This window comes from Zea mays, chromosome 2, assembly GCF_902167145.1.
Source record: "Zea mays cultivar B73 chromosome 2, Zm-B73-REFERENCE-NAM-5.0, whole genome shotgun sequence".
NCBI classification, from domain to species: domain Eukaryota; kingdom Viridiplantae; phylum Streptophyta; class Magnoliopsida; order Poales; family Poaceae; genus Zea; species Zea mays.
The window spans coordinates 202,958,368-203,026,386 of NC_050097.1; the positions used below are offsets into that span (position 1 = coordinate 202,958,368).

Below are 68,019 nucleotides of genomic sequence, written 5' to 3' on the forward strand. Positions count from 1 at the left end.
GGATGATGCATGTGAACATATGCCATGGTGGACTATCAATGCCTGGAGATGGACCAGGCAGGAGGTGATGGTTCAAGCAGAGGCAGGGACAGTAGAACCAGACCAACAACCAGGAAGAGCAAATATGCTCCATGATATTCTTGCGGCAAAGATATAATTGACTACCAAACCTAAATTTGAAGAAAAAACTTCTTTTTCTAAATTTAACCCAATACACACTTGTTCAATGACATAATAATAAAACATAGATATAAGATGATTTTCCTGACGGTTATTCTTCTACCCTCTCTGGTACGCGTAAGATTCAGATGTTTTGTTTGTCTCTACATTTGGATAGTAGCTGAATATTTTCCATGCTTAAAAATTATTACTCCGGAGAGAGTAACTGATTAATTGGACAAGAATTTAGTACTAACCCTTCAATGGCATTCATGTCTGATTTCGGCCCTGTCGCTTCCTCATCGTGGACTCCCTTTGGTCGCGCCCTCAGGGATAGGCGGGTGGCAGGAGCGCCTGCTGCCCCGACCGGACCAACTGGCACCGCACGGCCACCGAGATGCTGAGCAGGATCGAGATACAAAGGCTATCACCCTGGTGGCGATGAGCACGGATCTGAGGAGGCTTCGTCGATCATGGCCGCCTGCACAGCCGACGCCATCTGGGGGCCCGTATCCTCATGGTGTTCACGGTCGCGCTCATCGCTCGTGAAGTCCAGAAATATTCCTCATCAAGTGCATCTTTTGCTGATATCCTCTGAATAATTTTAAAAAAGTGAAAACTTGTTGAGACATGAAAAACAGATCTAAATAGTATTTGTAGACAGCAAATAGCACCAAAAAAACATCAAATGGCCAAACAAATAAAACTTTCTGTAAAATTCACACAATGTAGTATACCTGTGATGGATCTAAAGTCAACATCTTCTCTAACAGATCCAGTGCATGCCGATCAAAACTATAATTATACAGAACAATGAGCAATAATCAGGTGACTTAAAAGCCATATAGGTGCAAATATACGTCATGTATCACTCACTGTTTAAAGAAGTCTTTAACTCGTCTCTTTAATGGCCGGTGAGGCTTGAAGTTGTTGTACCATGGCATTTTTGTGACACCAGGCCAGATTGTGTCGTCAGGGGTACCACAAAGCTCGAAGATCTTAGTCAGCTACTCTGGCTGCATGAATAGCATAGCATCACAAGGAGATGCAATTGTAAGTAAATGAAGGCAATGATGGAAATCTATGCAACAATATAGCTAAAGACATGAAGCATAAGATATGCTGAACAGCATATGTATGTGACTGATCATTCTATGAATGCAACAGCAAACATAATAGCTGGCAGTTTATTTAACCAAGGCGTAAGGAAACACAAAGGGACTAAAGTAAACATATGTGCTCACAGATTTGGTAATGGGCAATACTAACGAACCAGGGAAATAACACGCAAAGACCTAAAAAAATCTACCTCATTCTTTCCAGGCAATATTGGCTTCCCATTGAGCAGTTCTGCAAAAATACAGCCCACTGACCACATGTCAACGGCTGGATTATACTTTGTGCTTCCAAGTAGCAACTCTGGAGGTCAGCAACTACAATCCAGGAAGACAATAAGAACCTTGCGATAACAACTGTAAACATGATAACAGAACCAGTGAAAATAGACAATACCTATACCACAAAGTGATCACACGGTTGGTAAGGTTTCCATTGTGATCGCTGGAGAATGATCTTGCAAGGCCAAAATCAGCAAGCTTTAAGTTACCCTCGTTATCTATCAAGAGGTTAGATCCTACAACAAAGTATCAAATACAATATGTTAGCTCAACAAGAACAAATAAAATGAATAAGGAAAACAAGGAAAACCCAGCAGAGATGTGCACAGCTAATACCCTTGATGTCTCGATGCAGGACTTGGTTGACGTGACAATAGTGTAGGCCTGTAAGCAGCTGCTTCATGTAACACTGGAACAAGGCCACACATCACAAGATCATTTCATCAAGGATAAAACCATGACACATCCAAAGCAAAGCACTGCAGTTACTTGGATAGGTGGTTATACCTTAATCTGTGGCACAGTGAACCGCATTCCTGGTCTATCAGCAAGCCCAGTGAGGTCATGATCCATATACTCGAAAACAATGTAAATGCTCCCCTTGTACTTGTTGTCGTCAACTAATTAAAAAACACAAATAATTTGTGCCAAACATTACCATTGCTCTATCTTAACCCTAAAAAATAAAGCAGTGGAACTCAATCACAAGATAGAGCTCGCCATACTTGACCTCCCTTGCTCGTCCCGCTCTGGGCCTGCAACAACAACCCCGAATCCAATCATCAGCACGCCAGTGGACAAAAACAAGTAGACATACGCACATCTAATTCATTTTTATTTGTGGTTGTAACCACCTGGGGAAGTGACGATCTCCTTGAGCTTGATAACGTTCTGGTGGTGAAGCTTCTTCAGGATCTTGATCTCGCGTATGGCGGTGATCGGGAACTGTGGCGACACAGCCAGGTCAGAGCCAAAAACGAAGCCGCAAGAGGAAGTAGCAGGGAGGGCACACTCACCCCTTCCCGCTCGTTGTCCATGCGGATCTTCTTGAGCGCGACAATCTCGTTGGTGCCCGTCTCCTTCGCCATGTACACTTGTCTGGCGGCGGCGACCGAGTAATGAAGCGAATCGGCGGATTAGGCGAGTAGACAGGTAGAGAAATCATCAGATCGATTAGGGCTGATGGGATGGGAGGGGGGGTTACCCGTAAGTGCCCTCGCCGATCTGCTCGAGCTTCTCGAAGCAGTCGACGCTACGGGAGCCCCATGACGGGGCCTCGTCTAGGTTGAGCTAGCCAGGTACCGCCACCGCCATGGACGCCGGAACCAGAGGGGGTGAGGCTACAACCCTCCTTCCGAATCGGGTCGGGTACGATTGGGCTCTCGAGTCTCGACTGTCGCGGCCGTGAACACCATGAGGAAACGACGACCCATGTGAGGGAGCCTGCCCTGGAGGCGTGAGATCTAGCACGCCGGGACCACCACCTAGCAGTGACCGCGGCCGTGAACACCATGAGGTGGCGCCGGCGGCCATCCATGGGACGGAGGCGGAGCCGCCCTCTCGCTTGCGCGTGCAGTGGGTGGGCCGTGAGTCGAAGAGGGGAAGGAGGCGGATGTCAACGCGAATGGTTCTGCTGAATCAAATGAAAAGCTCGGGTCCGGCCATCGCACACGCGTCGGCACGCGCGCGGTGAGGAGCCCGCGAAGTGCGGAGAGGCGTCGAAACCGGGTCACGTTTTAATACTTTAGATGCCCTCCTGATGATTACAGTAGTACAGTTTTAATAATTTACCCTGGGGCTATACATGCTGACTGAATTTCTGTGTTATTTCCAACTGCACATATATATTTTTATTCTCTATTGTTTCAACGTGTATTTACACTGTATATATACGTATGTAGCACAGTATACAACAGTCGTTAACTAAATTGTGATGGCGACTGATATGAGAGATCGATTCTCTAGATCGTCGGACTATGGATGTTGAGCAACGAAACCCTATTCCGAACAATGCTCCTGAACACCACCTCGCTGCCGCTCTCGCACTCGTCGATGCATCGCTCAAGCTCCTCGTGCTTCTCCTGCGCGACATCGGCTGTCGTCGGCGTCTCCGGCTTCTTGGCGAAGGCAGCAACCACGAAGGCCGTCAGGGCCTTCTTGTTCGAGCACGACGACGCGGCGGCAGACACGGACGCGACGGCCGAGAACACGGCGGCGGAGGCGGAGGCGCTGGCGGCCGCGACGTCCATGAGCGCGGCGGCCATCTCGGCCTCCTCGGCGGTTCCGCTCCCGCCGAGCCCAGCCCCAGCAGGCAGGCGCGCGACGGACCTGGCGGCGAGGCGGGCGAGCTCCCTGTGGAGCGCCACCGTCGCTCGTTCCTGGTGGAGCGCCACCGTCGGTCGCCTGCCTCGAGGCGACACCGCTGCTGGCCCCCAGGATCACCGCCGCTCGCACGCCCGAGGGAACCACCGCCGCCGCTAAAACCTAATCCCTGACGGCGTGGGGGTGTTTTTATAGTGTCAACGTGGGACTGAATAATTGTGAACGCGTGAGCCGGATCGTGGGCCTGATGCACGTAATATGCGCAGACTATATTTGCATAAACTGATACACACATCAGCATAACTCGTATTATAATTTAGCGTAAGCACAGTTAGGTACAATAAACCAAAAAGGATATGTTGCGGTCTGCGCACCTGGTCAGGGCTTCCTGTAGTTAAATAGAGCTCAGGACTCTAAATACTATATATATATATAGGGGGTTTCACTTTGCTGACGGGAGGGCTAGTTATGTTCTCACCGAGCCACCTTACCCGGTAGTATTCAAACGGAGAACAGGAGAATAGAGCCACAAGATGAGCATTTTCGTTGATCTGGATGATATAACTAGTAAATATGTTCCTCCCCATGTCAACATATTTTATTGTTTAGGGGGAATTACACTTACTTGTTTTCTAGTACAAGTCGCTACCGGTTTTGCTATGACTTTTATATATATATATATATATATATATATATATATATATATATATATATATATATATATATATATATATATATATATATATCATGTGCACCACCAATGCAAGTATGATATGACCGCTAGCTATATATTGTGTTTTTCATTTCTCTTCCCGGTCCAAAAAAAAAAGACAAGCTGCTCACTATTGTCACTGTCGAATAGATCGATGGTTATCCGTGAGGAAATGATAATGACCGCGCTAATCACACGTTTCCTACTGTGCACATGAGCAGCGCGCGTGTGGCACAGCCACATGATAACGAATGGCCTATAATTCATTGCACAATTTTTTTTTCTAAGCAGTTTCGTCGTTTTTTCAAAGCTTATGTACGTGGGAACGTTGCCGCGTGCCCACTGAAACGCATGTTAATTTGGTATTCTGTAAAGTATAACGGAACGGGTGTCTGTTACTAGTAGCTAGCCTGCTTGTTACGCGATGTCATAGTTGCCGACCGTTTTTAGGTATAAACGACGTGTGCAAATGGCAGCTCGCACCGAAAGCCGTTCACGCGGAGATATGGAACCGAGCAGTCCTTGGTGACGTGTATGTGCTCAAACAAGTCCAACATATGATAAGAACATAACGCTACTAAATAGTAGCACCTCGCTAAGTGAAGTAGGACGAACGAGCGAACTATAAAAAGGAAGACTCATATCTTTCTTAACCTTTTAGCTAAGATAATATGGGAACGAGCGAGCTATAAAAAAAGTTATTTTTTTTGTGCGTAGGTCGTAGGGTCCACTTGTCACTGGATCCTCTAATGTCGTATAACTATTGTATTATACTTATCGTTCAATATGATTAATATTGTACCGTCCCGATGTCCGTTCTAAAGAAATGACAGTAACACAGGAGGAGCTAGCGGCGAACGAACTCGGAACTGAAAAGTCAGAAGGAAGTTTATCATGCATGGTACGGTTGTTCATAGTCATCGTGTGATTGTGAATGTTAGATTACCTGTCTAGGGTTTGGGGTCTTCCCCATGTAATTACTATCTCAACCCTTTGTAATGGGCCAGGCCTAAATACCTAAGTCTATTAATACTACACCCAACCCTGATTAGGGTTAGGGTTTTTCCATTCCAACTTGGTACCAGAGTTAGGTTCTCTTCCCTCCCACCCACAGCCGCCGGGCTGCTTCCCCACAGCCGCTGGGCTGCTCCCCCTCCCAGTCGGCGGCCTCCCAGCAGCCGCCTCCGCCCGGCTCTCCCACCGGCGGCACGCGGCTCCACCCTCCCCGGCTGCGCCCGCCAGGAGCTCCTGCAGCCGCCGCGCTCTGCACCTCTGCTAGCCGGCCGCCGCGCTGAGAGCACCTAGAGGGGGGTGAATAGGTGATCCTGTAAAAACTTAAACTTATAGCCACAAAACTTGATTAGGCGTTAGCACAGTTTATGCCAAGTGGCTAGAGAGGAGTCAAAACACAATAACCACAAGAATCCAATCACAGAGATGACACAGTGGTTATCCCGTGGTTCGGCCAAGTACAAAACTTGCCTACTCCACGTTGTGGCGTCCCAACGGACGAGAGTTGCACTCAACTCCTCTCAAGTGATCCAATGATCAACTTGAATACCACGGTGTTCTTGCTTTTCTTTTCTCAATCCCGTTTGCGAGGAATCTCCACAACTTGGAGCCTCTCGCCCGTACAAAAGATGTTCACAGAGAATCACAGAGCAAAGGAGGGATTAGCAACTCACACACGACACAAAGATCACAGCGAATACGCACACACAAGACCCAGACTTGAGCTCAAAAGACTAGCACACTAGAACGGAGCTCAAATCACTAGAATGTCGAACAAGTGCGCGAGATTGATGTGTGAGTGATCAAGAGTGCTCAAGGAATGCTTGGTGTGCTCCTCCATGCGCCTAGGGGTCCCTTTTATAGCCCCAAGGCAGCTAGGAGCCGTTGAGAACACAACTGGAAGGCTATCCTTGCCTTCTGTCGTCGGGCGCACCGGACAGTCCGGTGCACACCGGACACTGTCCGGTGCCCGATTTGTTTCCATAATAGGCGCAGCCGACCGTTGCAGACCGTTGCAGATCTGGAGCACCGGACAGTCCGGTGCACACCGGACAGTCCGGTGCTTCCTTCCGACCGTTGGCTCGGCCACGTGTCGCGCGCCGATCGCACGACCGACCGTTGGCTCACCGGACAGTCCGGTGCACACCGGACAGTCCGGTGAATTTTAGCCGAAGTCGCCGGAGAAAAACCCGAGAGCGGCCTCTTCGGCCGAGGCGGCCTGGCGCACCGGACACTGTCCGGTGCCCCACCGGACACTGTCCGGTGCACCACCGGACAGTCCGGTGCCCCAGACCGAAGCAGCTCCTTGGCTGCACACAGCCAAGTCTTCTCTTCTCTTCTTCTTTCTGTTTCTAACACTTAGACAAATATATTAGTACACAAAACCAATGTACTAAGACTTAGAAACATACCTTTGCTCTAGATTTGCACTTTGTTCATCCATGGGCATAGATTCATATTTAAGCACTTGTGTTGGCACTTAATCACCAAAATACTTAGAAATGGCCCAAGGGCACATTTCCCTTTCAATCTCCCCCTTTTTGGTGATTTATGCCAACACAACATAAAGCAACTAGAACAAGTGCAAAATCACTTCAAATAAAAACTAACTTTGAGTTTTATTCAACTTTGGCATATATGGATCATCTTTTGCCACCACTTGGTTTGTTTTTGCAAATCAAACTCAAATCTCTATCTCTAAGTCAAACACACATGTTGAAGCATAAAGAGAGTCATTCCAAAAGAGATTTATCAAGGATTTCAAAAACCCCCCCTATTTCCCATAGTCATTACTTCTCCCCACAAGAAACCAACTTTTGGCGAAAGAGACAATGCAAGAGTTTTGAACAAACCAAATACTCTATTCTACTATTTTCAAAATCTCTCAAGTGGTAGCTGATCCATTTATTGCTTTGGCCTTTATTTTCTCCCCCTTTGGCATCAAGCACCAAAACGGGATCAATCTTGGCCCTTGAACCCCATTGCCTCACCAAAATCTTCAATTAAGAGCCAATGACAATAAGAGTTCATGAGATGAACTTGGAATAAGTTACCCTCTCATCGGAATGCAGTGGAAGTCTTTCATGGTCCAAGTCCACCTTTTCCCTTTCAATTCTCCTTCGAGACTAAATCAAGCAAACTCAAGCATGTGGTTAGTCTCAAAGGGTCAAGTTGTAACACATCTCCCCCTAAACATGTGCATCACTTTGCAACGGACTTGTGAGGTCCAGGGAGTGTTTGTACAACTTGAGCACCACAATAAGCAACAGAATGAAGAATGAACTTGATCAAATGCATAAACACATGTATGCTACAATTCAATCCAAGTTCCGCGAATCTAAGACATTTAGCTCACTAAGCAACCTGCAAAAGGTCTTCTCATCTAGAGGCTTAGTGAAGATATCAGCTAGCTGGTTCTCGGTGCTAACATGAAACACTTCGATATCTCCCTTTTGCTGGTGGTCTCTCAAAAAGTGATGCCGGATGTCTATGTGCTTTGTGCGGCTGTGCTCAACAGGATTTTCCGCCATGCGGATAGCACTCTCATTATCACATAGGAGTGGGACTTTGCTCAGATTGTAGCCAAAGTCCCGGAGGGTTTGCCTCATCCAAAGTAGTTGCGCGCAACACTGTCCTGCGGCAACATACTCGGCCTCAGCGGTGGATAGGGCAACGGATGTTTGTTTCTTAGAGTTCCATGACACCAGGGACCTTCCTAAGAATTGGCACGTCCCCGATGTACTCTTCCTATCGACCTTACATCCAGCATAGTCGGAGTCTGAGTATCCAACCAAGTCAAAGGTAGACCCCTTTGGATACCAGAGCCCGAAGCAAGGCGTAGCAACTAAATATCTAAGGATTCGCTTCACCGCCACTAAGTGACACTCCTTAGGATCGGATTGAAATCTAGCACACATGCATACGCTAAGCATAATATCCGGTCTACTAGCACATAAATAAAGCAAGGAACCTATCATTGACCGGTATGCTTTTTGATCAACGGACTTACCTCCTTTGTTGAGGTCGGTGTGTCCGTCGGTCCCCATCGGAGTCTTTGCGGGCTTGGCGTCCTTCATCCCAAACCGCTTTAGCAGATCTTGCGTGTACTTCGTTTGGGAGATGAAGGTGCCGTCCTTGAGTTGCTTCACTTGGAACCCAAGGAAGTAGTTCAACTCGCCCATCATCGACATCTCGAATTTCTGCGTCATCACCCTGCTAAACTCTTCACAAGACTTTTGATTAGTAGAACCAAATATTATGTCATCGACATAAATTTGGCATACAAACAAATCACCATCACAAGTCTTAGTAAAAAGAGTTGGATCGGCTTTCCCAACCTTGAAAGCATTAGCAATTAAGAAATCTCTAAGGCATTCATACCATGCTCTTGGGGCTTGCTTAAGTCCATAGAGCGCCTTAGAGAGCTTACACACATGGTCGGGGTACCGTTCATCCTCGAAGCCAGGGGGTTGCTCCACGTACACCTCCTCCTTGATTGGCCCGTTGAGGAAAGCGCTCTTCACATCCATTTGGTACAACCTGAAAGAATGGTGAGCGGCATATGCTAGCAAGATTCGAATTGACTCTAGCCTAGCCACAGGAGCAAAGGTCTCCTCGAAATCCAAACCTGCGACTTGGGCATAACCTTTTGCCACAAGTCGAGCCTTGTTCCTCGTCACCACCCCGTGCTCGTCCTGTTTGTTGCGGAACACCCACTTGGTTCCCACAACATTTTGCTTCGGACGAGGCACCAGTGTCCAAACTTCATTGCGCTTGAAGTTGTTGAGCTCCTCCTGCATGGCTAACACCCAGTCCGGATCTAGCAAGGCCTCTTCTACCCTGAAAGGCTCAATAGAAGAGACAAAGGAGTAATGCTCACAAAAATTAACTAATCGAGATCGAGTAGTTACTCCCTTGCTAATGTCACCCAGAATTTGATCGACGGGATGATCCCTTTGAATCATCACTCGAACTTGGGTTGGAGGTGCCGGTTGCGCTCCTTCCTCCATCACTTGATCATCTTGTGTTCCCCCTTGATCAAGCGCCTCCACTTGAGGTACCTGTTCGTCATCTTTGGTTGGGGGATGCACCATAGTTGAGGAAGAAGGTTGATCTTGTTCATCTTGTTCCTGTGGCCGTACTTCTCCAATCGCCATGGTCCGTATAGCGGCCGTCGGAACATCTTCTTCATCTACATCATCACAATCAACAACTTGCTCTCTTGGAGAGCCATTAGTCTCATCAAATACAACGTCGATAGAGACTTCAACCAAACCCGATGATTTGTTGAAGACTCTATACGCCTTTGTATTTGAGTCATAACCTAACAAAAACCCTTCTACAGCTTTGGGAGCAAACTTAGAATTTCTACCCTTCTTCACTAGAATGTAGCATTTACTCCCAAATACACGAAAGTACGATACATTGGGTTTGTTACCGGTTAGTAGCTCATACGACGTCTTCTTGAGGAGACGATGAAGGTAGACCCTGTTGATGGCGTGGCAAGCAGTGTTAACGGCTTCCGTCCAAAAGCACTCGGGGGTCTTGAACTCTCCTAGCATCGTCCTTGCCATGTCGATGAGCGCCCTGTTCTTTCTCTCTACCACACCATTTTGCTGTGGTGTGTAGGGAGCGGAGAACTCGTGCTTGATCCCTTCTTCTTCAAGGAACTCCTCCACTTGAAGGTTCTTGAACTCGGACCCGTTGTCGCTCCTTATCTTTTTCACTTTGAGCTCAAACTCATTTTGAGCTCTCCTGAGGAAGCGTTTGAGAGTCCCTTGGGTTTCGGACTTTTCCTGCAAAAAGAACACCCAAGTGAAGCGGGAAAAGTCATCAACAATAACTAAACCATACTTACTTCCTCCTATGCTCAGATAGGCGACGGGTCCGAAGAGGTCCATATGCAGCAGCTCCAGGGGTCTTGAAGTGGTCATCACATTCTTGCTGTGATGCGCTCCTCCCACCTGTTTCCCTGCTTGACAAGCTGCACAAGGTCTATCTTTTTCGAAATGAACATTGGTTAGACCTATCACATGTTCTCCCTTTAGAAGCTTGTGGAGGTTCTTCATCCCCACATGTGCTAAGCGGCGATGCCACAGCCAGCCCATGCAAGTCTTAGCCATTAAGCATGCATCTAGACCGGCCTCTTCTTTTGCAAAATCAACTAAATAAAGTTTGCCGTCTAATACACCCTTAAAAGCTAGTGAACCATCACTTCTTCTAAAGACAGACACATCTACATTTGTAAACAGACAGTTGTATCCCATATGACATAATTGACTAACAGATAGCAAATTATATCCAAGACTCTCTACTAAAAATACATTAGAGATAGAATGCTCATTAGAAATCGCAATTTTACCTAACCCTTTTACCTTGCCTTGATTCCCATCACCGAATATGATTGAATCTTGGGAATCCTTATTCTTGACGTAGGAGGTGAACATTTTCTTCTCCCCCGTCATATGGTTTGTGCATCCGCTATCAATAATCCAGCTTGAACCCCCGGATGCATAAACCTGCAAGGCAAATTTAGGCTTGGGTCTTAGGTACCCAACTCATGTTGGGTCCTACAAGGTTAGTGCAAATATCCTTAGGGACCCAAATGCAAGTTTTGTCTCCCTTGCATTTTGCCCCTAGCTTCCTAGCAACAATTTTCTTATCCTTTCTACAAATTTCAAAGGAAGCATTCAAAGCACAATAAATTGTAGAAGGTTCATTCACTACTTTCCTAACAACATTTCTCCTAGGCATTTGATGAACAACATTTCTTCTAAGCCCATTTCTACCATGCATAACATGAGAACTAGAAGCAGTCATAGCATAAGAGTCATAAGCATGTGAATCAAAAACATCATGACCTCTAAAAGCATTTCTAGAATATCTCCTATCATAGTACATGAAAGCATGATTCTTCTTAACACTATTAGCCATAGGAGCCTTCCCTTTCTCCTTGGTGGAGATGGGAGTCTTATGGCTTGTCAAGTTCTTGGCTTCTCTCTTGAAGCCAAGTCCATCCTTAATTGAGGGATGTCTTCCTATTGTGTAGGCATCCCTTGCAAATTTTAACTTATCAAATTCACTTTTGCTAGTCTTAAGTTGGACATTAAGACTAGTCACTTCATTATTTAACTTTGCAATAGAGGCTATGTGTTTACTACAAGCATCAATATCAAATTCTTTACATCTATTGCAAATAGCAACATTTTCTACACAAGTTGTTGATTTACTAGCTATTTCTATCTTAACATTCAACTCATCGTTAATGCTCTTTAATTTAGAAATTGTTTCATGGCATGAGGATAATTCACAAGTAAGCATCTCATTTCTTTTAACTTCTAGAGCATGAGATTTTTGAGCTTCTAAAAATTTATCATGCTCTTCATACAATAAATCCTCTTGTTTCTCTAAGAGTTTATCCTTCTCATTCAATGCATCAATTAATTCATTAATTTTGCCAATTGTAGTTCTATCTAGACCTTTAAATACACTAGAATAGTCTATTTCATCATCGTCACTAGAATCATTATCACTAGAAGAAGCATAAGTAGAGTTTCGAGTACTTACCTTCTTCTCCTTAGCCATGAGACACGTGTGACGCTCGTTGGGGAAGAGGGCCGATTTGTTGAAGGCGGTGGCGGCGAGTCCCTCATTGCCGGAGTCGGAGGAGGAGCAATCCGAATCCCACTCCTTGCCTAGATGCGCCTCGCCCTTGGCTTTCTTGTAGTGCTTCTTCTTCTCCCTTTTGTTCTCCTTTTCCTGGTCACTTTCATTATCAGGACAGTTAGCAATAAAATGACCAAGCTTACCGCATTTGAAGCATGATCGCTTCCCCTTGGTCTTAGTCTTGCTCGGCTGTCCATTGCGACCCTTAAGCACCGTCTTGAATCTCTTGATGATGAGGGCCATTTCTTCATCATTAAGACCGGCTGCCTCAATTTGCGCCACCTTGCTGGGTAGTGCCTCCTTGCTCCTTGTGGCTTTGAGAGCAAAAGGTTGCGGCTCGTTGATCGGTCCATTCAAGGCGTCGTCCACATACCTTGCCTCCTTGATCATCATTCGCCCGCTGACGAATTTTCCTAGGACTTCTTCGGGCGACATTTTGGTGTACCTGGGATTCTCACGAATATTATTCACCAAATGAGGATCAAGAACGGTAAAGGACCTGAGCATTAGTCGGACGACGTCGTGGTCCGTCCATCGCGTGCTTCCGTAGCTCCTTATTTTGTTGATAAGGGTCTTGAGCCGGTTGTATGTCTGAGTTGGCTCCTCGCCCCTTATCATCGCGAATCGTCCAAGCTCGCCTTCCACCAACTCCATTTTGGTGAGCAAGGTAATGTCATTCCCCTCATGAGAAATCTTGAGGGTGTCCCAGATCTGCTTGGCGTTATCCAAGCCGCTCACTTTGTTATATTCATCCCTGCACAATGAAGCTAGAAGAACAGTGGTAGCTTGTGCATTCTTATGGATTTGCTCATTAATGAATGAAGGGCTATCCGAGCTATCAAATTTCATTCCACTTTCCACAATCTCCCAAATGCTTGGATGGAGAGAAAATAGGTGAGTACGCATTATGTGACTCCAAAATCCGTAGTCCTCTCCATCAAAGTGAGGAGGCTTGCCAAGTGGAATGGGGAGCAAATGAGTATTTGAGCTATATGGAATGCGCGAATAATCAAAAGAAAAGTTTGAGTTAACCGTCTTTTGTTTGTCGTGGTCGTCGTCCTTTTGGGAAGAAGAGGACTCATCGCTGTCGTAGTAGACGATCTCCTTGATGCGTCTTGTCTTCTTCTTCTTCCCATCTTTTCGCTTGTGGCCCGAGCCCGAGTCATTGGACTTGTCATCCCTTGGCTCGTTGACGAAGGACTCCTTCTCCTTGTCGTTGATCACAATTCCCTTCCCCTTAGGATCCATCTCCTCGGGCGGTTAGTCCCTTTCTTGAAGAGAATGGCTCCGATACCAATTGAGAGCACCTAGAGGGGGGGGGGGTGAATAGGTGATCCTGTAAAAACTTAAACTTATAGCCACAAAACTTGATTAGGCGTTAGCACAGTTTATGCCAAGTGGCTAGAGAGGAGTCAAAACACAATAACCACAAGAATCCAATCACAGAGATGACACAGTGGTTATCCCGTGGTTCGGCCAAGTACAAAACTTGCCTACTCCACGTTGTGGCGTCCCAACGGACGAGAGTTGCACTCAACTCCTCTCAAGTGATCCAATGATCAACTTGAATACCACGGTGTTCTTGCTTTTCTTTTCTCAATCCCGTTTGCGAGGAATCTCCACAACTTGGAGCCTCTCGCCCGTACAAAAGATGTTCACAGAGAATCACAGAGCAAAGGAGGGATTAGCAACTCACACACGACACAAAGATCACAGCGAATACGCACACACAAGACCCAGACTTGAGCTCAAAAGACTAGCACACTAGAACGGAGCTCAAATCACTAGAATGTCGAACAAGTGCGCGAGATTGATGTGTGAGTGATCAAGAGTGCTCAAGGAATGCTTGGTGTGCTCCTCCATGCGCCTAGGGGTCCCTTTTATAGCCCCAAGGCAGCTAGGAGCCGTTGAGAACACAACTGGAAGGCTATCCTTGCCTTCTGTCGTCGGGCGCACCGGACAGTCCGGTGCACACCGGACACTGTCCGGTGCCCGATTTGTTTCCATAATAGGCGCAGCCGACCGTTGCAGACCGTTGCAGATCTGGAGCACCGGACAGTCCGGTGCACACCGGACAGTCCGGTGCTTCCTTCCGACCGTTGGCTCGGCCACGTGTCGCGCGCCGATCGCGCGGCCGACCGTTGGCCCGGCCGACCGTTGGCTCACCGGACAGTCCGGTGCACACCGGACAGTCCGGTGAATTTTAGCCGAAGTCGCCGGAGAAAAACCCGAGAGCGGCCTCTTCGGCCGAGGCGGCCTGGCGCATCGGACACTGTCCGGTGCCCCACCGGACAGTCCGGTGCCCCAGACCGAAGCAGCTCCTTGGCTGCACACAGCCAAGTCTTCTCTTCTCTTCTTCTTTCTGTTTCTAACACTTAGACAAATATATTAGTACACAAAACCAATGTACTAAGACTTAGAAACATACCTTTGCTCTAGATTTGCACTTTGTTCATCCATGGGCATAGATTCATATTTAAGCACTTGTGTTGGCACTTAATCACCAAAATACTTAGAAATGGCCCAAGGGCACATTTCCCTTTCACGCGCCCGTGCGCTCGGCCGCCAGCCGTCCCCGCCCGCCGAGCGCGCCCCTTCCCCACCGCGACCCCGGCGCCCTGCGGCCTGCCGACCGCGCCCTCTCTGCCTCGTCTTGTCGCGTCGCCCAGGACGCCCGGAACCGCGCGTCCAGCCATGTCCTGAGTCGCGCCCTGGCGCCCTGCACCGGACCACGTGGCTCGCACGTCTCCTCCTCTGCTTGGCCACGCTGCTGCTGGCCTCGCCTTCTTCCTCCAACCCCGGCGCCGCGCGCCCTCTCTGCCGGTCTCCTCCGTCGGCCGTTGGTCCCCAGCCGCCCTTCTCCCTGCCGCGTGCGCTCCCCGTCGCGGCTCCCTGCCTCGCCGCCCGACCCGATCCTAGCGGCTGCGCGCGCCCTTCTTGATGACTCCCATCACTACTCGCGCAGCTGCGCTTCTCCTACTAGTGTCATCTCCTCCCACACCGGTTCCATGGCGTCACCCCCGCCATACATGAGCTTTACCTCGCCCGCCGCTCTCGTGACTGTGCGTGTCCTCCTCCACGACGGTCAGCTCATCCGGGGCACGTTCGTGTCCTTCGATTCAGTCTGGAACCCTATTCTTCGGGATTGCGTCGAGGTCCACCCTCAGGCCGGCCGTCACGTCCCTGGTCCGCTTGTCTTCCCACGTGCTGCGATCGCCTCCCTAGCGGTTGAGCCCGTGTCATCTCCCTCCCTTCCTAGTGCCTCTCTTGGGGCACCTTCTTTGGCCCTCTCCGCTCACACCATACCTTCGCCAACACCACCTCCCCGAACCACCACCGATTGGGTGGTTGACTTCGGGGCCTCCTTCCACACTACCCCCACCACTAGTTCGTTACTCCACTCCCATCCACCCCACCCCTCACATCCTACCTCCATCGTCGTCGGCAACGGTTCCACCCTCCCGGTCACCTCAGTAGGTACATCGGCTCTTCCAGGACCATTCTGCCTTAACGACGTCCTTGTTGCTCCCGGACTAACTCATCCCCTCCTCTCGGTTCGTCGCTTCACTAGTGACAACCAGTGCTCTATGGAGTTCGACCCCTGGGGCCTCACCATACGCCACCTTCCCACACATGCTATGCTCGCTCGCTGTGACAGCTCCGGCCCCCTCTATTCTCTTCACTTGCCCTCCACTCCCCACACCAGAGTAACCTCATCTCCTGTACTTACTACTACCACCACATCACATGCTCTTGCTACTACCACCACCTCCTCCGCCATTTGGCACCGTCGCCTCGGGCACCCTGGACCTGACGTCATGTCCCAGCTTTCCGGCCACTCCGACATATCATATACTCGGGGCTCTTCTGAGCGCCTCTGCCATGCTTGTCAGCTCGGCCGTCACTCCCGTCTTCCTTTTTCTACTTCCACGTCCAGGGCTGTTCAGGCCTTTGATCTTGTCCACTGTGATCTCTGGACATCTCCTATCCTTAGCCTCTCCGGCTACAAATACTACCTGGTCATTCTGGATGACTACTCCCATTTCCTTTGGACTTTCCCCCTTCGGCTGAAGTCCGACACGTTTACCACCCTCACTCACTTTTTCGCTTGGGTATCCACCCAGTTCCGGCGCCCGGTCCGTGCCCTGCAGTGCGACAATGGCCGCGAGTTCGACAACAACGCCTCCCGATCTTTCTTCCTCACTCACGGCGTCCAGTTGCGTCTCTCGTGTCCCTACACCTCTGCTCAGAACGGTCGGGCCGAGCGCATGATTCGCACCACCACCAACATGATCCGCTGCCTTCTCTTTCAGGCGTCTCTCCCTGCCACCTACTGGGCAGAGGCCCTTCATACCGCCACGCATCTCCTCAACCGTCTTCCCTCGAAGGCGGTGAGCCACCCTACACCTCACTTCGCCCTGTACGGCACAGCCCCTTCCTACGACCACCTGCGCGTGTTCGGCTGTGCCTGCTACCCTAACATTTCCGCTACCGCCCCTAACAAGCTTTCTCCTCGCTCCACTCGCTGCCTCTTCCTCGGCTACTCCCCTGACCACAAGGGGTATCGGTGCCTGGACCTCACCTCCCACCGCATCATCATCTCTCGTCACGTCGTCTTTGACGAAGATGTGTTTCCCCTTGCAGGCTCCACCCCACCCACCGATCTTGACTCCCTCCTCGAGTCCGACCCGGTCCCCCCCCACCCCTGGCGCCCCGTCTTGCGCCGTTACCTGCTCCTCGCACAGCCACGACGCCACAGCTCGCGCCCATTTCCGCGCCACGCGCGGCGCCGTCGACCCCGCCTGTGCCACGCGCGGCCACGTCGCTCATGCCTGTGCCACGCGCGGCCCCGTCGATCCTGCCTGCGCCACACGCGGCCCTGTCGACCCCGCCTGCGCCACGCGCGGCCCCGTCAACCCCGCCTGTGCCACGCGCGGCCACGTCGCTCATGCCTGTGCCACGCGCGGCCCCGTCGATCCTGCCTGCGCCACGCGCGGCCCTGTCGACCCCGCCTGCGCCACGCGCGGCCCCGTCGACCCCGCCTGCGCCACGCGCGACCCCGTCGACCACGCCTGCGCCACGCGCGACCCCGTCGACCACGCCTGCGCCACGCGCGGCCCCGTCGATCCTGCCTGCGCCACGCGCGGCCCCGTCGACCCCGGCTCGCTTCGCCAACCCCACGCTCGTCTACCACCGCCGCGGCCACGCCACTACCTCCGCGCCCCCCGACTCGGGCCCGTCGACGAGCGCGACCCGCTTCGCCGACCCCGCCGTCGTCTATCACCGCCGCGAGCCGACCACACCCGCCGCTCTCGACGTTCCAGCGGTCCACTCCGAGCCGTCCGTATACCACACGGTCGCCATCCACCGCGACCCCGGACACGTCCACCCGATGGTGACTCGACGCGCCGCCGACGTTCTTCGCCCCGTTGACCGGCTGATCCTGGCAGTTGATACGTCCAGCACTCCACCCGACGCTTCCCCGGTGCCCTCCTCCGTTCGCACTGCCCTCGCCGACCCACATTGGCGTCGTGCTATGGAGGAGGAGTACGCGGCCCTCTTGGCCAACCACACCTGGGACCTGGTGCCGTGTCCGCCAGGCACCAACGAGGTCACCGGCAAGTGGCTCTTTCGCCACAAGCTGACCTCGGATGGCTCCCTCCACAGCGCCCCGGAGTGGACTACGACGAGACCTTCAGCCCCATCGTCAAGTTCGCCACTGTTCGCGCCGTCCTCTCCCTCGCCCTCTCCCGCGACTGGACGATCCATCAGCTCGATGTCAAGAATGCCTTCCTCCATGGCACTCTGTCGGAGACTGTCTACTGTAGCCAGCCCACCGGCTTCGTCGACGCTGACCGTCCGGATCTGGTCTGTCGGCTGAACCGGTCCCTGTACGGCCTCAAGCAGGCGCCACGGGCATGGTACAGTCGCTTCGCCTCCTACCTGGCCTCCATCGGCTTCATTGAGGCCAAGTCGGACACGTCCCTGTTCATCTACCGGCGCGGCGACGACACCGTCTACCTCCTGCTCTACGTCGACGACATTGTGCTTACGGCATCCACCGCCGACCGTCTTCACCGCACGATCGTCGCCCTTCAGCGGGAGTTCGCGATGAAGGACCTGGGGCCCCTACACCACTTCCTCGGCATCACCGCCGAGCGCCGGCCCCAGGGTCTCTTCCTCCACCAGCGCCAGTACGCCATCGACATCCTGGAGCGGGCTGGCATGTCTGACTGCAAGCCCTGCTCCACGCCTGTCGACACTCAGGCGAAGCTCTCTGAGGACGACGGGCCTCCGGTCGCCGATGCGACGTCCTACCGGAGCCTGACCGGCGCGCTCCAGTACCTCACCTTCTCCAGGCCCGACATCGCATACGCCGTCCAGCAGGTGTGCCTGTATATGCACACTCCGCGGGAGCCCCATCTCACCGCGCTCAAGCGGATTCTGCGCTACCTCCGCGGCTCCCTCGACTACGGCCTCCTTCTCCGACCATCCCCGACGTTGGAGCTCGTGGTCTACTGAAAGGGAATTAGGCTTACACCTAGTCCCTAATTAATTTTGGTGGTTGAATTGCCCAACACAAATAATTGGACTAACTAGTTTGCCCAAGTGTATAGGTTATACAGGTGTAAAAGGTTCACACTCAGCCAATAAAAAGACCAAGTTTTGGATTCAACAAAGGAGCAAAAGGGGCAACCGAAGGCACCCCTGGTCTGGCGCACCGGACTGTCCGGTGCGCCACCGGACATGTCCGGTGCACCAGGAGACTCAGACTCAAACTCGCCACCTTCGGGAATTCCCAGGGTCGACTCGGCTATAATTCACCGGACTGTCCGGTGTACACCGGACAGTGTCCGGTGCGCCAAGGGAGGTCGGCCTCAGGAACTCGCCAGCTTCGGGAAACTCCAACGGGCAGTCCACTATAATTCACCGGACTGTCCGGTGTGCACCGGACTGTCCGGTGCGACTCCGGAGCAACGGCTATCTCCGCGCCAACGGCTCTCTGCCGCGCATTTAATGCGCGCTCTGCGCGCGCAGAAGTCAGGCGCGCCCATACTGGCACACCGGAAAAGGAACAGTGCATGTCCGGTGTGCACCGGACACCAAGGCGGGCCCACAAGTCAGAAGCTCCAACGGTCAGAATCCAACGGCAGTGATGACGTGGCAGGGGGCACCGGACTGTCCGGTGTGCACCGGACTGTCCGGTGCGCCATCGAGCAGACAGCCTCCCAACGGCCACTTTTGGTGGTTGGGGCTATAAATACCCCAACCACCCCACCATTCATTGCATCCAAGTTTTCCACTTCCCAACTACTACAAGAGCTCTAGCATTCAATTCTAGACACACCAAAGAGATCAAATCCTCTCCAAATTCCGCACAACACCATAGTGACTAGAGAGAGTGATTTACTTGTGTTATTTCGAGCTCTTGCGCTTGGATTGCTTTCTTTGTTCTTGATTCTTTCATTGCGATCAACTCACTTGTAATTGAGGCAAGAGACACCAAACTTGTGGTGGTCCTTGTAGGAACTTTGTGTTCCAAGTGATTGAGAAGAGAAAGCTCACTCGATCCGTGGATCGTTTGAGAGAGGGAAGGGTTGAAAGAGACCCGGCCTTTGTGGCCTCCTCAACGGGGAGTAGGTTTGCAAGAACCGAACCTCGGTAAAACAAATCTCCGTGTCTCACTTGCTTATTCGCTTGGGATTTGTTTTCCGCCCTCCCTCGCGGACTCGTTTCTTTATTACTAACGCTAACCCGGCTTGTAGTTGTGTTTATATTTGTAAATTTCAGTTTCGCCCTATTCACCCCCCCTCTAGGCGACTTTCAATTGGTATCAGAGCCCGGTGCTTCATTAGAGCCTAACCGCTCGAAGTGATGTCGGGAGATCACGCCAAGAAGGAGATGGAGACCGGCGAAAAGCCCACTACAAGCCACGGGAGCACTTCATCGGAAGAGTCCCGCACCAAGAGGAAGGAGAAGAAGAAGGACTCCTCCAAACGGAAGGAGAAAAAGTCTTCCTCTTCTCACCACAAAGAGAAGAAGGAAAAATCTTCTTCCCACAAGCCGCATCGGAAAGGCGACAAGCACAAGAGGATGAGGAAAGTGGTCTACTACGAGACCGACACTTCATCAACATCGACCTCCGACTCCGATGCACCCTCCGTCACTTCTAAGCGCCAAGAGCGCAAGAAGTATAGTAAGATCCCCCTACACTACGCTCGCATTTCCAAACATACACCTTTACTTTCCGTCCCATTAGGCAAACCACCAACTTTTGATGGTGAAGATTACGCTAGGTGGAGCGATTTAATGCGATTTCATCTAACCTCGCTCCACAAAAGTATATGGGATGTTGTTGAGTTTGGTGCACAGGTACCGTCGGTAGGGGATGAGAACTATGATGAGGATGAGGTGGCCCAAATCGAGCACTTCAACTCTCAAGCAACAACAATACTCCTCGCCTCTCTAAGTAGAGAGGAGTATAACAAAGTACAAGGGTTGAAGAGCGCCAAGGAGATTTGGGATGTGCTCAAAACCGCGCACGAGGGAGACGAGCTCACCAAGATCACCAAGCGGGAAACGATCGAGGGGGAGCTCGGTCGGTTCCGGCTTCGCAAAGGGGAGGAGCCACAACACATGTACAACCGGCTCAAGACCTTAGTGAATCAAGTGCGCAACCTCGGGAGCATAAAGTGGGATGACCACGAGATGGTTAAGGTTATTCTAAGATCTCTTATTTTCCTTAACCCTACTCAAGTTCAATTAATCCGTGGTAATCCTAGATATACTAAAATGACCCCCGAGGAAGTTATCGGGAATTTTGTGAGTTTTGAGTGCATGATCGAAGGCTCGAGGAAGATCAACGAGCTTGATGATGCCACCACATCCGAAGCTCAACCCGTTGCATTCAAGGCAACGGAGGAAAAGAAGGAGGAGTCTACACCAAGTCGACAACCAATAGACGCCTCCAAGCTCGACAATGAGGAAATGGCGCTCGTCATCAAGAGCTTCCGCCAAATCCTCAAGCAAAGGAGGGGGAAGGATTACAAATCCCGCTCCAAGAAGGTTTGCTACAAGTGTGGTAAGCCCGGTCATTTTATTGCTAAATGTCCTATATCTAGTGACAGTGACCGAGGTGACGACAAGAAGGGGAGGCGAAAGGAGAAGAAGAGGTACTACAAGAAGAAGGGCGGTGATGCCCATGTTTGTCGGGAGTGGGACTCCGACGAAAGCTCAAGCGACTCCTCCGACGACGAGGACGCCGCCAACATCGCCATCACCAAGGGACTCCTCTTCCCCAACGTCGGCCACAAGTGCCTCATGGCAAAGGACGGCAAAAAGAAGAAGGTTAAATCCAACTCCTCCACTAAATATGAGTCTTCTAGTGATGATAATGCTAGTAGTGAGGAAGATAATTTGCGAACCCTTTTTGCCAACCTTAACATGGAACAAAAGGAGAAATTAAATGAACTAATCAGTGCCATTCATGAGAAGGATGATCTCTTGGACTCCCAAGAGGACTTCCTAATCAAGGAAAATAAAAAACATGTTAAGGTTAAAAATGCTTACTCACTACAAGTTGAAAAATGTGAAAAATTGTCTAGTGAGCTAAGCACCTGCCATGAGATGATTAACAACCTTAGAAATGAAAATGCTAGTTTAAATGCTAAGGTTGATTCTCATGTTTGTAATGTTTCAATTCCCAATCCTAGAGATAATAATGATGATTTGCTTGCTAGGATTGAAGAATTAAACATTTCTCTTGCTAGTCTTAGATTAGAGAATGAAAATTTGATTGCTAAGGCTAAAGATTTTGATGTTTGCAAAGTTACAATTGCCGATCTTAAAGATAAGAATGATGTACTTCGTGCTAAGATTGTTGAACTTAATTCTTGCAAACCATCTACATCTACCATTGAGCATGTCACTATTTGTACTAGATGTAGAAATGTTGATATTGATGCTATTCATGATCATATGGCTTTAATTAAACAACAAAATGATCATATAGCAAAACTAGATGCTAAAATAGCCGAGCACAACTTAGAAAATGAGAAATTTAAATTTGCTCGTAGCATGCTTTATAATGGGAGACGCCCTGGCATCAAGGATGGCATTGGCTTCCAAAGGGGAGACAATGTCAAACTTAATGTCCCTCCAAAGAACTTATCTAACTTTGTTAAGGGCAAGGCTCCCATGCCTCAGGATAACGAGGGTTACATTTTGTACCTTGCCGGCTATCCTGAGAGCAAAATTAGGTAAATTCATTCTAGGAAGTCTCACTCTGGCCCTAATCATGCTTTTATGTATAAGGGTGAGACATCTAGCTCTAGGCAACCAACCCGTGCCAAGTTGCCTAGAAAGAAAACTCCTATTGCATCAAATGATCATGCTATTTCATTTAAAACTTTTGATGCTTCTTATGTGCTTACAAGCAAATCCGGCAAGGTAGTTGCCAAATTTGTTGGGGGCAAACACAAGGGATCAAAGAATTGTGTTTGGGTACCCAAAGTTCTTGTTTCTAATGCCAAAGGACCCAAAACAGTTTGGGTACCTAAAGTCAAGAACTAAATTTGTTTTGTAGGTTTATGCATCCGGGGGCTCAAGTTGGATACTCGACAGCGGGTGCACAAACCACATGACCGGGGAGAAAAGGATGTTCTCCTCATATGAGAAAAACCAAGATCCCCAACGAGCTATCACATTCGGGGATGGAAATCAAGGTTTGGTCAAAGGATTGGGTAAAATTGCTATATCACCTGACCATACCATTTCCAATGTTTTTCTTGTAGATTCTTTAGATTACAATTTGCTTTCCGTTTCTCAATTATGTCAAATGGGCTACAACTGTCTATTCACTGATGTAGGTGTCACTGTCTTTAGAAGAAGTGATGATTCAATAGCATTTAAGGGAGTGTTAGAGGGTCAGCTATACTTGGTAGATTTTGATAGAGCTGAACTCGACACTTGCTTAATTGCTAAGACTAACATGGGTTGGCTCTGGCACCGTCGACTAGCCCATGTTGGGATGAAGAATCTTCACAAGCTTCTAAAGGGAGAACACATTTTAGGATTAACAAATGTTCATTTTGAGAAAGACAGGGTTTGTAGCGCATGCCAGGCGGGAAAGCAAGTTGGAACCCAACATCCACACAAGAACATCATGACGACCGACAGGCCGCTTGAGCTACTCCACATGGATCTATTCGGCCCGATTGCTTACATAAGCATCGGCGGGAGTAAGTATTGTCTTGTTATTGTGGATGATTATTCTCGCTTCACTTGGGCATTCTTTTTGCAGGAAAAATCTCATACCCAAGAAACCTTAAAAGGATTCTTGAGACAGGCTCAAAATGAGTTCGGCTTAAGGATCAAGAAAATTAGAAGCGACAACGGGACGGAGTTCAAGAACTCTCAAATAGAAGGCTTTCTTGAGGAAGAGGGCATCAAGCATGAGTTCTCTTCTCCCTACACTCCACAACAAAATGGTGTAGTGGAGAGGAAGAATCGAACTCTATTGGACATGGCAAGAACCATGCTTGATGAGTACAAGACACCGGACCGGTTTTGGGCCGAGGCGGTCAACACCGCCTGCTACGCCATCAATCGGTTATATCTTCACCGAATCCTCAAGAAGACATCTTATGAACTCCTAACCGGTAAAAAGCCAAATATTTCATATTTTAGAGTTTTTGGTAGCAAATGTTTTATATTTGTTAAAAGAGGTAGAAAATCTAAATTTGCTCCTAAAACTGTAGAAGGCTTTTTACTAGGTTATGACTCAAACACAAGGGCATATAGGGTCTTTAACAAGTCCACTGGACAAGTTGAAGTCTCATGTGACGTTGTGTTTGATGAGACTAACGGCTCTCAGGTAGAGCAAGTTGATCTTGATGAGATAGGTGAAGAAGAGGCTCCATGCATCGCGCTAAGGAACATGTCCATTGGGGATGTGTGTCCTAAGGAATCCGAAGAGCCTCCAAATGCACAAGATCAACCATCCTCCTCCATGCAAGCATCTCCACCAACTCAAAATGAGGATGAGGCTCAAGTTGATGAAGAAGGAGATCAATCAAATGAGCCACCTCAAGAAGATGGCATTGATCAAGGGGGAGATGCAAATGAGGAAGACAAGGAGGATAAGGAACAAAGACCGCCACACCCAAGAGTCCACCAAGCAATCCAACGAGATCACCCCGTCGACACCATCCTCGGCGACATTCATAAGGGGGTAACTACTAGATCTCGGGTTGCTCATTTTTGTGAACATTACTCTTTTGTTTCCTCTATTGAGCCACACAGGGTAGAGGAAGCACTTCAAGATTCGGATTGGGTAGTGGCGATGCAAGAGGAGCTCAACAACTTCACTAGAAATGAGGTATGGCATTTAGTTCCACGTCCTAACCAAAATGTTGTAGGAACCAAATGGGTCTTCCGCAACAAACAAGACGAGCATGGTGTGGTGACAAGGAACAAAGCTCGACTCGTGGCCAAGGGATATTCACAAGTCGAAGGTTTGGATTTCGGTGAAACCTATGCACCCGTAGCTAGGCTTGAGTCAATTCGCATATTATTGGCCTATGCTACTTACCATGGCTTTAAGCTTTATCAAATGGACGTGAAAAGTGCCTTCCTCAATGGACCAATCAAAGAAGAGGTCTATGTTGAGCAACCTCCCGGCTTTGAAGATAGTGAGTACCCTAACCATGTCTATAGGCTCTCTAAGGCGCTTTATGGGCTCAAGCAAGCTCCAAGAGCATGGTATGAATGCCTTAGAGATTTCCTTATTGCTAATGGCTTCAAAGTCGGAAAGGCCGATCCTACACTCTTTACTAAAACTCTTGAAAATGACTTGTTTGTATGCCAAATTTATGTTGATGATATTATATTTGGGTCTACTAACAAGTCTACATGTGAAGAATTTAGTAGGATCATGACACAGAAATTCGAGATGTCCATGATGGGGGAGTTGAAGTATTTCTTAGGATTCCAAGTGAAGCAACTCCAAGAGGGCACCTTCATCAGCCAAACGAAGTACACTCAAGACATTCTAACCAAGTTTGGGATGAAGGATGCCAAGCCCATCAAGACACCCATGGGAACCAATGGGCATCTCGACCTCGACACGGGAGGTAAGTCCGTGGATCAAAAGGTATACCGGTCGATGATAGGTTCTTTACTCTATTTATGTGCATCTCGACCGGATATTATGCTTTCTGTATGCATGTGTGCAAGATTCCAAGCCGACCCTAAGGAAGCTCACCTTACGGCCGTAAAACGAATCTTGAGATATTTGGCTTATACTCCTAAGTTTGGGCTTTGGTATCCTAGGGGATCCACATTTGATTTAATTGGTTATTCGGATGCCGATTGGGCGGGGTGTAAGATTAATAGAAAGAGCACATCGGGGACTTGTCAGTTCTTGGGAAGATCCTTGGTGTCTTGGGCTTCAAAGAAGCAAAATTCGGTTGCTCTTTCCACCGCCGAAGCCGAGTACATTGCCGCAGGTCATTGTTGCGCGCAATTGCTTTGGATGAGGCAAACCCTGCGGGACTATGGTTACAAATTAACCAAAGTCCCTTTGCTATGTGATAATGAGAGTGCAATCAAAATGGCCGACAATCCCGTCGAGCATAGCCGCACTAAACACATAGCCATTCGGTATCACTTTTTGAGGGATCACCAACAAAAGGGGGATATCGAGATTTCTTACATTAATACTAAAGATCAATTAGCCGATATCTTTACCAAGCCTCTTGATGAACAATCTTTTAACAAACTTAGGCATGAGCTCAATATTATTGATTCTAGGAACTTCTTTTGTTAAAATTGCACACATTGCTCTTTTATATACCTTTGATCATGTCTCTTTTATATGCTATGACTAATGTGTTTTCAAGTCTATTTCAAACCAAGTCATAGGTATATTGAAAGGGAATTGGAGTATTCGGCGAAGACAAAGGCTTCCACTCCATAACTCATACTTCGCCATCACTCCAAGCAACTCTCTATTCCTTGGGGAGAAATGAGCATCAAGGAAAAGGACTTCGTCTTTGGTATATTCTTAACTCATTTATTTATGACCAAAGGGGAGGAAATTACTTCGAGGGCTCTACTGATTCCGTTTTTGGCGATTCATGCCAAAAAGGGGGAGAAATGAGCCCAAAGCAAAAGGACCGCACCACCACCAATTCCAAAAACTTAGTGTTTTCCAAAAGTATTTATCAATTAGTATCCTATTATGTTCAAAAGGGAGAAAGCAGTATTTCAAAAATGATATATCAAAAACCCTCTTGAACACTAAGAGGTGGATCTCCTTTAGGGGGAGTTTTGTTAAGTCAAAGGAAAAGCATTTGAAACAGGGGGAGAAAATTTCAAATCTTGAAAATGCTTTGCAATCTCTTATTCATTTACCTTTGACCATTTGCAAAAGAACTTTTAAAAAAATTTACAAAAGAGTTTGCAAAAACAAAACATGTGGTGCAAGCGTAGTCCAAAATGTTATATAAGAAAGAAACAATCCATGCATATCTTGTAAGTATTTATATTGGCTCAATTCCAAGCAACCTTTACTCTTACATTATGCAAACTAGTTCAATTATGCACTTCTATATTTGCTTTGGTTTGTGTTGGCATCAATCACCAAAAAGGGGGAGATTGAAAGGGAATTAGGCTTACACCTAGTCCCTAATTAATTTTGGTGGTTGAATTGCCCAACACAAATAATTGGACTAACTAGTTTGCCCAAGTGTATAGGTTATACAGGTGTAAAAGGTTCACACTCAGCCAATAAAAAGACCAAGTTTTGGATTCAACAAAGGAGCAAAAGGGGCAACCGAAGGCACCCCTGGTCTGGCGCACCGGACTGTCCGGTGCGCCACCGGACATGTCCGGTGCACCAGGAGACTCAGACTCAAACTCGCCACCTTCGGGAATTCCCAGGGTCGACTCGGCTATAATTCACCGGACTGTCCGGTGTACACCGGACAGTGTCCGGTGCGCCAAGGGAGGTCGGCCTCAGGAACTCGCCAGCTTCGGGAAACTCCAACGGGCAGTCCACTATAATTCACCGGACTGTCCGGTGTGCACCGGACTGTCCGGTGCGACTCCGGAGCAACGGCTATCTCCGCGCCAACGGCTCTCTGCCGCGCATTTAATGCGCGCTCTGCGCGCGCAGAAGTCAGGCGCGCCCATACTGGCACACCGGAAAAGGAACAGTGCATGTCCGGTGTGCACCGGACACCAAGGCGGGCCCACAAGTCAGAAGCTCCAACGGTCAGAATCCAACGGCAGTGATGACGTGGCAGGGGGCACCGGACTGTCCGGTGTGCACCGGACTGTCCGGTGCGCCATCGAGCAGACAGCCTCCCAACGGCCACTTTTGGTGGTTGGGGCTATAAATACCCCAACCACCCCACCATTCATTGCATCCAAGTTTTCCACTTCCCAACTACTACAAGAGCTCTAGCATTCAATTCTAGACACACCAAAGAGATCAAATCCTCTCCAAATTCCGCACAACACCATAGTGACTAGAGAGAGTGATTTACTTGTGTTATTTCGAGCTCTTGCGCTTGGATTGCTTTCTTTGTTCTTGATTCTTTCATTGCGATCAACTCACTTGTAATTGAGGCAAGAGACACCAAACTTGTGGTGGTCCTTGTAGGAACTTTGTGTTCCAAGTGATTGAGAAGAGAAAGCTCACTCGATCCGTGGATCGTTTGAGAGAGGGAAGGGTTGAAAGAGACCCGGCCTTTGTGGCCTCCTCAACGGGGAGTAGGTTTGCAAGAACCGAACCTCGGTAAAACAAATCTCTGTGTCTCACTTGCTTATTCGCTTGGGATTTGTTTTCCGCCCTCCCTCGCGGACTCGTTTCTTTATTACTAACGCTAACCCGGCTTGTAGTTGTGTTTATATTTGTAGATTTCAGTTTCGCCCTATTCACCCCCCTCTAGGCGACTTTCATCTACACCGACGCTGACTGGGCTGGCTGTCCCGACACGCGTCGGTCCACCTCAGGTTACGCCGTGTTCCTGGGCGTCAACCTTGTCTCTTGGGCCGCCAAGCGTCAGCCCGTCGTCTCTCGCTCCAGCGATGAGGACGAGTACCGTGCCGTGGCCAACGGCGTGGCAGAGGCCTCCTGGCTGCGCCAGCTCCTCCACGAGCTCCACAGTCCCCTCCAGCGCGCCACCCTCGTCTACTGCGACAACGTCAGCGCGGTCTACCTCTCCACCAACCCCGTGTAGCATCAGCGCACGAAACATGTGGAGATCGACCTGCACTTCGTCCGCGAGCGTGTCGCTGCCGGTGACGTTCGGGTTCTCAGCGTCCCCACCACGCTGCAGTTCGCCGACATCTTCACCAAGGGTTACCGTCGAGTGTCTTTTCAGACTTTCGATCCAGTCTCAACATCTGTACAGGATAGAGTTGTGACTGCGGGGGTGTTAGATTACCTGTCTAGGGTTTGGGGTCTTCCCCATGTAATTACTATCTCAACCCTTTGTAATGGGACAGGCCCAATTACCTAAGTCTATTAATACTACACCTAACCCTGATTAGGGTTAGGGGTTTTTCCATTCCAACTGTGAAGAAGAAGAAAAAAGTTAGGTTAAATTTGCCGAGCAATTTAGCACGTATGTGTCCAGTTGCCGAATCGAACGTCATTTGTGATCCCGGGCGTCCTGTCGTCGTTTAACAGGGTCTGTGTTATGAATGTATGATATGGGGCCGCTCACAAATTACCTGGCTACAGTTCTCATCAGCGAGAGGGGTCCTCTGTGTTTGTGAACGTCAAAGAGTGGATCTCTTCTCGTTGTTTGGGCTACCAACAGTTCACTGACTACTGATCCGGCGAGGATCAGCTCAAGTCTAAACCCAAACTAATCAAACTCTTTTAGTTTCAGAGAAAAATAGCGGCCTGTGGTCGGTTAGTCCTTTCAGTTTAAAATCGAATTCTAGTAAAATCTAATTCTAGCCGTCGGAATCCAATTATGTCAGACAAGTCAGAATCCGATTCTGTCTAAACACATGGCTTCTATGAAAATCGCTCAAATCACGTGGTTGTACAATCCGTCGAGTCATCGCAATAGAAGAAATTCATATCTATCTAGATTCTAAATCCTATGAACTCCTTAATTTGTCTCCGCGTGTAAGCTCTGGGATATTCAGATTCTCGTGAGAGCTAGATTATCCACATATCTAGATTCTAAAAAAACTGTTTAGAAAAAAGTTGTACCAGGACTCCATGAGAAGGTTCTATGTCCATGGAAATTCTTGTTGGCTCTACTGCCTGAAGCCTGATGAAAACCCTCCATATCACATATGGAACTGCACTCTCTACACGCGTATGCAGATAAAAACTCGGCAGCACTCGTGCTAGCAAGCCATCCAATGAGCTTGCGTTGAAACAAACCCGTAGCTGTCCATGCACCGAAAAAAGAGCTTTAGGCTATCTCCTGAGAAAAATGAGAATAAGGTAAGAAAAATGTAAAATGAGATTCACGCATCTGGATTATAGATCTCATTTATAATCCAACTATCTGCGCAAACCGGCTATTTAAAAATTCTCACTATGCAAAGAAAATAATTTCGAATCTAAACATCTTATTTCTTTATCTTAATCTGGAATCTAAATTCCACCACATCATTAACTAGAATCGCTATGAAAATGAGATCCAAAAATAGCGCTTTACTTCTGCTAGCTAAGGGCCTATTTTGTTTATGCTTCTTGAGAGCTCTTGGATCTATGCTTTTGGATCTTTCAAAAGTCTAAGCTCCCAGAAGCTATTTACAGTGAGATTTTTGGCTTTTGGTTTATAAGAGTTGTTTGTTTGGTCCTTGAAAAGTCTGAAGTTAGCAGTCTAAAAATGGCCAAAAGCTCAAACAGATCGCGGCTAAGACCAGTAGACAGGCAGTGACTGCAAGAGGCAGACCATGGAAGACAACAAGTAACAACACAGGATGGGTTACAGATCAGGTGCACTGAAGAAAAAAAAAAGGCACCACCTTTGAATGAATTCATGAATGAACCACTATCTTTCTTTGCTCCGCAACCAGTACCAAACTGGCACCTCGTTCACCATGCAAGCAGTACACGGTCAGGAGTAATTTTGTCGAACAGGGAGAACACACACGTTTGATTACAGGAAGTCTGCCAAAAGTGGCGTTGGATCAACTGGTTGTCCCAGAACCGAAGGATTTCACGATGGTGCTTACTCTTGCACCAAAGCTTCTTGAAGCAACCTTCTTCCCCGGGACATGGAACGGGTTTGAGACGGCATCTACATATGCAGCATGGAACTTCCTGAAAAACTGAGGAAACGGAGATGAACATGAGCCTGTACTCTTTTGCACGCACAACAGGTCAAGCATGAGCATCAAATCCCATGTAAACTAAAAAATGGTTACACAATCTTATTTCAGTGCATCCTCGAAAGGAAGAAACAGTGCGTCTAGAACTTCTCTTGGAACGGTTGATTTACATCGCTAGGCTGAGAAACTTAACTGCTGTACTCTAATGCAAATATCTCTGTACAAGTACAACTCAGTGGAATGAAATATAAATATGCTGTATACATGTTCAATGCATATATTAACATAATTCATTTATAAATGGTGCAGCTAAACCGCTGAGGAGCTTACATTTCGGGCATCTGCATCTTTGGCATTAAGATCAGTCGTGACCATGATAAACTTGACCTTTGTGTTTGTCAAATAGCCATACCTGAACACAATAGACCATGATAATTAATCGATCTCCCTAGCATTTGGCGGGCAGATGAAGAATGCCTGTGCTATCAGCGGGAAAATCTAGTTGGCGACAAGGGAAGGGGACACGTATAAATATTCAGTTGATAGTCATTGTTTAACTTCTTTCTGAATAATTCAAGTACGAAAAATTCTGAAAATAGAATCGGTAGATTTTTGGAACTTCAGTAACTAATGGAGGCAGATGCCATCAGGAAACTTAAGCAAATGACTAAAACCTGGAAGAAACTTACACTCTGTAGTTCTCAGTTGGGTACAGAAGACCCAAAAATGTCTCATTCAATGTCCTTTTAGAATTGTTCACTGCCAACAGAATGGATGTCGAGGCAATAATGCGCCTCAAACAAAAAAAAAAGTTAGCCGAAAACAGCACTGAGAAAAGGTAGATTGACATTTCTATACGCCAACAAATCGCTGATGAGTTAAAACTACTATATGAATCAACCATTGCATTTGTCCATCATAATCATCTAGAACCATTAAGCTTCTATGCATGCCCAGAGCCCCTCACAAAGCAGGTCTGCAAAATGGTAAGGGTGCATGTCGACGAGAGAGAGACGCGTAGCTACCTCGCTCGTCGATGACGTCGAGGGAGCAGTGAACGATGTGGTGGAGCTTGAGGGCGTCGTCCGCCTCCGTGAAGCTGTGCAGGTACAGCGGGTTGTTCTGCAGCAGCGACGGAAACGCAAAGGTCAACAATTTCAGCAGCGCCCAGGACGAGATCGCGTCAGGCCAGGTCTGCACGATCGGCCGCGAGGGGTCGAGTGGGGGCGGTGAGGCTCCTGGACCTGGTGGCGGACGACGACGACGCAGAAGATCATGATTCCTCCTCCGGGAAGAGGACTCTAGGCAGTCGCCAGAGAGAAACGGATGAAACGGCCGCCGGTCCCGAGGAGTAGTAGTTAGGCCGCGAAGCAACCTCCTCCCGGCGCCAAGAGGTTAACCAAATTCATTGGGCACGGGTCACACTTCGTGAAAAACGATTTAGCCTCTGCTGCTCTGCATACATAGATGGGATAAAAATGGCTACCAGAATGGTTTGTAAGAAAGGTTATAAGTACATAGTTCCGATATACTATAAAGGTTTAGGAAAAAAAAACATCTAGGCATATGGAGCATTGCTATCACGCAAAGATAATTGCAACTGGAATAAACTGAAGTCTGGTGAAATGTCAAAGGACTACAACAGATGATATGATTGCTAAAAGACCAAAACAATTGATTTTTCATCTCCAATTTTATGAATCCAACTTCGCAATCCCATACTATGATAAACTGCAAAATTACAAACGTCACGCCATTTATTGAACAAAACCTCTGACAAACTATGAATCGGCCACGTCATCCAACAGCAGATTGAAGATGAAGGTTGCATCAAAGTTCGACTCTGACCCTAAACCGACAGAGGGCATTCCGAAGCGGAAAACGGACTCACAAATCAGCTCTAGCCGAGCTTCCAGCGGCTAAGGGCCCTGGCGACGGGCGGCGTGAGCGCGATAGTGATGGGGATCCTCACGGGCAACAGTGCCTTGTTGCAGAGGAGCGCGAGCCCGAGCGGGCCTCCACTCAACGCCACGAGCTCCATCGTCCTGTTGCGGGGCTGCCGCTGCTCCGACTCTTCTTGCAGTACCTCACTAGGACAGGGCGGTAGGGAGGCGTGTTGCAGGTGCTCATCGCGGGAGACAGGGGCGGGTGAGGGTGAGGCCTCCCCGTCGACGGCAACGCCGGGGGAGATGCCAAATCTCCGGAAGACGGCTTCGACGTCGACGTTGTTGTTGATGGCAGCGTAGAGGCCGAAGATGGAGGCAAAGGAGACGGATAGATGGACGCCCGCGGCCACCTTGCCGTACTTCTTCACGAGCTGCTTGATCCTGCCGGAGAACGCCATGGCCGCCAGTGAGGTTACGGGGTGACGGCTAGGGTTTTGGTCTCTTTGCGGGGGTGCGGTTGCGGGGTCACGGGAGAAATTTGCTATTATGGAGAAATTTGCTATTATGGAGATCCTCACGTGCAGCTTCGACGTTTTGGAGGCGTAGGCGAGGGATTAGCTGATATAGAAAAGCAGGGAATAGACCACTCGCTAAAACGAACAAGAACACTCTATTACTTGGTAACCTCTTTGATTAAAACCATAGATACTCACGTCGTCTACATCTGTTATCTCTCTCCTAGCAGCCGTCGTTCTTTTCTCCTCTTCTCTTCCTGCGCAAATTGTCGTCTTCCTCATTCTTGCAACAACCGCTAGCCCAAGCTCCATAGCCGTCGTGCCTCCTCTGATGCTTCTTCCGCATCGTCGTGCCGCAAGCCGTGGCTCCTTCCAGGAGCACGTCTCACTGCGCTACAGAGGCTTGCGCTTCCAAGCCTGCTGCTGCTCCTACCAGCCAGACAGTCTCGTCGTCCCGGTAGTTGGCAGCTGCAAGTGCTGCTGTAGCTGTTACACCAAGAGGTACTAGCTATATACATACCTCTCGCTCGCTTGCAAGTGCTGAAACCGTTCGTGCGACACGTTTGATTTACCCGTGTTTTGTTTGTTTGGTTGTTTGTTCTAGCTGTCCCTCAAGCTCGGAAAGCGTCGCTCGCCCGGTTCTTGGAGAAGTGAAAGGAAAGGTATGGACTGTGCCTTGCTATACTTTCTATGGTGTATATGCTCTGCTCAAGCTTGTTGTCGTCAACATCTAACCGATCCCTGCGTCAGGACACTAGTCTTCATCCTCCTTGTTTCTTTCTCTCTGCAGAGTGGCTAGTGTCGAGCCATACCCGACGTCCAACTCCAAGAGCCCGCTAGAGAGCAGTGACGCCCTCGACAGCGCTAGCGCTCCAACGAAATCGTCATCTGCAGACGTCGCCCCGGCGAGCAGCCACAACGGCGGCGGCGTAGAGCTTGTGCGCCATGGCGGATATCCCAGGAGCATCAGCTTCAGCACAAATTTGCAGATCTGACTCTGGTGTTGCTGTCCATAGACTACCACTACCACTACAACTCCGTGTCCGCGAGCTTCTCCTGGTGTATGACTACATGCCCAACGGCAGCCTAGACAGGTGGTTGTAGAACTCGACGCCCTCCCGCACCTCCGCGCGGTGCCCCAGTCCCAGACCCAGCCCGAGCCCCGCCCTCCGCTTCCAGTCCCGCTGCTCCTCGTCGTCATCTTCGCCGATGAACCACCGCACGGAGGCCTCGAGCGCCGGCGAGCGCGGGCGAGCGCCGCGGAGCCGCGCGACGGCGGCCGCGGCGGCGAGGGCGAACCCCGCCGCGGCCGCCAGGAGGGCGAGGTGGTGGCCGCCGTCGCCCCCGTGCATGAGCAGCGCGGCGAGCGTGAGGACCGGGAGGAGGAGGAGCGCGGACTGGGCCGGGCCGGGGCGGAACCGGTGGTGGGCACAGCGGAGCAGCGCCCGAGGCTTGCCCAGTGGCGCCTGCGCCTTCTTGTCGTCGGGTTCCGGGTCGTCGAGCGCGTGGAACGATGCGGTGCCGGGACCCGCGCACATGGTAGGCGACCGGAGTAGCGACGACGGCGTCCTCGTCAGCTTACCGGCTCCGCCGCCGTGCTCGTCCATGCCTCCCTGCCGTCTCGCCCCCGCCGCCGCGTCAGCTCCTCTCTTTCGTTTCTGAACCGTGCTCTGCTTCCCCCGCCGTTTCTGAAGCGAGGAGAAGGAGAGAAGAGAGAGAAGGGACAAGACGGGAAAGCAGCGAGCACTCACGGCGCTGGGACGGCGGCTGTCTCAATGGTCTTAATCGTCGTTCACTACTGATAATGGCGTGGTCATGTCCATTTTGAAGTGTGGGTTGTCCTCTAGTTTTCCATAATAGAGAATCCCTCGCCTACGCCTCCAAATCGTCGAAGCCGCATCTAAGGACATCCATAATGGCAAATTTCTCGGGTCACGGTGGCTGTAGGGTGCACATTTTAAAACCGAAAAATGAACTCGAATCTGAACCGAATCGAACCGAATGGACCGAATTATTGATCTATTCAGGTTTCGGGTTCAGATTTGGTTCCTAAATTTGTTATATTTCGGGGGTATGTGTTCGGGTTCGATTCCTAACCTTTAAAATCCAAATTAACCGAATAACCCGAAATATAAAAAAACTCTTAATATGTGATAGTATTATTATATGATTTATTAACTTATTAGCCAAAAATAATGATATCATCTTAACGATAGTATATATATATATATATATATATATATATATATATATATATATATATATATATATATATATATATATATATATATATATCTAAGTATGCTATTTTTTTATAGTCACTAGTTGTAATAATAGCACTTTTAATTAATTAATCATTGTATATATTTTAACGAAAGATAATAGACTCTCTACTATTCGGGTCTATTTGGTGAACAGAATAGGTCGAACCGAAATTATGATTCTATTCAAGTTCGGTTTCTAAAATTATTTTAAAAAAAATCGGTTCTCATTTTTCAGAATAGACCGAACCGAATGACCAGCCCTACCTACCTGATTATGGACAGCCACATCAGCATCGTACTTTAGTGCGCAACTTTTATTATTGATCTAAAGTTATCTTAGGATTATATCAGTTTTTCTTTTATAGATTTTTAGTTAAAATGAAAATAAAATTAAAAATTCATTTGATTATATAGTTAAAAATAAAAATTACATAAATTATATAAAAAATAAAATTTAAAGGCTTAAAAAAAATGGATAGTTTATACACATAAGTGATACACTCTTTTCGCCTTCTTTCTAGTATAATTTGCCTTTTTTCTCGTCTAGTTTTAATTGTTTTGTCAATTTTCTAAGACTCTTATGAGAATTTCTATTTTATCCAGTAACTTGTGCAATTACTCAAAAAAATTAATTGAGCTATCCTTTAACTAGCCTCGGACTGATGCAAAAAAAAAATTATAGTAATGTGGAGTTATATCCATTGTCCAAGTTGAGACGAAATCTTTTACGCTAATCGCTGGAGTCGTTGTCATTGTGTCTTGCGCACCACTTGGACCGATGCAAATAGCAGGCCATATATGCTAAAACTTGAAGTTGATTTCATCGGTCTTGTTGTAGAATGTCTTCTTGTCCGCTTTAAGTACCATAGCATCATTTGAAGCAGTAGTAGATGCCATCGAAAAGAGTGATATTGTAGTTGCTTGTTGAGCATCGATTCTTCAACTGCTTGAGGGTAATTATTGGGAGGAGCTTCCATGGTGGTAGGTGGAGTTGTAGGTACGGTGAATTTGACCCATAAGGTAGATCCCTTTTTGTCAATGTCAAAAATAGGGTCCATGAAATTCAATAGCCTCGCGTGGACCTATACATTTATGTACTAAAAAAACTTTACCGACATAAAATTTATGTCCGGTTTATGAAAAGTATGTACCTATCGGTTTTCATTATCATTTTTCATCCTTCTTTGTCCAGTCCCTTAGCTCTTAGAATTACGAAGCACGAAGCACTGAAATAAGCGAACTAGTTTAAAGTTGCATCGTTGTAGCTGCTCGAAGGCATTATCATGCCACGAGGATGAAATAGAGGACGAGCAACATGGAAACATATAGGTGCAACCATTTTCATTGGTGCAAGAATGCATGTAATAGAGACCGATAGAGATAGGGGGGCTTTTTTAAAATATTTAGGGGAGGTGGGAGTGTTGTTTTTTTTTAAAAAAAATATTAAGGTTGCATGGTTTCCCCAATGAATACAGTTACACATAGGTAGATCATCTGACTCGCATTTCATTCACAGTGTACCACGAACTTAATCTAACTCGCATTTCAAAAACAGCACATATAAAAACGTGCACATTTGAACATACACCAAGACTTCGTTTTTATATTTAAAAATAGAAAGAATGCCCTGCTCTAAACCTTTACGAAACTACAATTAGTTTAAGACATCTACTGTGAAAGGAGAAAGCACTGTAAAGACGCTACCCTACAGATCTAGTCAAGTATCAAAACCTGGCTGCACTCCGACACAGAATGTCAATCTTATGCCAAGTAATGACGTTAACTGATAACAACAGATGATACATCTTCATACTTGGAGCAGGCATCCAACAAACAACCAGCCTGGACTGGTAACGAACAGCTTATGCACTGTCCGCAGCAGCGTGCATCACGCCGTTTGCGTTGCCACCACGTCCTCTGCCTCTGAATGGACCTCTCCCACGACCACGACCTCGACCTGGTTACCAATTGCAGCAGATTACCACGGGGCATTATTGTGCATACAAGCTACTTCATCGGTCTCTAGTTATAGTATGTACCTTAGATATAACTAGGTCTACACGTAACAAAAAAAACATGTTGAGGGAGTATTAAACGATAAATGTGAGGTTACCCACCTAAGGCTGGAGCATGGACAGGTGCCTCCTCGTAATAACCTCCGTCCTGTTGGTATTCAGGCTGGTTATTGTAGCCGCCTCTCCTGCCACGGCCCCTGAAACTACGACCTCTTCCACGGGCATATCCATTGCCCATATATGCAGGGGTGTGATCCTCTTCCCAACCGGCATCAGCATAGTCATTGAACCCATTTCCTGAAACGTAACATGTGAGTAATAATTGAACATGTGACAAATTGATGGTTTACTCTGCAGCACTCAGCCTCACCACGTCCACCTCTGCCCCTGCCCCGCCCACGGCCTCGACCACCACGACCCCTTCCACGGCCACCAGGTGAGTGTGCATCTACAATCAATTATTGAATTATGATGCCATACAGAATTATTAGAACGTTAACAATAAATAACACAAGTGAATCTCGCACAATACCTTCATCATTTTCATATTTAACCAAAGGCTTCACTTCATCAGCAGGCAAAGGAGATTGATATCTGCCCAAACAATTAATTCAACTGTTGATAAGCCAGCATGAATCCTGAACTACTCCCTCCATCTCGAAATATAGACATATCAGGATTCAAACAAGACAGATTTCTTAGATTTTGACCAACAATTACCCAAATGATACACATGCATGTATAAAAGTTGTATCAATAGAACAACATTCCACATGTAATTTAATGCAAATTGATTTTGAAGCAATTGATGCGCCATTGATGATCAAAGAACATTTCTAATGATTTCTCAAATCTTACTTTATACCTTATAAAAAGAAACAGAGGGAGTACTGATTTCTTATTAGATTACTTGATGCAGCGAGATGTGAGTTCATGGCATAGGAAACCATAGAAATTGGTAAAGACAAACTGGCAAAGTCATTAAATGCAGTTGACAAAAGGGTGCAGTATGCATACCCGATAGATGATGTGTCCAGCTCCTTCTTTGAAAGAGTTATAGTGATCATAGAGACATGTCTTGTTGTCTCAAGCCTGCAGAGAGATATAATCTTGAACTCCAAAATTACAGGTTCATATGCAGTTATAGTTCTATCCTGGAATAGAAACAAGTCACTTACGGAAGTAGGCCTTCCTCCAATGGCTCCCACATATCAGTAATATCAGTAGATCCAGTGGTGGTATTCTGATGGAGGCCAACAATCCTCCTCTTCACAGTAATAACAGTAACAATTAGAATCAAGTGATAAGTAATATTAGCAAGCACCAGAGCCATCAGGAGTACCTTGATCAATTCCACAACCATGACAGTCTTATTGATAGCCCTCCCCATGGCCTTGAATACAACCTCATCAGAACCTTTGTCCTTAAAGTAAGAAATATTATGGTGCAACTTATCAGTCACACAACACAACAAAAGTATATTGCATAAAAGCAGTAGTATCTCATAAAGTGAGGCCATGTGAAGACATTCTGGACACTCTTACACACTTTGAAATTATAAAGCGCAAAAAACTGCTTGAACAAGAAGATATCACATACAAAAATGGGCAAGAATAAATATAAGTATCCAACAAATTTCACACAAATTCAGAAACAGAAGTTGCTATGATTAATGAGCACTGGGGTCCTAATTTTCGAAAGGAGACACACATGGACCATATGACAAAAATGGCAACATGTTGACAGTAATAGTATTGCCACATCCACTACATAACAAAAAAGCAGTATGCCAATTACCAAATCAGGACTACTAAAACAGGAGGGTGATTAGACAGTTAGGACAAGAACAGTATCATATATTCTGCCTTTTTCCCGTGGCGCATCGCATCACAGACATCATACACTTTTATTTGCCACCACATATCTCAGCGAATATCTGGACGAAAATCTGGTGTTCTTTAGCATAACATACTTCGGGTTTTCATGGGCACATCAAAAAGCTCTTGCCATTTCCTAAAATGTTGCAGAAGTTGCAAGTTGCAACAAAAACAATAGACAAAGCCTTTTAGTGCCATTGTGATAGGCTACAGTTGAAACCCAAAAGAAGCCTTAAGGTTTTGTTTTGCATTCGCTCATATTCAAGACAGGCTAAACCTTTGGCTGCCTCTTCCCATGTCAACTTCAGCCTTCCACTGCCTCTCTTTCCCTTACTACCCGGTCTTACTTCTCAGGATACCAAATGCCCGACAAACCAACTGGCAATTACATTATAATGAATGGGATTACATGCCATAGGCAGTACACGAAAAAAAACAGTGTATTGTGTTCCTTAAATCACGACATAACTAATATAACAACTTTAAAGTTGGCAGTCACGTCAACTTATAGTACATGGGTGCTTTTTCCCTTTCACAATTCAAGTTGTCATTAAAAAAGGTCGGATATCTAGCCACGGCCACAACGAACCAAACTTTATGGCGCTAAGAAGAGAATTCAAAACGTGCAATGTCATTGAAACTCAGTACAACCATCGACGAAAGAGCGAGCGAGCTGGTAGGGATACCTGAAGCAAGCCGGTGGCGTAGGTGATGTAGTTGCGCATCCTCCCCTGCGTGGTAATGCGGATCTCGTTTTCCTTGATGGGTGCCTCCTCCCTCTGCTTCTCCACTCTCTGGTACCGGTCCATCTTTCCCTCGCTTCTCTCTCGCTGCACACACAGCACAGCACAATGCAAGCGAGCCCACTCAGATCCGGCAAGACGCGAGAGCGCAGCGCGGCAACTGCTGTAGCGCGAGCGCAAGTCCAAGGCGAGAAATATAATGGAGCGGAGCCGGGGGGGCGCGGTTGCTAGTCGTGAAGCGGGGGCGGCAGGTTACCTGCACGGCAGTTTTAGGGCCGGGCGCCGGCTGTTCTGTCCTTGGCTCGCTGGCGTCGATGTCGATATGGTGGTGAAGATAACCGCCGGGTGGGGCGCGAGGAGAATGCCTTTATACGGCCGCCTCCGTTTAGGCCGGGAACGGCAGCAACCGGGACGGCCGCCTGCAGCGCGTCTAGGGTTTTGTAGGTTGTAGTTACGGAAATGCCCCTGAACGTTGCGTGGGTTTTTTTGTGCACTGGGATTCTATTTTGACGGACAGATTTTGGAGAGTACAGCTTAACGGCTGGGATTTGTACCGGAAGGACGTTAACGAAAGGTATATGGGCTGTGTGGGTCACTTTGATGGACTCGATTTGAGCCCAATGCGTGTCATTGGTTATTGATCGAAAAGGCCTATTTCAAATCCACTTCACTGTTGTATCATGATATCCTATTTTATACTCTACTTAATAAACAATTGAATCTTTAATGTAAAATTAGTATTTTACACGATTATATACACGAGTCTTACTGAAAACCTCTATAACATATGATTTCTTGATTGACTTTCTGCAAAAACGAATATTAAAGAATTTAAGAGCTTTATAGTTTTAGTGGTAAGCGATGTTCTCGTGTTTGTAGTAACGAATCTCGTCTCGAGGAATTGTGGATCGAGTCTTCAAATATGCTCGTAGGATATGGTTTATATGTGTATGTTCTTGTGTGCGTTGTAAGCATCTGTATTGCACTTTGTAATTAAAAAGTATATAAAGTCAGTCTTTTCTCCATCAAATATAAAATCGGACATAGTTCCTCCCTCGTCTCCTAAAATCGAACACATGGTCTCCCTGGTTGTTTACTTAGTTTCCTCCTTTTATGTTTATTTCGATTGAATCTTTAAAAAACACAAACACAGTAAATTATAGAGAAAATTATAAAATGGAAAATCTAACTTTGTTCAATTCTATGTGTACAATGAATATTTAATGTGATATACTTATGTAGTTTTAATGGTGTATTATGGTGAATTGGGGAAAATTTTGATTAATTCTGCTATTGAATTGTTGAAAAATTATTGTCTATCATATTTGACGGATATCCGAAATCCGATTAGCACGGGCGTGAATATAAATTTCTACCCACAGTTATAATTGCGGACGAATATTTTCAATATCCGCCAAATTGATCCGTTGCCAAATACTATTGAGTTTTTTTTTAACTTTCGCATGTGCTTCGGTTCTTGGCAGAGGTGATTGGCTGATGGTGAATTGGTGATCGTCTACCAAACTAGGCCGCAGATATCTAAAACGCGCCAACGCAGAGACCATGACCATGTGTGTACACTGAGACACGACAGGCCAATAAACATAGTATCGTTAGTCAACGAAATGACAAGGCAGAGGAGTGCCAATAGTTAAGAAAAAGCAAGGAGAAGAGCGAATGTGAACATAGGATTATGCGAAGTTTAACATATCGCAGGCTCCAATGCAAGAGCTTCTTCACATACTTACCCGATATACTAGCTGTAGCTACTAGCTAGCACACAACTGCTAGCTTAACAGTACAACGAGCAAAGTGGGATGCTATTTACCACTGCAGAGCTTACACACAGTTTGCAATTGCATAATAGCTGTTTGCTTGTCCGCCGTCGGCACTAGCGGAACATCTGTACGACCGTATCCTCCGTAGCAAGGCCACTTCAATCACTCACATCGAAGTAAACATCTCGATCCGTTCACCGTTCTGGGAAACAAGGGGGTCCAGGATGCCGATCCACGTGCTGTAGTCGATAGGCGATCCGCCCCCAGGCTGGAGGAAGCCATTCACAAAGAAGAACGGCGCGCCAAAGACTCCCCTCGTGCACCCGTACTGAAGCATGGTTTGGGAGTCGGGGCAGTTTCATCAGCAAAACGAGCAAAACTCAGGGTAGGTACTTAGAGCTTCCAACGCTAGCATGGTGCGGAAGGGGAAAGCTAACCTTGAAAGAAACTCTCGCTGCCGAGTCTGTCTTCCCATCGCTGAAGCCCGACAGAAACTCGGATACTGAGTTACCAACAGTCTGCGCAGCCATCTTCGACATTCCTAGAGCTACGGAAGGGCCCGAGAGAGATGATGTGGCAGAATTGTAGAACTTTTCCTGTTTGCGTTTTCTCAATAAGACAATTAGAGAAACTTTAGCATGGTAGGCGGCACAAGAAAGAGGACAGAATGCTTATGGCAAAGAAAGCTATGCCAGTACAAATGACTTTAGCAGCAATAATTTCTGCGGTCTTGACTTTGCTGGAAGCAAAAATGTTCTATGTTGATCCCTAAGGGCCTTTTTGGAAAAAAATTGAAAATTGGGATCCAAAATTCCAAATCCTTAGGATCTGTTAATGCTAAAATTGCCCGGAGCAACCCCCTTCCTAAAAAAGGGCTAGAAAGATTATATTCTCTTTTGAGAAATGCAGGAGTCCCTTAATAAAAAATCAGGGTAGATACTGTAGTAACACATTTTACTGAGGCCCGGTTTGGATTCTTTCGAATTGAAATACATTCTAATAATCATAATTTAGACACAAACAAATTAAGCAAATGTGGTTATCTGCTATATAAATTTGTATACTATTGTTGGCCATATGAGAGACATATTTATGTGCTACATTTATGTTGTAGGGGAGTGATCCAAAGGGTGCGCTATAAGTTACAGAGTAGAAGCATATCATGATGATCTATAGAATCGATTTACATTTCCCACACTATGAATTTATGATAGACTTATATATAAACTTTGGAAATTTCTATAATGTCAAATTCCAAGCTAAATAACTAGTTCATTAATTATATTCCAATTCCTCCAAAATGAAAGAATCCAAACAGCCCCTAAACATAATTGACATTTAGTAAAAAAAAGTCCATCCCCTACTAGAATAGAATTCAGAACTCGTTAATAATAGAAAAGAGTCCAACTGGCGTATGAAAAAGGAGAATCAAGCAGATATAAAAACTTTAACCATTGTAATACGGAATGTGGTGGACCTGGTTCTTGAAGAACAGCTCCAGCAATGGATATGTCGATGATGAATTCAACTTGTTAGCTATGTAAAGCGCGCGGCAGGCATAGAATGCATATGTGTGGTATCTGTAGTGGAACATCAGGGGGGAAAAGTGAGAATCAGTAGTAAGGAACTTATTGCTAATAATAAATAACAGGGCCGAACAGTTTTATAGTTAAAAAGTCCATGACATGAAGCATTTTTCGTTATACAAAATTGTCCTGCCAACGAAAAAAAGAAAGTCTGCGATCAAGCATAGAGAAGCAACTACAACACCTGGCACCTGGAAGCATGCACGGGACCATGTATGACGCGATTTGGTAAAGAAAAACAACTGACATGATAAGCAATCAGTGGCTCTAAATAGCACGACCTCAGCATAAAAAATGGAGCACCCACTTGATTCTGCAATGGGATGGTTCTGTTTTAGCAAATAGCCGGCTTATATTATTTAGTTAGGGGGAACTGGGAATAGTTTTAAGCAGTCCAGGGGCAACCGATTGCAGGAAATGAAACAGTACATCACCAAATAAAGTATGTAGATGTATATATCATTAATAGGACGAATCACGCCCAACCAAACAGGAACATATCCAAACAAACAGCATGTATGAGAGACAAAATGGTTTGCTGTCATGATTTTCCACTCCAAAGCAGTCAAGTGGAGTGGCACCACAGCGACACCATCACCGAATCAGGGACATCCAGCCTGAACCAGAGGATCCTCCACGAGCTTGCCCTTTTTGAAAAGGGCTAATTTGATTAGCCAAATTTGGTAGTGAGAAATCTTTGATTCAACAGTTTAATCGGTGCAACGGGTCAGCTACTTCAGCCAATTAATGTGACTATGAGATTGTCCACTGATCAAAACCCACCAAAACTTTCAACGCTATGGAAAAAGTTTCTCTCGATATATAGACACAGTAAGCGCCCGTGCTTACGGTAGTGGGAACGGGTGGACGATGAGTGAGACCCGCGGCGCGTATCGCTCGACGGCGAGCTTCAGCGGCTGCCAGGCGTCGCGGCTGTCGGGGCAGAGCGGGTCGAGAAAGGCCTCGACAAGGACGGCGTCCTTCCAGGCCGTCGCGGCGCCGCCGCCGTAGGCGAACCCGTCGTACCGCGGCGGGACGGAGGCCTGCGCCTGCAGGAAGAGGAGGTAGTAGGAGCAGGAGGCCGCGAGGGCCGCCAGGAGGAGCAGACGCCGGAGCAGCGGCGCGCGGGGGTGCCTCGCCATCTGCGTGTGCTCTCGATCCTGGAGTTGGAAGGAATTCGCCGCAGGATCTGGGCCCCGGAAATGGGAGACTTTTGGGATTATAAAACACCGCACATTTGACTTCGTCGAAACGGAGGCTTCGTCGAAACGGAGGCGTTGGCAAGAGTTTCGACGACATGGAAATACAGAGAACGCGAAGCCGCTGAAATAGACTTATAATCGTTACTAGTTATGTGCTCGTGCGTTGCGACGGCGTATAAATTACTGAATACATAGCTGACACAAAGTTCATACATCAAGTATATTTCTTCTTTCTTTGTGTAATTTTCTTGACGAGCTGCATGTATAACTCAAAATGATCAGTATATATCGATCACATATGCCCAAATAAATCCAAAGATACTTACATTTTGCTCACCTTCTAGTCATCTGATTAGGGCTATCCCGAAGAATTTTTGCTACACTTTCTTGCACATTTTCATCAATAAAGACAACACTTTCTCAATTCTACAGATTGAGTATAGAAAGCATAGGATAAAACCATCTTACTGTGTGTCCATGGCGTCTCCTGAGATGGCCTTTGGTGAGAGGGGGGCATTGGCCACTGTCTCTTATATCAGCATCTGCAGGCAGTAATGGCCGAAACGATGAGTAGTCTGCATTATCACAGTTTGAATTGATGATACCCATAAGTGCAGCCACAAGCATGCTCCTCCCTTTAGAGTGATCTGAAAAATAGAAGTGATTCAAGTTAATTCTTCGAAATCAAACAAATAGAAAAAATTTACAGGATAGACAACACATGGATATTGGCAACATTCAAGGCACTCTTTCCAGACAGAGATCTTTAGCTAGGAAATTATCTTAGATTTCACAACGGAACTTAACCTCTCCTCTATTTCCTCCAAACTCATTTCCGTTGGTTGCAAAAGATGAAACCAATAATTATCATGAGTTGTACGTACTATCTCTTACAATGTTTTTATCCAACGCCAATTTGTCCTTCAAACGTCTAGATGACATATCTTTACTACTCTATTAAGAAGGGAGTGTCAGCGTCCACAGCTAAGGTGCCCTCGCCTCCCCCGCGCGTGCCCCCGCCTCCCCCCAGTCCGCCCACGCCGCGAGCCCCCGCCTCCCCCCGCGCGTGCCCCCGCCTCCCCCCAGTCCGCCCACGCCGCGAGGCCCCGCGCCGCCGTGATTCCCTCCCCACGCTCGCGCCGCGTCCGCAGTGACCGTACCCCTCTCCCCCCTCCGCGACCGCGACCGCCGTCGCCCCCACGCATGATCGTGCCCCCGCCGCCCCCGCGAGTCTTCCTCCCCGCATGCCGCACGCGCCAGCCATCGCCCCCGCATGTCGCACGCGCCCGCCATCGCCCGCGAGCCCCCGCCCTCGAGCTCGCCCGCGCACCAATCTCGCCGCCGGATATCCCGCCCGCCACCAAACCGCGCCCCTGCCCTCGCCCTCGCCCTCGACGGCGCTGCCCTTTGTGATGGCGGGAGCCGCGGACGCGCCGCCACCAATCCCGCCCCGCCAGATTAGGGTTCGCGCAGTGATCCTGCCCCCGCCAACGGCGTCACAGAGCCCGCCTACACCAAACTGTGCCCCCTGCCCTCGCCCTCGCAAAGGGCAGCGACCGGTGGAGGTGGCGCGCGCGGTGGCCGTCCGAGGTGAGCGAGCCGTTGCAACACACGAGAGGAATCGCGGGGGCCAGAGGAGCAGCGACCGGTGGAGGTGGCCATCCGAGGTGAGCGCTCCGCTTCCCCACGACCGGGCTCGCTTGCTCGCTGGGAATCGGGTTTCAGATCCGCGGATGGGGGCTCTAGATGTGGTCGCTGTTCGATCCGGGTTGCGCGGATTTCCCGCTGAATTAGTTGGCACCCGGATCAGACACGTGTTCCATCTGCTGTGTGGTTGCAGCCGTGGAGAATTGTTGCGATTGGGTCTCATTGTTGCGATTGGTACATGTGTGATGTCCCTAACTGAGGGGAGTGAGGATCTGCGTAAGTAACTGGTCTCGAATTTATCGACAGTGGGCTCGCTGGCGTCGGCCCGTCCAGGAGGAGCACGACGGCGATGGAGTCCTCCTTGGGGAAGTCGAGGAGGTCGTCGATGTGGTGAGCCGTTGTTCTTGGCCCCCGCCCAGCCACGCAACCCTCTCCCCCGCGAGATCAGCCCCTAACCCGTTTCAACAGATCTGTCCCTCAGTCACGCACCTCACCGCCAACTCGGTGTCCTCTCCCCTCTGTGTCCGGCATGGCGCAGCTCACCTCCATATAGTGCCTCCGCCCACGTGCTGTCATCCTCTCTAGAAGCTCCACTCAGTCCACGCCCCAGGGCGCCCTCCTCCCTCGAGGGATTCCTGGGCTTCGCAGCTGCTGCGGGCGCTCAAGTGTCTCGCGCAGTCCCTTGGCAGTGGCGTCGTACACTTTCTCGTGTAGTCCCTCAGCGGCGGGGGCGGCTGCGTGCAGTCCCTTGGTGGCGACGGCATGCCTGGGAGTGTCGTTTCAGATGAGGTATAGCATGGCACAACCGACCAAACTGGGCACTGCAGTGCATCCATCGATCTGATCCAGTCTTGCCGCGCCCACCTAAATCCTATCTGATTTGCACACCCGCCTCTCTACTCTACAAGACCTGGAGGACGAGCCCAGTGTGACAAGAAGTTCGATGGCGCGGAGCGCCAAGCGCAGCCGCACCACCGAGGTGATCAACCTGTCAAAGTTTGTGTTCAGGTGGTCTCTGTTCTTGTTCATTAGTAGTAGTTACTTCAAATCAAGGTTCTGAACATTGTTTTGCTCTCTGTTCAAAACAACCTTCTGAATACATTACACATTCAAATGTCTACATTCTAGGACATTTTCTACCGGATAAAATACAGTTAGATTTTCCAGTAACATTAACTAGGACTGTGATTTTTTTTGAACTGATCCAATCTTGCCGTGCCCATTTTTTGAACCTCAATCTCCATGGGGTTTTAATACATTTCCGTAGAACCAACGGTTAGAATTGAGAATGTTAGTAACATGTTTTTAAGTTTCATTAAGTAGGACCTTACTCTCCTATCGGTATTCTGTCAAAGAGAAGTACACTTATTGGATTTTAAGATACAAAGAGAAGTATGTGTTAGTCTATGCTAATTTATTTTGCTTATCATAATCTTCTTTTCTACTTAATGAATTCACACATCCTAATAGTTTAATTATTAGCTAAAACTAATTTGGGATCTAACTTCATTTGTTTTCTTGGCAATTTTTTAAACTGGGTGGACATGATGATAAGAAGGTGATGATTCCTATTGTAATAACTTTGCGAGACATGTTTACTCATGCTGAGTTGAGAGTAAGTAGTTGAACTATGCTTGATGTTGCCTTTAATATGCACTCTTTTGATCCCAGAGACTGGGCATACTTGTACTTGTTTGCACATTAGATTATTTCAGATTGCTCTCACGAGGCTCATGTTTCATAGCAACTTTTTTCATTGTGTATGCTAATTTATATGAACATCACTTTCATTCTCATACTAGAATAGTTTCTGAAATCAATGTTATAAAATCAATTTAGTCTATGTTTCATGTGTGTGTCCATTGAAAATAACACAATACCTGTGATTCTTACACAACTGTCTCATGATTCTTTTGACAGATTACTGCAGGCAAGCGATTGCCAGATCTGGATTTGTGGAGCCAACACCTATCTGTTAAAATTTCTGGATTTCACAAATCACAAGAGAGTTGTAGAGAGTTCGAGCTGAGCAGAGATCCCGGTACTGCTGGCCAGTGGCCACACAGGTAATATATTCAATCCCTTCCCATTGAAACTACAATATTTTTTACTGCATTAGTTAAGAAAGCATACATGTACAATAGATATGCAATATGCAGCAATAGATATAACAAAAGATCTAACAAGTATGGAAACAAACTAAATAAGCATGCCTCAATATAGTAATCGCACAGTTGAGCACCACTTGCTCATAGACATAACACAATGCATATATATGATATAAAATCGATAAAAACATGTAATGGGGCCATCCAATCAGGAGACTTTCAAAAACACTAGGACAATCAAGTGAGTTGGAGAAAACATTAAATATATATAACAAGTTTCCCAAGCCACATTGGTTGCCTTGCATTAGATGTTATTTTCCAATTTGAAGTCGGTGCATTTTTGTTGACAATTCTTTCTCTTTTTATTTCATTTTTCTATATTATTGTGAATTACTAAACCTTGGTGATAGGCCAGAGCAACTTATTGTGACAGAGATTGCAGTGCCACCTGTTTCTATATGGCCTTATGTTGTTGTTGGTAATAGTAGAACAGGGTTTGCTTTCTGTTTCTTAAGAGCTATTGTGCTTATCCTCATTTTTGTTTGGTGATTCAGAATAGCAGAATAACCTTGTGATCATGAATTGCAGTGCCACCTGAGCTCGCCCACGCTATGCATGGAAGGAGCGGTCGCAAAGCTCGCCCCAAATCTGCTTTGCCCCCGCCCCGGCTCTCAATCCCGCCATCCTCCAATCCGCCGATACCAGCACCCTTCAACCGGCCAATCAGCCCAAATCGACACCGCTCCAAGGATACTGAGAAAGGTTTCCATCGACGACATGACCTATTTGATAACATGTCAAGCTGGACACCACACCAAACCCCATCCTTCTCTACTCTCGCCTAGGAAGACTACAGTCAGGTACAATGATGCAGTGTATGTAGTTGACAAGCCAGTGTATGTATTTGAAACTTCTACTGTGTGCTACTGGTATCCTAGGTTTTTTTATCAGTTGCATTTTTAACCGATGTAAGATTAAGCAACCGATAATTAGAGGTACACGTGAGCATATGTTTTTTACCAAATAATTAGAGGTACACTTTAGCAACCTATTTGATAATACACAGTTAAATGTGAAACTTATACCGTTATTGCAAATTTTTGTTTTTTCAATTTAATCATGTGCTCCTGTATCATAAATTTTTTTCCCACTATATAGATTGCTCTTATCAGTTGCTTAATCTTGTGCTTCTGAATCATTGACACTGGCCTGTTATGCTACTCCCTAAGTGTAAGTGAAGATGTACAGTCTCTACCCTCTTTAAATACTGCCAAGACATGTGCATTTCTCACTGATTCACTAGCATTTGCAGGAAATGATTGACCAGAAAGAACCATCATGCTTGCTGCTGCAAGTTTGTGGCCTCCCATCCCTCCTTTATGTTCTTGGCTGGTACCATTGTTGGTCGGACAAGATAATTCATTCTTCACACATGGTTCCTTTAGCTGTGAGAGATTTTCTGATTTTATTTGTTCTGTAAAAGGGCGCAGATTATTTGCCTCCAGACTTATTTTTGTAAATTCATACCTGGGCAACCTAAATCCAGTGTCTTATCTTCATTCTTTTTCTGTTCAGTGCTAATAGAAGAAGGAACCAATGGTACCGTTGATGCCTGTGACATGTAGGAACGTCTTGGGCCATCAGTTAATCTGCGAACAGTCTTGGAATCTTGGACCTTTTCCCGTTTGACACAGGAGCTGAAACTTAATCCAAGATCAGAGACACCCCATCTGTGAATGGCACTTAGCTTTCCCCCTGAATCCCGGTAGAGCAAACTGTAATAGCTCTTCAGTTGGTATATATTATGTTTAACTGTATCATGCTTGACTATTACTTTCGATGATGATAGCTCCTGAAAGGTTGCCATGCCACTTCGAAGTATCTAAAAACTAAGTGCCTCCCTGACATGATGTTGAATGGTTAAATAATTCAAGGTGAAATCGGATCTGTAGGTGTTGATTTCCCCCATTTTTCACTCCAATATTGCATATTCCATTAGCCTGTGCAACCGATTGAAACATGTTTTCAAGAAATCCTTTTTATGAGTGCAGGTGCAGTACAATGTGGCATTCGGCAATTCCTTCCCTTCAATGCTACTGAAGTCTATCTGTTTTTGCTTATTAAACCTACTATTGGTTCAGTAATGGATTGCATATACTAAAGTAGTCCTGAAACATCACGTCATTGTCTCTGCACCTCTACATAATTATATTATGCTTAAAGTATACCACATTTGTTATTTCAACATGAACCACAGGTTGCCCTGAATACTTATTTTTGTTGCATTTTTATTGACCTTACTGCTAGATGTTGGACTTGGGTCCTAATACAGACCAACAGTAACTAGAGTAGTAGTAGATGGACAACCATTGATTTGATTACTGTGTCTGCCTGCCTCCATTGATTCAAAAAAGAAAAAAAATCATGTTGATTGCTTGATGTTGTCCTATTCTCCCAGGTTTCACTAAACAACATGTTTATAATTGTAAATCCATGTGTGTACTCTGATATGGATACTGGTCACATTTCACAACACACACTTTTCGTTAAATTGGTACATGATACTGTACCCTGGTTGAATATCCCATTGAATTTTATTTCTGTAATTCTTGCAGTGTGATCTATTTTACATTTTGATTATGTGGGGTAGACATCTCATGTCGCGATTAGATCACGTCCCATATCCCATATGAACAGTTAAAATAGATCAAACATGGGGATTGGATGAGCAAGAAGATGGTACCAGAACTGTCGGACGAAGATGGGTAGGAGGAACACCATAGGGAGTAGCAGGAGAGCTGCAAAAGGTTGGATTTGAGTTATAGCATGGGCCAGTAATGAGCAAGAAGATGGTACCAGAACTGTCGGACGAAGATGGGTAGGAGGAACACCATAGGGAGTAGCAGGAGAGCTGCAAAAGGTTGGATTTGAGTTATAGCATGGGCCAGTAATAATAAAGCTGATAGGCAGGTAGGTGAAGATGGAGAAACAAGAGAAGGGGTCTTTAACCTCATGTAGTGTTTTTCTTTGCTTGCAAATATAAAAATAGAAAGTAATGACCGGGTTAAAGCAGTGTCAAATCAGAATTTTGATCTTCAGTGGCAAATTTGAATTTGGTTTTTTAAGGGCAAGTTTGCAGTTGGCGTGTGTGGAAACAGAGGTAAATATGCAACTTTTCTGGGCTATGATGATGCTGTTTATCATGCCTAAGTGCCTAACAACTTAATATGTATATAATATTGTATACTTGTATATTGACATTTTAGTCTCATATTGTTGTCACTTGATACAGGGATTCACAACATATGCTGAGAGGAGGATTGTTGAGGTTGTGCAAGGGGAGGAGCGGGCAGCCTTAAACATGGGGATTGGATGGAGGGGGTTGAACAGGATGATGGAGAGGTTTAAGGATAACATGGAGTTCACCAAGTTGAAGCTGAAGATGGCAGGGATTGACCCTGATGATGTTTACTCTGAAGTGCCCTATGAGAAAGGTTTCCAGTTCCTTTGGAGAATTGAGCGTGAGGTGGGTGGAAGTATGGAACATGGCAACTCTTCTACTCTTCCTTGCAACATTATTTCAGTAAAATTACTTTAGTATTGGACTAATTTCTAACGTGATGTCTTATGCATGTTGCTTGTATCAGATTGGCAGGCCTGCTTTCGACGAGTTTTTAAAGAAGTACATTGCAACCTTCAAGTTCCAATCAATAGATACAGAGACATTTCTTGAATTCCTCAAAACCAATGTACCTGGGATAGAAAACAAAATTGACCTTCACCTGTGGGTTGAGGGGACTGGTATCCCTCCTGATGCCATGGAACCAGATTCGGCTACTTACAAAAAGATCTGCTCCTTAGCTACAGAATTCAAATCTGGAAAACTTCCAAGTGAAGATGAGGTGGCAAAGTGGAGTGGGCAAGAATGGGAACTTTACATAGAAAATCTACCAGCAGATGTTGAAGACTCACAGGTATGGGCTCTTATCAAATACCAATGTTATCTCTCATTTATTGGTGTCTGAGAGTTACCCTGGTGCTTATGATGATTCTATTCAGAATATGATGAGTCCCATAGCACGACACTCTTGTTTTTGTAGTTTACGCTGTATAAATGAACCTCGAATCCTGGTCATGTATTTTAGAAGTTTCCTTTGCTATTTATTCTTTCTGAACATCTTATGAACAGTCGTAATAGGCTAGAGCTAAGCATGTCTTTTACAGTTTTCCTCTGTGTTAGAATTATAGGGGAAATCACTGTGACTTTGGTTATCCGTACGCGAGATATTTCTCTAGATACAATGGATTTTTATTTGTGGCAAATCCTAATGTTCAATTACTTTTCTAGTTTGATAGATACAATTTCCAAGCTTGGGTTGCAGATATCATCTGTCCTGCTTCATATGACTATTGTGATTGATAAAATCTTGGAGAAAGGTACCGTTGAGTACTTAATAGTGCACACGGCCATATTGGAGTACTTTACAATTGCAGATAAGGTAATCAGATTGTATCCTGTGTTGTGCAATGTTTATTTTACCTGCCCTCTGCTGTGAACTAAGTATTCAATTTATCACATTGTAACCTATGTTTTTGGTAGACCTCAGCCTCGGATGCTATTTGTCAACTTATCCCCCTTCTTACTCAAGGGGCATTAATCATAGATGGAGATGAACCTACAAACGCTCCAGAACTACCAAAGAAAGCAAAAGCTAAGAAGAAAAGGTCGAAAGAGCCACTTATTGTTCGGATCATGCAGACAAGGGAAGGATTAAAACTAGGAATTAGTTGCCTCAAGTATGGCAATGCAAAGGTATATCTGCACAAGTTATTATATTTTAACTTCAGGTCAAATACTTTCTCCGCTACTATCCACTGGTGTTTTATTCAGTGTTGCTTTAGTTTTGTAAATTTTTGTGGTGCTTGTATATCTTTGCGAATTGAATTATGCACTACACCGTACCAAGTCCATCTTTACTGCTCAAGAGGTTACTGTCGGTGGCCATGGGATGTTTTCCTCCCTCCATGATCTCTGAAATGTCTCCCATATTTATAGATTAGCTTTGGAAGATACACGATTGGACAAGCTTGAGCATGGATGAAAATTCCCAGATGATCGTAAAGATTGTTGTGGTTTGTAATGATGCAATCATTGGCCACTCTGAGCATCAATATGTTGCTACAGGGATGCCCACAAAAGCTGCTCTGAAGGTATAATTTCTTCATGTGATAAAATTTCCTTTCATTTGGGGTGCTGTTATAGTTAAGTTGTTTTTTTACTGTGAAATTATCTTCCATGTAGCTTTGGAGCAGGAAATGTATATCTACAAAAGGTTAATAGCAATTTATACAACAAAAGAAAATATGATTTGCCCTCATGTTTCAGCACAATGCTTCCACCAGCGCGGCCGTAGAGGCGGAAGCAAGGGGTTGGGCTTCTGTCGGTGTTGGACAGCGCGATGCCAAACGTGCCAGCCACTCTTGCTGTCGTCCGCCTCCCTCTTCCACGATAGGTTCGCCCGCACCGAGCCTAGACGCAGATAGCTCTCGACCGTCCGCTACAGCGCTGTCGAAGGTGAATCTTATTCTCTTCTGCTCACAGGTTGCGAGGCTTGGGCTGAGAAGTTAATTTAGCTGCTCTTTTGACATGATGGTACGGTTCAGAGACGGTAATGGAGGAGGCCTCGCCCGAGACGGTGGAGGAGCCACTGCTGGTGAGCGCAATCAGAGGGAAAAAGGTTGAGAGGGCACCAATCTGGCTCATGAGGCAAGCCGAGAGGTACATGAACGCAAGTCCACTTCCATTTTGTGACAGTCTTCTATGTTGGTCTGCTAAGCATTTCTGTAATTAACATTCCAGTGTGTATCTCGAAGGAATGAACTAAATTGTTTAGTAGTATTATATAGTAGTAGTCTCCAAAACCGATTGATAAAGTATTTTAGAAATAGAGGAATTAACCAATATTCTTCATAGCAGTGAACATAAATGCTAAATGTTTGTCGAGTGTTGTGATATGTGTCACTTCATGATCTATTATATAACGTGCTTTCGAACTGGGCCTTATTGCTTAGGAATATGTCCCATATGGTATTCACTACAAGTTTTAATATTAGATTACAGATATCGTACTGTACCCAGAAGTTGCCTTCACATGAGATACAAAGTCTGATTTTATTCTTGACCCAAGAAATACAAACGCCTTGAGACCAAAGAAGGTTGTCATAAGGTCAAGGAACTAGAAAAGTTATATGTTTTTGTGACAGTATGACCTGAGTTGTCTCTCATAGCTACAATAACTTTTAGGATTAACATCTCTGATGAGTGATAAAATGTGTCAGTGGTCATTGGTGCTTAACTGAGTTACCGCCTAACATTTTATATATGTATATGCTTTGTGATAGCATTGGACTTTTTTTTCCTTATTGGCACAATCGTTTTTGACTTGTTCTGATTTTCTTTTTTTCTACCGGCTTGCAGTGCCTCAAGATTCTGAAGGTTTCTGTCAACCTGACATGCACCGCGGAATGGAGGTTCGCCTTGGTTTGTCCAAGGGACCTATCTGCCCTAGCTTCAGTTGAGGCAGTGAATGTAGTTCTGCGGTTCTGCCGCACGTTGATGCACCTTAGTACAGTACACTCGGGTCAATAAAAGACCACATTAGGATGGTGAAACGGTGAAAACTGATGGCTTGCATATGTTCAGAGTGTTATGTTGTAATGAACGCATACTGCGAAGCATCGCAGTTGAGCTTTAGCATCTCTGCAGCTGCAGGTGGCTTCTTTCGTACTCGAATTAGAGTTAGCTGTGAATTGCAATTCTTTTGTTATTTTTCTCTAACTTGTACGAGGAAAGCAATCCATAGGAATTTTTAAATATGCAAACAAAATCCATAGGAATATTTGGTGCATGGCTGATTTTTTTCACTAATTATCTAGATCAACTCACTTGTTATTATTGTTGAGTTGATTCTTGATAGCATCACTAAACAATGACATATCCGTGTACAAGTATCCCCCGTTGCAACCCTATGGATTTTGGGGATACTTGTACACGGATATGTCATTGTTTAGTGATGCTATCAAGAATCAACTCAACAATAATAACAAGTGAGTTGATCTAGATAATTAGTGAAAAAAATCAGCCATGCACCAAATATTCCTATGGATTTTGTTTGCATATTTAAAAATTCCTATGGATTGCTTTCCTCGTACAAGTTAGAGAAAAATAACGAAAGAATTGCAATTCACAGCTAACTCTAATTCGAGTACGAAAGAAGCCACCTGCAGCTGCAGAGATCCTAAAGCTCAACTGCGATGCTTCGCAGTATGCGTTCATTACAACATAACACTCTGAACATATGCAAGCCATCAGTTTTCACCGTTTCACCATCCTAATGTGGTCTTTTATTGACCCGAGTGTACTGTACGAAGGTGCATCAACATGCGGCAGAACCGCAGAACTACATTTACTGCCTCAACTGAAGCTAGGGCAGATAGGTCCCTTGGACAAACCAAGGCGAACCTCCATTCCGTGGTGCATGTCAGGTTGATAGAAACCTTCAGAATCTTGAGGCACTGCAAGCCGGTAGAAAAAAAGAAAATCAGAACAAGTCAAAAACGATTGTGCCAATAAGGAAAAAAAGTCCAATGCTATCACAAAGCATATACATATATAAAATGTTAGGCGGTAACTCAGTTAAGCACCAATGACCACTGACACATTTTATCACTCATCAGAGATGCTAATCCTAAAAGTTATTGTAGCTATGCGAGACAACTCAGGTCATACTGTCACAAAACATATAACTTTTCTAGTTCCTTGACCTTATGACAACCTTCTTTGGTATCAAGGCGTTTGCATTTCTTGGGTCAAGAATAAAATCAGACTTTGTATCTCATGTGAAGGCAACTTCTGGATACAGTATGATATCTGTAATCTAATATTAAAACTTGTAGTGAATACCATATGGGACATATTCCTAAGCAATAAGGCCCAGTTCGAAAGCACGTTATATAACAGATCTTGAAGTGACACATATCACAACACTCGACAAACAATTAGCATTTATGTTCACTGCTATGAAGAATATTGGTTAATTCCTCTATTTCTAAAATACTTTATCAATCGGTTTTGGAGACTACTACTATATAATACTACTAAACAATTTAGTTTATTCCTTCGAGATACGCACTGGAATGTTAATTACAGAAATGCTTAGCAGACCAACATAGAAGACTGTCACAAAATGGAAGTGGACTTGCGTTCATGTACCTCTCGGCTTGCCTCATGAGCCAGATTGGTGCCCTCTCAACCTTTTTCCCTCTGATTGCGCTCACCAGCAGTGGCTCCTCCACCGTCTCGGGCGAGGCCTCCTCCATTATAGTCTCTGAACCGTACCATCACGTCAAAAGAGCAGCTAAATTAACTTCTCAGCCCAAGCCTCGCAACCTGTGAGCAGAAGAGAATAAGATTCACCTTCGACAGCGCTGTAGCGGACGGTCGAGAGCTATCTGCGTCTAGGCTCGGTGCGGGCGAACCTATCGTGGAAGAGGGAGGCGGACGACAGCAAGAGTGGCTGGCACGTTTGGCATCACGCTGTCCAACACCGACAGAAGCCCAACCCCTTGCTTCCGCCTCTACGGCCGCGCTGGTGGAAGCATTGTGCTGAAACATGAGGGCAAATCATATTTTCTTTCGTTGTATAAATTGTTATTAACCTTTTGCAGATATACATTTCCTGCTCCAAAGCTACATGGAAGATAATTTCACAGTAAAAAAACAACTTAACTATAACAGCACCCCAAATGAAAGGAAATTTTATCACATGAAGAAATTATACCTTCAGAGCAGCTTTTGTGGGCATCCCTGTAGCAACATATTGATGCTCAGAGTGGCCAATGATTGCATCATTACAAACCACAACAATCTTTACGATCATCTGGGAATTTTCATCCATGCTCAAGCTTGGCCAATCATGTATCTTCCAAAGCTAATCTATAAATATGGGAGACATTTCAGAGATCATGGAGGGAGGAAAACATCCCATGGCCACCGACAGTAACCTCTTGAGCAGTAAAGATGGACTTGGTACGGTGTAATGCATAATTCAATTCGCAAAGATATACAAGCACCACAAAAATTTACAAAACTAAAGCAACACTGAATAAAACACCAGTGGATAGTAGCGGAGAAAGTGTTTGACCTGAAGTTAAAATATAATAACTTGTGCAGATATACCTTTGCACTGCCATACTTGAGGCAACTAATTCCTAGTTTTAATCCTTCCCTTGTCTGCATGATCCGAACAATAAGTGGCTCTTTCGACCTTTTCTTCTTAGCTTTTGCTTTCTTTGGTAGTTCTGGAGCGTTTGTAGGTTCATCTCCATCTATGATTAATGCCCCTTGAGTAAGAAGGGGGATAAGTTGACAAATAGCATCCGAGGCTGAGGTCTACCAAAGACATAGGTTACAATGTGATAAATTGAATACTTAGTTCACAGCAGAGGGCAGGTAAAATAAACATTGCACAACACAGGATACAATCCGATTACCTTATCTGCAATTGTAAAGTACTCCAATATGGTCGTGTGCACTATTAAGTACTCAACGGTACCTTTCTCCAAGATTTTATCAATCACAATAGTCATATGAAGCAGGACAGATGATATCTGCAACCCAAGCTTGGAAATTGTATCTATCAAACTGGAAAAGTAATTGAACATTAGGATTTGCCACAAATAAAAATCCATTGTATCTAGAGAAATATCTCGCGTACGGATAACCAAAGTCACAGTGATTTCCCCTATAATTCTAACACAGAGGAAAACTGTAAAAGACATGCTTAGCTCTAGCCTATTACGACTGTTCATAAGATGTTCAGAAAGAATAAATAGCAAAGGAAACTTCTAAAATACATGAATAGGATTCAAGGTTCATTTATACAGCGTAAACTACAAAAACAAGAGTGTCGTGCTATGGGACTCATCATATTCTGAATAGAACCATCATAAGCACCAGGGTAACTCTCAGACACCAATAAATGAGAGATAACATTGGTATTTGATAAGAGCCCATACCTGTGAGGCTTCAACATCTGCTGGTAGATTTTCTATGTAAAGTTCCCATTCTTGCCCACTCCACTTTGCCACCTCATCTTCACTTGGAAGTTTTCCAGATTTGAATTCTGCAGCTAAGGAGCAGATCTTTTTGTAAGTAGCTGAATCTGGTTCCATGGCATCAGGAGGGATACCAGTCCCCTCAACCCACAGGTGAAGGTCAATTTTGTTTTCTATCCCAGGCACATTGGTTTTGAGGAATTCAAGAAATGTCTCTGTATCTATTGATTGGAACTTGAAGGTTGCAATGTACTTCTTTAAAAACTCGTCAAAAGTAGGCCTGCCAATCTGATACAAGCAACATGCATAAGACATCACGTTAGAAATTAGTCCAATACTGAAGTAATTTTACTGAAAGAATGTTGCAAGGAAGAGTAGAAGAGTTGCCATGTTCCATACTTCCACCCACCTCACGCTCAATTCTCCAAAGGATCTGGAAACCTTTCTCATAGGGCACTTCAGAGTAAACATCATCAGGGTCAATCCCTGCCATCTTCGGCTTCAACTTGGTGAACTCCATGTTATCCTTAAACCTCTCCATCATCCTGTTCAACCCCCTCCATCCAATCCCCATGTTTAAGGCTGCCCGCTCCTCCCCTTGCACAACCTCAACAATCCTCCTCTCACATTATGTTGTGAATCCCTGTATCAAGTGACAACAATATGAGACTAAAATGTCAATATACAAGTATACAATATTATATACATATTAAGTTGTTAGGCACTTAGGCATGATAAAAGCATCATCATAGCCCAGAAAAGTTGCATATTTACCTCTGTTTCCACACACGCCAACTGCAAACTTGCCCTTAAAAAACCAAATTCAAATTTGCCACTGAAGATCAAAATTCTGATTTGACACTGCTTTAACCCGGTCATTACTTTCTATTTTTATATTTGCAAGCAAAGAAAAACACTACATGAGGTTAAAGACCCCTTCTCTTGTTTCTCCATCTTCACCTACCTGCCTACCAGCTTTATTATTACTGGCCCATGCTATAACTCAAATCCAACCTTTTGCAGCTCTCCTGCTACTCCCTATGGTGTTCCTCCTACCCATCTTCGTCCGACAGTTCTGGTACCATCTTCTTGCTCATTACTGGCCCATGCTATAACTCAAATCCAACCTTTTGCAGCTCTCCTGCTACTCCCTATGGTGTTCCTCCTACCCATCTTCGTCCGACAGTTCTGGTACCATCTTCTTGCTCATCCAATCCCCATGTTTGATCTATTTTAACTGTTCATATGGGATATGGGACGTGATCTAATCACGACATGAGATGTCTACCCCACATAATCAAAATGTAAAATAGATCACACTGCAAGAATTACAGAAATAAAATTCAATGGGATATTCAAGCAGGGTACAGTATCATGTACCAATTTAACGAAAAGTGTGTGTTGTGAAATGTGACCAGTATCCATATCAGAGTACACACATGGATTTACAATTATAAACATGTTGTTTAGTGAAACCTGGGAGAATAGGACAACATCAAGCAATCAACATGATTTTTTTCTTTTTTGAATCAATGGAGGCAGGCAGACACAGTAATCAAATCAATGGTTGTCCATCTACTACTACTCTAGTTACTGTTGGTCTGTATTAGGACCCAAGTCCAACATCTAGCAGTAAGGTCAATAAAAATGCAACAAAAATAAGTATTCAGGGAAACCTGTGGTTCATGTTGAAATAACAAATGTGGTAGACTTTAAGCATAATATAATTATGTAGATGTGCAGAGACAATGACGTGATGTTTCAGGACTACTTTAGTATATGCAATCCATTACTGAACCAATAGTAGGTTTAATAAGCAAAAACAGATAGACTTCGGTAGCATTGAAGGGAAGGAATTGTCGAATGCCACATTGTACTGCACCTGCACTCATAAAAAGGATTTCTTGAAAACATGTTTCAATTGGTTGCACAGGCTAATGGAATATGCAATATTGGAGTGAAATTTGGGGGAATCAACACCTACAGATCCGATTTCACCTTGAATTATTTAACCATTCAACATCATGTCAGGGAGGCACTTAGTTTTTAGATACTTCGAAGTGGCATGGCAACCTTTCAGGAGCTGTCATCATCGAAAGTAATAGTCAAGCATGATACAGTTAAACATAATATATACCAACTGAAGAGATATTACAGTTTGCTCTACCATGATTCAGGGGGAAAGCTAAGTGCCATTCACAGATGGGGTGTTTCTGATCTTGGATTAAGTTTCAGCTCCTGTGTCAAACGGGAAAAGGTCCAAGATTCCAAGACTGTTCGCAGATTAACTGATGGCCCAAGACGTTCCTACATGTCACAGGCATCAACAGTACCATTGATTCCTTCTTCTATTAGCACTGAACAGAAAAAGAATGAAGATAAGACACTGGATTTAGGTTGCCCAGGTATGAATTTACAAAAATAAGTCTGGAGGCAAATAATCTGTGCCCTTTGACAGAACAGATAAAATCAGAAAATCTCTCACAGCTAAAGGAACTATGTGTGAAGAATGAATTATCTTGTCCGACCAGCAATGGTACCAGCCAAGAACATAAAGGAGGGATTGGAGGCCACAAACTTGCAGCAGCAAGCATGATGGTTCTTTCTGGTCAATCATTTCCTGCAAATGCTAGTGAATCAGTGAGAAATGCGCATGTCTTGGCAGTATTTAAAGAGGGTAGAGACTGTACATCTTCACTTACACTTAGGGAGTAGCATAACAGGCCAGTGTCAATGATTCACAAGCACAAGATTAAGCAGCTGATAAGAGCAATCTATATAGTGGAAAAAAAACTTATGATACAGAAGCACATGATTAAATTGAAAAAACAAAAATTTGCAATAACGGTATAAGTTTCACATTTAACTGTGTATTATCAAATAGGTTGCTAAAGTGTACCTCTAATTATTTGGTAAAAAACATATGCTCACGTGTACCTCTTGTCGGCGTTTCGAGACCGGGGGGTCCCCGAGCCGACGAGTGAGTGTGCCGCGTGCCCCAGCCCAGATGGGTCGAGCGCGTGGGCGAGCGCGAAGGGGGGAGAAGCGAGGTGGCCGGAGACGGGTGTTAGAGAGGTGGAGATCCCGCGGCCTTCGTGTTCGTCCCGCGCCCAGGTCGGGTGCGCTTGCAGTAGGGGGTTACAAGCGTCCACGCGGGTGAGGGAAGCGAGCGGCCCCAAGAGAGCGCCTGTCCCGTCCTCGTCCCCGCGCGGCCAACCTTTTCTAAGAAGGCCCTAATCCTTCCTTTTATAGTCGTAAGGAGAGGATCCAGGTGTACAATGGGGGGTGTAGCAGAGTGCTACGTGTCTAGCGGAGGGAGAGCTAGCGCCCTAAGTACATGCCAATGTGGCAGCCGGAGAGATCTTGGCACCCTGCTGGCGTGATGTCGTGGCTGTCGGAGGAGCAACGGAGCCTGGCGGAGGGACAGCTGTCGGAGCGGTCGAGTCCTTGCTGACGTCGCCCTGCTTCCGTAAGAGAGCTGAGAGCCGCCGTCGTCACAGAGCTTGTGGGGCGCCATCATTGCCCATCTGGCGGAGCTAGCCAGATGGGACGCCAGTCTTGTTCTCCGTGACCCGAGTCGGCTCGGGGTAGGGTGATGATGGCGCTTCTTGTTGACGTGGCGGGCCTGTGCCCTAGGTCGGGCGACGTGGGGGCTCCTCCGAAGCCGAGGTCGAGTCTGTCTTCCGTGGTCGAGGCCGAGCCCGAGCCCCCGGGTCGGGCGAGGCGGAGATCGTTCGGCAGAGGCCAGGGCGGAGTCCGAGCCCTGGGGTCGGGCGAAGCGGAGTTTCGTCGTCTTCTAGGGCTGAGCCCGAGTCCGAGTCCTGGGGTCGGGCGGAGCGGAGTTCGCCGTCTTCCGGGTCTTAGCCCGAGTCCGAGCCCTGGGTCGGGCGGAGCGGAGTTCGCCGTCTTCCGGGTCTTAGCCCGAGTCCGAGCCCTGGGGTCGGGCGGAGCGGAGTTCGCCGTCTTCCGGGTCTTAGCCCGAGTCCGAGCCCTGGGTCGGGCGGAGCGGAGTTCGCCGTCTTCCGGGTCTTACCCCGAGTCCGAGCCCTGGGGTCGGGCGGAGCGGAGTTCGCCGTCTCCCGGGTCTTAGCCCGAGTCTGAGCCCTGGGTCGGGTGGAGCGGAGTTTCCTATGGCGCCTTTGGCAAGGCCTGACTGCCTGTCAGACTCACTCTGTCGAGTGGCACTGCAGTCGGAGTGGCGCAGGCGGCGCTGTCCTTCTGTCATACCGGTCAGTGGAGCGGCGGAGTGACAACGGTCACTTCGGCTCTGCCGGGGGCGCGCGTCAGGATAAAGGTGTCAGGCCACCTTTGCGTTAAATGCTCCTGCAACTCGGTCAGTCGGTGCGGCGATTTAGTCAGGGTTGCTTCTTAGCGAAGCCAAGGCCTCGGGCGAGCCGGAGATGTGTCCGCCGTTAAAAGGGGGGCCTCGGGCGAGACGGAAGTCCCTCGAGGTCGGCTGCCCTTGGCCGAGGCTAGGCTCGGGCGAAGCGTGATCGAGTCACTCGTATGGACTGATCCCTGACTTAATCGCACCCATCAGGCCTTTGCAGCTTTATGCTGATGGGGGTTACCAGCTGAGAATTAGGCGCCTTGAGGGTACCCCTAATTATGGTCCCCGACAGTAGCCCCCGAGCCTCGAAGGGAGTGTTAGCACTCGCTTGGAGGCTTTCGTCGCACTTTTTTGCAAGGGGACCAGCCTTTCTCGGTTGCATTTTGTTCCGGTGGGTGCGCGCAAGCGCACCCGCCGGGTGTAGCCCCCGAGGCCTCGGAGGAGTGATTTCACTCCTTCGAGGTCTTAATGCCTTGCGTAATGCTTCGGCTGGTCTGGTTGTTCCCTCATGCGAACTGGCCGTAGCCCGGGTGCACGGTCGGGGCCCAAGCTCTCGGGCTGGTATGTTGACGCTGTCAACGGTTTGGCCGGAGCCGGGTTTGCGAGAGCAGCCCCCGAGCCTCCGCACAGGGCGAGAGGACGATCAGGGACAGACTCGGCTTTTTTACATACGCCCCTGCGTCGCCTTTCCGCAAGGAGGAGGGGGGGAGAGCGCCATGTTACCCTCGATGGGCACCGAACATGGTGTCTCCGGTGAGCTGCAAGCGGGTGATCCGAGTGGACGTCCGTGCCCCGTTCGTTGGGGGGTCGGCTAGGGGCCCAGAGGCACGCCCAAAAGTACCTGCGGGTGATCTGCCGGACCCGGTCCCCTGGCGACGGGGTCTGAGGGCTCGATGCCTCCCTCCGATGGGATTCCGTTACAAGATCGCTCCCGCTGGTCTCGGAAATGTCCTAGGGTACCTCGGGAGCGCAGCCCGAGCCTCGGTTATGTATCGAACGTACCCCTGGTCATCCCTCGCTCGGCGTCTGAGGCGACTGTGAACCCTTCGGGGGCCAACCTTCGAACCCCTGATCAGTAATTGGCGCGGAGCCCGAGTAGCCTGAGGCGGCCATGGAGCCCTTCGGGGGGCTGGCCTTCGAACCTCTGACCAGTAGTGGGTGTCGGGCCCACGCGATCTGAGGCGACTGTTGAACCCCTCGGAGGGCCAGCCTTCGAACCTCTGATCAGTAGGGGGGGCTCGGAGCCCGGTTCCTTCACAGAGAAGGATCCTTTTCGGGGTATCCCCCTTTCCCGGTCCCTGTTGCAAGAGATAGAGAAAGAGGAAAAAGGAAAAGGATACAAAATCGAACGACGTGGCGTACCTTTTTTGGCGCGGTTATTACGGCGAAGGCGAAGCGTCGCCCGCTTCTCCTGCGTGGGGCACCGCCTTTCCCGCCGCGGAGTTAATGCGACGGGGCGAGTGGTTGGCGGGGCGGCCGTTGCGCGTGAGCGAGCCGTTCGAGGAACGGATCACGGGCGCACCGTCTTCACGCCGTGGGAGGAGGCTCTCTCGTTGTCCCTGGATGGGACGTGAGCCTGGCTGACGACGTGACTGCTGCTCCCGCTCGCCTGCCACCGTCATTACTGCCGGCCCACTTTCGGCCGCTTTGACCGTCGCGCCAGGCTGGCGCTGTTGGGTCGTGCGCTGGGTCGCCTCGAGTCGCGGCATAGGTTCCGCAACCGAAGAGGTGCGACGGTGGCACAAGTGGCGGTGCGGTTGCTTGCATGCAACAACTGGCGCGCTGGTTGCGTGACGTATAGGTGTACATTCGGGCCGCCCGGCCCGGCCCGGCCCAAGCCCGAAAAAGCCCGGCACGTTTAATTTCGGGCCGGCCCGGCCCAATATTAATTTCGGGCCGTGCCGGGCCGGCCCACGGGCTGAGCCTTCGGCCCGTGGCCCGGCACGTTATTGCCTAAACGTGCCGGGCTCTATTCGGGCGGCCCAAAAATAAAAAAAAGCCCGAATAACCTTTTAGGCCCGAAATACATAATACGGCCCGAAAATCATAAACAGGCCCGAAATACATTAGAGCCCAAAATAGCCCAAAAATACACAGTAGAGCCCAGAATTATACATTACATTACAGAATTATAGATAGGCCCCAAATTGATAACAAATGATATGAATTACACATTGCAGCCCACAATTAGACAGTCCACAATTAGAGATACACCCGAAATTGACCAAAAAGTAACTTAACATTACTAGAGCTGTGCAATGGCTGCCTCATTAAAAAACCCTTTGGTCAGAAGGGAAAAAGAGTACAGCCAGCTCTAGATGGAGTTTATAAGTTCATACAGTCCATTGTCCAATTACATAACAAAAGTAAAATTACATCACATCTACCAATTTAAAGATACAAAAGAAACATCTAAGTAGGACTAACACCAGATTCACGTTCTTCATCCAAGTACATATTCTTGTAGTGTTCTTCCATGTCGTTATTTGCAATATTGTGCTGCTCCCTACTCTCTCCTAGCTGCCAATCCTTTAAACAAGTAAGAATCTCCACCATTTCACTTGTTAGAGACCGCCTTCTCTCCTCAATCAACCTGCCAGCAAGACTAAAAACAGACTCTGAACTAATAGTTGAAACAGGAACAGTTAAAACATCCTTAGCCAAAAGAGAGAGGATAGGATAATTAGATTTATGCTCGTGCCACCAACTTAGAATATCAAATCCATCATCAAAGACAGTTAATGGGTCACTATCTAAGTACATTGTCAACTCAGAAACTTGGGAGCCAAACGATGAACTTGAAATAGAGGCAGCACTTACCTCACTTACCTCAGTTGATGCATAAATTTTGCCCCAAGCTGTTTTATTTCTACTGGTACTTGTGGTGTGGGTTGGTCTTTGCAATTTTGCTGCGCCAAACTTTATATCATACTTCGAAAACATGTTAGTCAATTCTGATCTAATAACATTAAAGTACTCAGAGTAATCAGTAGTAACAAATCTAGACAGAACTTGAAGAGCATTATTGAAACCCCTTATCTTGGCTCTAGGATCCAACACAAATGCAAAGGAATACAAAATAGGAATTTTTTTCCAATATTTGAGAAATTTAGATTTCATTGGAATTACAGTATCTCTTAGCATGATATCATTCTCAAAATTATTCAAATGTTCAGCAATCTCAATGATATGGTGTAGCATCATAGGAGATGTTGGATAGTAAACACCAGATAGAGCAACAGTGCAGTCATAAAACAGCTCAAGGAATGTGAGAATTTTCTCACCAACTTCCCAATGTGCCTCTGTGAGCAAAGGTTGGGCCAGGAACTGTTGATAGTGTGTTTGGATAAAAACAGAAAATGTGCTCTTGTATGGAATTAAGTGTTTCAACATTAGATAAGTCGAGTTCCATCTCACATCCATATCCAAACCAAACTTTCGAGGCCTAACACCCATTGCAATACAATAGCTTTTATATGAAGCAATGCGTTGATTGGAAGAATTCAAAAATGACACAGCAGTCCTAAAATCCTCGAGATAAGGTTTTAAACGTTTGAGTCCAGATTTAACAATAAGATTAATAATATGACATGCACATCTTTGATGTAAGAAAAGAGAGCCCACATATCCAGAAAATTGAGGTGTTAGTATGTTCATGGCATTTGTATTAGCTGATGCATTGTCCAAAGTGATGGAAAATACCTTATCAATCAATCCAAATTCAGTAATAACAGTTTTAACACGATCCGCGATATTAGCCCCACTATGTGAAACATCAATCAACCTCATACCAATTACCCTCTTTTCTAAAACCCAATCAGCATTAACATAGTGAGCAACCACACTGATATAATCTTCCTTTGCATTTCCAGACCAAATATCAGAAGTAAGAGCAACACATGAAACATTAGATTTCAACAAATTTATTAGCGAAGTACGACTTTGATTATAAAACTTGATAAAATCTCTAGTAGTCGTTTGTCTACAAACAGCAGTAAACCTAGGATTATGAGCATGTTTTATGTATCGTTCAAATGCAGCAGTGGAACCAATGCCTAGGGGAAGATCTAAAGTACATATCAATCGACACAATTCAGTACGAGCAATATCAGGATTATAGTCCCATGAACGAACAGAGCCATCAGCATTAAACTGAATTAAGGATTGAGTCTTAGCAGCACGTTGAGCTTTAGATGCACAAGTAATACGATGTCGTTTTAAATGACCAGTACCAGCAGTTGACGAAGCAGTAAGTTGTGATTTGCAGTACAAGCATTTGGCAGCATACCTAACCTTCTTACCATTTATGTCCTTGAACAATTGCTCGAAGTCATTCCATACATCAGAGGTGCTCTTGCGGCCACGCTTATAAGATGTTGTCTCCGTGCTTGCGGTACTTGCTGTGGCTGTCGACGGCGTCGCATCTGTTCCTCCTGTCGCTGCATCCAAAGGATTATCACGATCAGTGGAACTCACATTCAGAGGATCTACAAATGATTGACAAGTATTGTCATCGATTCGATTCGAGTTTCGGTTCCCATCCATGGAAATGGACGGCCCGTCGGTAGCAGCAGCTATAGACAAACGTAAAGGAGGTCGGGGAGGAAGAGAGACTCCCTGTCCTGGAGGTCGGGAAGGAGCAGGAGCTGCTCCGGCCGTCCCCGCGGCGGTCGGTGAGACGGCTTGCCGTGGAGGTGGCGCCACGGCTGCTGGAGTTGGGGAAGACGGAAGACGATGGTCGCAGTCGCAGCTCACAGTCACAGGCTCGCAGGCAGTCAGGCACTCAGGCCACTCGGCCAGCCGTGCAGCCGTGCAGGCAGTCAGGCCGGGCGTACCACCGCCGCACCAGGCGTCCAGTCCAGGCGGGTGAGCGGCTCACAGATCTACGGACTACGGCCAGTCGGCCAGGCGGCCAGCCGTGCAGGGCTGCACCTGCAGCTGCAGGCCTGCAGGCACCACGGCACCACGGCACCACGCCACCACAGGCGGCCAGCCGTGCAGGGCTGCACTGCACCTGCACCTGCTGCACCGTAGATCTTGGCCGTAGAAAGCACCGCAGCACAGGACGCCACCGCTGACCGCACCGCACCAAGAAGAAGACGCCGCAGTAGCACAGCGGAAGACGGCGGATGGGGTTGGGCCGTTGGGGTTGCGGGGAGCCGGCCGCCGGGACGATTCACCAAGACGGCGGAAGACGACGGATTTTTGTGGGACTTCACTTGGGACTGGGAGTTGGATTGGAGTTTGGACGGCCGGAGTCGAGCTAGGGTTTTTGTGCGCCCGTCGTGACATTGGGATTGGGCTGGCACCTGGCAGCGGCAAATGGCAAGGTGGGTTGGGCTTGTGGTCGTCTCACTGGTCTGTGGATGCGGA

At 46.9% G+C, this 68,019-nt stretch overlaps 8 protein-coding genes, 2 long non-coding RNA genes and 1 pseudogene across 14 annotated transcripts; 3 read left to right on the forward strand and 8 right to left on the reverse strand.

Moving 5' to 3' along the window:
- Window positions 1-177: 177 nt before the first annotated feature.
- On the reverse strand, window positions 178-1,171 carry LOC109944597 (cyclin-dependent kinase C-2-like). Its single transcript, XM_035965438.1, has 3 exons — window positions 1,036-1,171; window positions 897-954; window positions 178-753 (listed from the first exon to the last, which is right to left on the reverse strand). Exons 1-3 carry the CDS (start codon window positions 1,101-1,103, stop codon window positions 631-633), a joined length of 249 nt encoding a protein of 82 aa, XP_035821331.1. The 5' UTR covers window positions 1,104-1,171; the 3' UTR covers window positions 178-630.
- Window positions 1,167-2,876, reverse strand: LOC109944379 (cyclin-dependent kinase C-2-like; annotated as a pseudogene).
- Window positions 2,877-30,277: 27,401 nt separating this feature from the next.
- LOC109944065 (uncharacterized) lies at window positions 30,278-31,959 on the reverse strand. 2 transcript variants are annotated; one of them, NM_001369322.1, is made up of 5 exons: window positions 31,824-31,959; window positions 31,605-31,701; window positions 31,269-31,338; window positions 30,910-30,991; window positions 30,278-30,579 (listed from the first exon to the last, which is right to left on the reverse strand). In NM_001369322.1, the coding sequence occupies exons 1-5, from the start codon at window positions 31,854-31,856 to the stop codon at window positions 30,439-30,441; spliced, it is 423 nt and encodes a 140-aa protein (NP_001356251.1). In that variant the 5' UTR covers window positions 31,857-31,959; the 3' UTR covers window positions 30,278-30,438. The 2 variants fall into 2 exon arrangements, 1 of the variants encoding a protein (NP_001356251.1); NR_161314.1 differs by having other exon boundaries at window positions 30,290-30,579; window positions 31,269-31,373; window positions 31,824-31,956.
- Window positions 31,960-31,993: 34 nt separating this feature from the next.
- Window positions 31,994-33,013, reverse strand: LOC100272377 (uncharacterized). 2 transcript variants are annotated; one of them, NM_001369319.1, is made up of 2 exons: window positions 32,471-32,987; window positions 31,994-32,034 (listed from the first exon to the last, which is right to left on the reverse strand). In NM_001369319.1, exon 1 carries the CDS (start codon window positions 32,921-32,923, stop codon window positions 32,480-32,482), a length of 444 nt encoding a protein of 147 aa, NP_001356248.1. In that variant the 5' UTR covers window positions 32,924-32,987; the 3' UTR covers window positions 31,994-32,034; window positions 32,471-32,479. The 2 variants fall into 2 exon arrangements, with proteins under 2 accessions (NP_001356248.1, NP_001356249.1); NM_001369320.1 differs by lacking the exon at window positions 31,994-32,034 and having other exon boundaries at window positions 32,272-33,013.
- A 166-nt stretch (window positions 33,014-33,179) lies between these two features.
- Window positions 33,180-34,855, forward strand: LOC109944066 (uncharacterized). 3 transcript variants are annotated; one of them, XR_002267328.3, is made up of 3 exons: window positions 33,180-33,481; window positions 33,585-33,642; window positions 33,771-34,855. XR_002267328.3 is itself a non-coding variant. In XM_023301682.2 (2 exons), exon 2 carries the CDS (start codon window positions 34,190-34,192, stop codon window positions 34,640-34,642), a length of 453 nt encoding a protein of 150 aa, XP_023157450.1. In that variant the 5' UTR covers window positions 33,180-33,481; window positions 33,585-34,189; the 3' UTR covers window positions 34,643-34,855. The 3 variants fall into 3 exon arrangements, 2 of the variants coding, with proteins under 2 accessions (XP_023157450.1, XP_023157451.1); XM_023301682.2 differs by having other exon boundaries at window positions 33,585-34,855; XM_023301683.2 differs by lacking the exon at window positions 33,180-33,481 and having other exon boundaries at window positions 33,542-33,642.
- A 1,972-nt stretch (window positions 34,856-36,827) lies between these two features.
- Window positions 36,828-40,280, reverse strand: LOC109944067 (H/ACA ribonucleoprotein complex subunit 1). The gene is made up of 9 exons (NM_001352898.1): window positions 40,136-40,280; window positions 39,823-39,966; window positions 38,602-38,682; window positions 38,438-38,526; window positions 38,277-38,351; window positions 37,792-37,853; window positions 37,630-37,707; window positions 37,362-37,556; window positions 36,828-37,201 (listed from the first exon to the last, which is right to left on the reverse strand). Exons 2-9 carry the CDS (start codon window positions 39,943-39,945, stop codon window positions 37,107-37,109), a joined length of 798 nt encoding a protein of 265 aa, NP_001339827.1. The 5' UTR covers window positions 39,946-39,966; window positions 40,136-40,280; the 3' UTR covers window positions 36,828-37,106.
- Window positions 40,281-41,505: 1,225 nt separating this feature from the next.
- Window positions 41,506-44,446, reverse strand: LOC100278440 (uncharacterized). The gene is made up of 4 exons (NM_001151718.2): window positions 44,093-44,446; window positions 43,135-43,237; window positions 42,095-42,253; window positions 41,506-41,985 (listed from the first exon to the last, which is right to left on the reverse strand). Exons 1-4 carry the CDS (start codon window positions 44,383-44,385, stop codon window positions 41,824-41,826), a joined length of 717 nt encoding a protein of 238 aa, NP_001145190.2. The 5' UTR covers window positions 44,386-44,446; the 3' UTR covers window positions 41,506-41,823.
- A 7,019-nt stretch (window positions 44,447-51,465) lies between these two features.
- LOC109944380 (leucine aminopeptidase) lies at window positions 51,466-52,225 on the forward strand. Its single transcript, XM_020549122.1, has 2 exons — window positions 51,466-51,726; window positions 51,848-52,225. The coding sequence occupies exons 1-2, from the start codon at window positions 51,562-51,564 to the stop codon at window positions 52,223-52,225; spliced, it is 543 nt and encodes a 180-aa protein (XP_020404711.1). The 5' UTR covers window positions 51,466-51,561.
- Window positions 52,226-53,627: 1,402 nt separating this feature from the next.
- On the forward strand, window positions 53,628-55,131 carry LOC109944598 (uncharacterized). The gene is made up of 3 exons (XR_002267698.2): window positions 53,628-53,775; window positions 53,865-53,979; window positions 54,679-55,131. It is a non-coding gene; the product is annotated as an uncharacterized lncRNA (long non-coding RNA).
- A 2,006-nt stretch (window positions 55,132-57,137) lies between these two features.
- LOC109944599 (uncharacterized) lies at window positions 57,138-58,107 on the reverse strand. The gene is made up of 3 exons (XR_002267699.2): window positions 57,753-58,107; window positions 57,439-57,651; window positions 57,138-57,195 (listed from the first exon to the last, which is right to left on the reverse strand). It is a non-coding gene; the product is annotated as an uncharacterized lncRNA (long non-coding RNA).
- Window positions 58,108-58,226: 119 nt separating this feature from the next.
- LOC109944381 (leucine aminopeptidase) lies at window positions 58,227-58,960 on the reverse strand. The gene is made up of 2 exons (XM_020549123.3): window positions 58,726-58,960; window positions 58,227-58,604 (listed from the first exon to the last, which is right to left on the reverse strand). Exons 1-2 carry the CDS (start codon window positions 58,888-58,890, stop codon window positions 58,227-58,229), a joined length of 543 nt encoding a protein of 180 aa, XP_020404712.1. The 5' UTR covers window positions 58,891-58,960.
- Window positions 58,961-68,019: the final 9,059 nt, after the last annotated feature.

What these genes read in the sequence shown, in the direction of transcription:
- LOC109944597 (XM_035965438.1), bottom strand. Translation starts at nt 1,103, where the DNA reads ATGCCATGGTACAACAACTTCAAGCCTCACCGGCCATTAAAGAGACGA. An exon ending in GTTAAAGACTTCTTTAAACA is followed by an intron (nt 955 to 1,035) that starts GTGAGTGATACA and finishes GTATAATTATAG; the next exon opens with TTTTGATCGGCATGCACTGG. An exon ending in TGACTTTAGATCCATCACAG is followed by an intron (nt 754 to 896) that starts GTATACTACATT and finishes AAAATTATTCAG; the next exon opens with AGGATATCAGCAAAAGATGC.
- LOC109944065 (NM_001369322.1), bottom strand. Translation starts at nt 31,856, where the DNA reads ATGATCTTCTGCGTCGTCGTCGTCCGCCACCAG. An exon ending in TCGTCGTCGTCCGCCACCAG is followed by an intron (nt 31,702 to 31,823) that starts GTCCAGGAGCCT and finishes TCGCTGCTGCAG; the next exon opens with AACAACCCGCTGTACCTGCA. An exon ending in CGACGTCATCGACGAGCGAG is followed by an intron (nt 31,339 to 31,604) that starts GTAGCTACGCGT and finishes TTCTGTTGGCAG; the next exon opens with TGAACAATTCTAAAAGGACA.
- LOC100272377 (NM_001369319.1), bottom strand. Translation starts at nt 32,923, where the DNA reads ATGGCGTTCTCCGGCAGGATCAAGCAGCTCGTGAAGAAGTACGGCAAG.
- LOC109944066 (XM_023301682.2), top strand. Translation starts at nt 34,190, where the DNA reads ATGAACCACCGCACGGAGGCCTCGAGCGCCGGCGAGCGCGGGCGAGCG.
- LOC109944067 (NM_001352898.1), bottom strand. Translation starts at nt 39,945, where the DNA reads ATGGACCGGTACCAGAGAGTGGAGAAGCAGAGGGAGGAGGCACCCATC. An exon ending in CAGGGGCAGAGGTGGACGTG is followed by an intron (nt 37,557 to 37,629) that starts GTGAGGCTGAGT and finishes GTTACGTTTCAG; the next exon opens with GAAATGGGTTCAATGACTAT. An exon ending in TGTCCATGCTCCAGCCTTAG is followed by an intron (nt 37,202 to 37,361) that starts GTGGGTAACCTC and finishes ATTGGTAACCAG; the next exon opens with GTCGAGGTCGTGGTCGTGGG.
- LOC100278440 (NM_001151718.2), bottom strand. Translation starts at nt 44,385, where the DNA reads ATGGCGAGGCACCCCCGCGCGCCGCTGCTCCGGCGTCTGCTCCTCCTG. An exon ending in GTCCACCCGTTCCCACTACC is followed by an intron (nt 43,238 to 44,092) that starts GTAAGCACGGGC and finishes GTTCCACTACAG; the next exon opens with ATACCACACATATGCATTCT. An exon ending in CAGCGAGAGTTTCTTTCAAG is followed by an intron (nt 41,986 to 42,094) that starts GTTAGCTTTCCC and finishes ACCATGCTTCAG; the next exon opens with TACGGGTGCACGAGGGGAGT.
- LOC109944380 (XM_020549122.1), top strand. Translation starts at nt 51,562, where the DNA reads ATGGGGATTGGATGGAGGGGGTTGAACAGGATGATGGAGAGGTTTAAG. An exon ending in TTTGGAGAATTGAGCGTGAG is followed by an intron (nt 51,727 to 51,847) that starts GTGGGTGGAAGT and finishes TGCTTGTATCAG; the next exon opens with ATTGGCAGGCCTGCTTTCGA.
- LOC109944381 (XM_020549123.3), bottom strand. Translation starts at nt 58,890, where the DNA reads ATGGGGATTGGATGGAGGGGGTTGAACAGGATGATGGAGAGGTTTAAG. An exon ending in TTTGGAGAATTGAGCGTGAG is followed by an intron (nt 58,605 to 58,725) that starts GTGGGTGGAAGT and finishes TGCTTGTATCAG; the next exon opens with ATTGGCAGGCCTACTTTTGA.